Here is a 67833-nt window from a genome sequence, read left to right as displayed (position 1 = left end):
GTTAATTAAGTAAACGTTCAGCATTCTTTCTTCTCCCCACCTGGTTCTCCCTGCCCTTCCTAAAGGAAACTTTCTGAGAATGGGTTCGCACCGAGGCGCGAACGCAACACTGTGTCCATCACGCCAGGGTCACTGCGCACGTTCTGTGGGCGCGCCCGGCTCGACAAAGGTGCTCGGGGTGTCTGGTTCCCGAGGACAGACGAATCACACGCGTGTTAAACAGGAGCTGCCGTGAGCGACCAGATCGTCTTCAACGCCCGGAATTGGGAGGCTGCAGAGCCGAGATGGGGCAGCTGCCTGGGACAGAGGTCTCGACTCAGACGGCGTCGGGTCCCCTCCCGAGACCAAGGCTCCAAAGTCACACTCACGGCTTGTCACCTCCGCGGTGAGCATGTGCTCCTTCTCGGTAAGTCCGGGCTGGAGATGCCATTGAACGCCATCTGTGGCGAGCGCATGGATAGTGTACTTGCCCGCTGAGTCTATCCAAGTCCAGGGTCATTGGTGTGAGATCCAGAAGGGCGTGCCCGCCTTCGCCCACCTAGCGCACGTCCACAGAACGACTCCTGTCCCAGTGGCCCGGGCAGCACTGTTTCCTGCACGTGGTCGGCCTTCCTGAGCGTGAGAGACCCGCCCACATCCTGAAATTCGGCTCTGGGAGCCGGGCGATTTCCGCCCCCTTATTCTGCCTGATCACCCGTGTGCCCTTGTCGCGGCTCTTACGTGCTTTTTTTCGTTTATTTAATTCAGTATGGAAATGGTAAGTCTACTACTCTACTCTCAAAATCGTACACCGTGGTCCTCTTTATAGCTAAATTAACTGAGAAAACTGGCTGTCGAACCCTGGGCCCATCTGTTTTTTCGTGGACAGTAATCACAGACGCTCTGGCGGCGGTAATTAACGAAGACAGGATGAGCAGAGGAGGGCAAAACATATTTCCATCAAAATGGCCCGTTTTTGGAGGCTTCGCCTGCTCTGCAATCACAGAATTTCAGACTGTCTGTGACAAAGTTCTTCACGGCCAACCACCAGCAGTGGAGGATCGCATCACACGTAAAAACTCGTTTCCCACGGCGGGGACTGCCAACGGCTACAATGCACATCCGCGCAGTTTTGGAAACAGGAAATGCTGTGTCGTCAAGTTGCATTTACAATAAACCCGCCCCGCCTCTTCGTGCGGCGGGGTCTACAAAAGAGAACAAGTGTGTACGAAGCGCCGACTGCGTGTCAGGCCCCAGAGTACATGCTGAGGGGACAGCGATCGGTGACACGGGGACGCCGTCCCGGTGGTGACGCTCTGGTGGCGCTCAGGGGAGCGGACCCCACGAGCAGGCGGGAGGCCACAGCCGCACGGATCTCGCAGCCGTAAGCGGCGGGCGGAGAGAGTCCACCCCCACGCCTCCCTCTTCCCCAGACACCGCTCTTTTTCATGCGGCAAACAGCCTGGGAAGTCACCTACGAGAGGGGGCGAAGGGGGTGAAAGCCGTTTCCATCTGGCAATGAGGTGTGGGGGGGATACGGGCCTCCGACCGACGGCCCCCCCCTCCGGCCACACTCGTCCCTCCGCCGGCGCCGTGTGAGCACCCTTGTTTGCGGAGTCAGTGCATGGACAAGCCGTGGCCCTTTCTGCTGTGGGCCGGCTCGTGGCGGGAGATCCGAGAACCAGTTTAGAGCCCCGGTCCCTCCGAAACGGATATGTTCCATCACGAAATTGGAATAATTGCTGGGTTTTCGCAATCTCCAGAAAATACAACTTAATGGATAAAATGGTCTCCGTTTGGAGCCTTTCTCGGCCAGCATCTTCCCGCCTCTCTGCACCTGCGTCTGCCCGTCGGCCGGCGAGCGCGAGCTGATGAGAAACCAAAGGACGACTCGGCCCGCAAGAGTCAGCGCAAACAGCCAATCACTCGCAATTCAGCGGCGCCTGCGTCTGCGGCTGTGTGTTTGGGCTCATCATTTCATACTGTGCCGTGCGGGAGAGCCGTGTCTTCGGCCTGAGATTGTCTCTAAAATTCAGTGTGCCGATATTGCACGGTGCTCTGTGGAGAGTCTAATAGCTTCCAAGTGTTCTGTCATTATGGACTCTTTGTAAAAGATAAGGAAGCACTGTTTTTCTGGGTGGTCCGGCAGATGTGCAAATCACACCCGCTGGCGCACACACCCTGCTACCCCCAAACACAGCCCAGCCAGAGCCGGGAGGGGGCGGGGCACACTGGGGCCCTCGTCCCACCGTTCTGGGTAGATAAACACACGTGTGTGAGAGTGTATGTGTGTGTGTGTGTGTGTGTGTGCGTGTGTGTGTACAGACCTCCGGGCCGTCAGGGAATGTGAAGCCCACCCAAGGGAGAAGAAACTGTTTGTGGGGGGTGTGCATTCAGCCGTATTTTACTAGTGAGCAGGTGTCTTCGTCGCCTCGGGATGCTCTGACGAAGGACCAGAGACCCGGGGCTTGAACCACAGACTTTTACCTCTCACAGTTCTGGAGGCGGTGGGGTCAGGGTCAGGGTCGGGGTCGGGGTCAGGGCCAGCTGTTCGGCTCCTGGTGAGGCCTGCGTCCTGGCCGTGGACAGCTCCCCCTTCTGGCTGTGCCCGCACACGGCACAGAGAGAGAGAGAGAGAAAGCTCTGTACTGCCTCTCAGGAGGACATTAATCCCGTCACAAAACCTGCCCCCCAGGGAACCCAGGCCACCTCCCAAAGACCCCACCCCCACACACCGTCACACTGGGGTTAGGGCTCCCACTTACGAATTCGGGGGGACTCCTGTACCTTGTCAGGAAGGCGCCCACCCCCCACCCCACTCAGCACCTGCGCCCGTAACTCTTGCTTCCGAGGGATGAAGATGAGAAGCCAGGGCCAGGAGCCGGGCCAGACGTTCAGGTTCGCGGCCCAATTCGATCTGACGAAAAAGGCCACCCATCGGAATTCGGTATTTGCCAAGTGACCACTAAGTCCCCACCCTACTCCCCGCTCTGGGGTTCTCCCTCCTTGGGCAGTCTGGGAGAGAAAGGGGTCCCAAGGCTTGACTTCACTCCCCGAATTCCTGACACCAACCACTCGCTCCCTCCCCTGCCAGAGCCTGTGACGTCATTGCGCCCCAGGTCTCGGCCACCAGCCTCAGTCCAGCGCCTTCTGTGCTTCGGCAGAAGTCGCCAGCGAGCTGCCGCTGCTCGGCCCAGTGGGCTCCTCCGTCCTCTAGAGTGTCCCTCGTCACGCAGGGCCGTGGGCCGTTCCCTTCGCCAGCCCCTCTCCTCCTCCCTTCGCCCCACACGGCGTCGCCCCTGGAGCCCTCCCACCCCTGTGACCACGAGCGTTTGTCCACCGGACCCTCCTCCTTCCTGGTCCCTGTCACGCCACTGCCCGTCACCCCTGGACCCTCTCCCGCCTGCTCTCCTGAGACTCTCACATCCGGCCCCCCTCACCCCTTCAGCGCCTGTGTGCTTGCGAGTGGTCCCCAAACCACGCCGGCGGCCCGGGTGTCTCCGCGGAGCTCCAGGCCAATTTTCCCGTTTATCTGCTCTGTGTCCCTAACTGGAGTCCCCAGGTACCCCTGGCGAACATGCCCACGGTGGGATCTTCAGTCGCTTACCTGCCTTCCCCTAGTTTCTCCTCCTCCTGCACTCTCGGAGACGATGGTGATCATGTTCACGATGATGATGGTGGTGATGGTGGTGAGGGTGATGGTGGTGATGGTGGTGATGATGGTGATGGTAGCGGTGATGATGATGATGGTGATGATGATGGTGATGTTGGTGGTGATGAGGGTGATAAGGATGATGGTGATGATGGTGGTAATGATAGCGGTGATGGTGATGACGATATTAAGATGAAGGAGGAGAAGAAAAAGCAAACAATCGTAAGCACCACCTTCCAGCCCAGCGGTAAGTGCTCGGTGGGCCAACCCGCTGCACCCGTCCAGCAGCTCTGTCTCCCTCCACAGGCAGAGAAGTGGAGGCAGAGGGGACGGAGTCACCTGCCCAGCGCCACCTCACCAGCAGCGGCGGGGCCAGGCCCCGACCCAGAGAGGCCGCCTCGCACGCCACTGCCTCCTGCCTCCCAGCAGCACGCCCCAGAAGGAGCCCGCTGCCCCCCGCAGCCCCCCGCAGGCCCCCGCTGCCCCCACGTGCCAGCAGCGGCCGCCAGCCGGGGTTGATCTGTGTGCAGAAGGGGGAGCGCTGCGCAGAGGGCAGAGGGCAGAGGGCAGAGGGCAGAGAAAGGCTGAGGCTCTGCCGCTTGGTGAATGTGCGGACGAGCATCACACAGCACTGGTGACTTAAACACCCCGATGTCCCCGTCCAGGACTGCACGCCCTATTTCTGGGCATTGCGCAGACCTTTATCCCACGACCCGTGGCCGGCAGAGGCCGTGGCGTGCAAGCGGGGCTCCCGGAGTGGGTGGGAGTCAGAGCCCGTGCTCCCAGCCAGGAGCATTTCCCGTGACACGGCACGCAGGTGGAGCGTGGGCCCTTTGGGGTCTTCGAACCCCACACCGGCGGGCTCAGCCCAGTAGGGCTGTAGCACAGAGCGTGGTGATGATGAAACGCTGGCGGAGCGTGGATAACGGGGTCCAGGGGTAGCCCCCCGGAGCTAAGCCTCGCTCTGAAGGAAGAGCACAGGCAGACTGTCCGGCTGACGTGGTAATTTCCAAGGCCGGACACGGAGGGCGTGTTCCGGAGGCCGGTTTTGCTGAGTAAATGTCATAGGCGTGAGGGCGGAAGCGAATCTGTTTGCAGGTTAGTCTTTGCAGGGACGATTTCACACCGCCTGCCCCGACGTTTGAGCAACAGATACAGTTGTTCTCTCTCACAACCTGAGCAGTTTCCTGTCCCTGCCGCAGAGGCCGGGCGGAGGCGCGGCACCAGGTGCCAAGCTGCTGCCGGGAACCCGGTGGTGGCAGGGGACGGAGCCCCCTGGCAGGCAGGGACTCTCCCCTCACTCAGGCCGCCGGGAGACGGAGCTGGGAGGGGGGAGGAAGCAGAAAAGTCAAACAATTACCCGCCGTAGAAGTGTTACGAAGGAAACAAAGAAATGGGCCTAGCGTAAAACGTAATTCACAGGACCTCCATAAGAGCAATCGAGGGAGGCTTCCCGGAGGAGGCGGCATGCACACTGAGCCCTGAAGGTTGAGGAGAGGGGTCAACACTCCCCCCCGCATCCTTCTACCTGCCCACCTGCCCTAGGCTGGGGGGGCGGAACGTTTGTCTTCTCTCTGCTCGATCTCCTTTTACGTTCATCTCCTGGGTCCACTGACCGCGCAGACTGTATGTCTCCGTGATCGGTTAAGTCCTTCCAAGACCCGAGGACGAGTCCACCTGAGCGCCCTCTCCACTGTGGCCCCAGTGGTAGACCCTGTTTAAAAGGCGGACTCAGGACGCGAACAGACGTTTCTCCGAAGAAGACACGCAAGTGGCCGCCAGGCCGGTGGAAGGGCCCAGGTGGGTCTGTGTGTCCTGGCAGAGGGGTCCCCCCAAGGCGAGGCCAGCCTGTCACCGGGAGGGCGATGGGGACACGTGCTGAGCAGGTGGCCCCTGACCACGCAGGGCCACCACGGGGGGTGCCTCGCTGCTGGGGTCTGGGGCAGAGCCAGGCACAGCCGCCCTCGAGAGCCGCCCCAGCACCTAGTGCCCTGCGGCCCCGGGGGCCCCTGGGGCGGCCCCGTGGCTCTCCGATGGCCTCACGACATCACCCCGCCCCCTCCTGGAGTGGTTCCTCACCCCGGGAGCACGGCGACCATCTGATGAGTCCCAAACGCAAAGGGGGAACACCGTTCAGGCCGCCGTCGGAGAACAACCATAGAGACACCGCAACGCCCTCGTCGAGCCTTTGAAACGGTGCAGTCGAGTAAGGGGTTCGCGGCTCCGAAAGCACCCACGAGCCGTCCACACCCGCTGCGAACTGCGGTTCTGTGCAGAGGCTGGTGCCGCCAGCCGGCCTGAACCTGACCGGGGCCCTGCCCTCCGGGTCAAGTGCTAACCCCTCAAGCTCTGGACCTTGCAGGTTCTCCCCCACCCCCGCCCCGAGCCCAGTCCCCACGCGGCCAGCCTGAACCACCCTCTGCCCGTCCCCTCGCGCCACCAGCCAGAGCGCATCATGTGTGTTGTCCCCGCTGTTTTCGATGCCCCCCTTCCGGCACCCGCTTTCTCCCGACCCCGTGACCTTCCATGGACTCCTCACCTCGGTCTTGCTCCCCCACCCCGGAGGGCATCACCCTCCTCGTCCAGGATCCTGTTGCCTTTGGTGCTTTTGTACCGTGTATCACACTCCCCCGAACTTGCCTTTTGTTTTGGGAAAGTAAATCTGTGACGCAGGAGCACGAAGGTGCTCGGGGCCATCCCAGCTCTCGCTCACCTGTGGCTCATGCCGCGGTACGCTGACCCCGGGCAGCGGGGGGCTGCCATCTGCCCCGACAGCTTGAGAGTAGGGGCCATGCCCTGTCTCTGTCTCCTGGTCGGCACTGATGAGACTGAGAAGCCTAGACGAGAGGGAAGCCCCCACAATCCCCTGGAACTGTCTTCTGGAGGGTGGGCTCCTTGCAGTACAGGTTTCCCCCACTAGGTGGGTGTTCTAGGAACCCGTTTGTGTCAGTGACCAGCTGGTGTTGTTGTGAGAGGCTGCGTTCGGCTTCAGTGACCTTTTTTTCTTTTAAGACTCTTTCAACACATTTGCTTGCCCGGGAGGGACTGAACACCCTGACACCCCAGGGTGACTAGGTCCCAGCAGAAGGGGCAGGCGGGCCCCATCCGCCTTCCAGTGGAGTGCTGTGTTCCAGGGCTCGGCGTACATGAACTCCCGCCGTCTGCCAACTCGGGAGGTGACGCTGATTTTTTGTGTTTTTCCTCCTTAAAGAACAAAGCCATTTGTTTATGAGCTAAATCTTCATGACAAATCTTCTGTCTGTATTGTGATTGTAACACCTAATTTCGTAATTAACATGCTAATTGTCAGTTACCTGGCGTTACTGCAAAGCACGGAAGCACCATCGGGAATGAAAAGCTTTTACGAAACTTCAGTAGGAAAGAGGGCTGCTGAGCATGCAGCCGCGGAGGGGAAGATCCGGACTCCTCGGAGCCCCTGCGTCCCAGCCCCCGAGTCCCCGAGTCCCGGTGGGGGGCAGTTTGGGCCACTCCACCTGTGGCTCCCTCAGGGGTTAGGTCTGAGGCAGCCTCTTTCTGCCCCCGAGGGCACAGCGGCCGGGCACCCCCTGGTGGGAAAGGAGGGGCCTCTCCAGGGACAAAGGGCTCTGCCCTTCCAGGGAGTGGGGAGCCCCAACCCTCCACGTGGTGCCTTCCTACCCCGAGGGGGCTGTTCCCAGGGCTCCTCCCCTCCCCCATCACCATCCACCCGCCGGCCCAGCAGAGCCTTCCGTACTCCAGTCCCCTCTTCTCTTCCAAGCAAGCAGCAGACCGCAGGCCAGGGCGGCCGGTGGGCAGCAGGAGAGCGAAGCGACGTGATGGGGGCCAGGCCGGGCAGGAGTGGGCGGTGGAAGAGAGGCCAGGGGCCCATGCGGGAGGGCTTGGCACCTGGGGGTAAGTGGGAGCTGGGGCGTGCAGGAAGGGGCTTGGGGGGCAGCTGAGGGGCGGGAGGGGCCCTGTGAGGTTCTCCAGGGTGCCCACGTGCAGACTGGGATTTGTTACTTTTTCTTCTGAACTTTATTTATTGACTTGAGAGAGAGAAACATCGATTGGTTGTCCCACTTCATGATGCATGCATTGGCTGATTCTCGTATGAGCCCTGACCTGGGATCGAACCCACCACCCTGGTGCATCAGGAGGGCCTTCCAACTGGAAGGCAGATTTGTGCGGATACTGGACCACGTGAGGTTCCCTTTCACACTCAGGCCACGTACGGTCCCCTTGCCCACACTCACTCCCGGGAGGCAAATACATCATCGAGTCTCCCCATTCTCTTCCTCCCCGGAACACAGCCCACTGGCCCGCGGCGTCTGCAGGCGTGCTTCCTCTCTCGGTGCACGCCCAGCTGCGTCTAGCCGCCACGTCTCCATTCTGTGACGGTCTCTTCGTCTTTCCCGTCCTTGACACCTTCACAGGGTGCCGGTCGGTCGGTCGGTGGTTCTGCACAAAGTCCCGTGATCCGCGCCTGTCCGACGTTGTCTCGCTCTGACTCGGGAGCTGTGCGCCGTCGGAACGCAGACCCCAGAGGGGCTGGCCCTCCTCTGCGTCAGGTCAGGGTGCCCGCCCACCCGCGGGTGTCACAGGCGCCGGGACCCTCGCCGCTGGCCCAAGGGGGTCCGCCTGGGTCTCCGTTGCAGTCGCCGTTTCCACTTTGGGATAGCTCAGTACTCGGGGGAGATTCTCTGAAGCCACACGTGCATTCTGTTTCTGCGCGAACTTTCACCGCCCAGCGTAGAGCCCATGAGTGATCTCGTGGGCCTGCGGTTGGCACAGGGAGGCCGCTCCGTCCGTCCGTCCGTCCGCGCAGTTTGTGGATTCCCCGGAATTCTTCCGTGAACAACAGCGGCCTCCCCTCCCTCGCGGCGTGTTGGTTCCCTCATCGGACGGCTCCCAGGCGTGTATTTGGTTCCCTGGGTTGAAACCCAGCACCGTGGTTCATGTCCAGGCTCGAGCCGGCCCGTCTCCAGCCGGCCACACAGCACTCCTGGGGGTCGCTGTGCGCGCCCTGTGCACCCCTCTTCTTGCTCAGCTGTGTCTGGGGTGCTTCCCCACCACCTGGCACCCCGACAGGCTCCCCGCTCACCCGTGTCTTCCCTGCCCCAGCCCTGGAACCAGCTGGTTCGCTGACGAGGCCCTGGTTGCTTTGATTAGTGAGCAGTGTTCAGGACTGTGCTAACGAAGGTCACGAGTCCATGGGGGTTAACTGCATCCCTGCCGGGTCAGTGCCCTGAAAGCCCACATGGGGGGTTGGGGGGATGTTGTGTCTCCCCCAGAGCCGTGCATTGACATCCTAACCCCCAATTGAGGGTGTCCGGGGGGGCCCTTGGGAAGGTGCTGTGGCCCGGACCTCTGTGCCCTGCCCAGACTTCGCTGTGGGAACGCTCACGCCAGCAGGGTGGCCTCCGGCAGTGGGGTCTCCGGCAGGGGCTTAGCTCACAAGGGCGGAGCCTCTCGAAGGTGTCTGCATCCTTGTAAAAACACCCCCTTTTCCTTCCCGCCACGGGAGGACGCCTCGAGGAGGCTGGGAACCAGGAATAGGCTTCTCACCAGACACCTGCCCTGCCTGCGGCCCCCTGACCTTGCACTTCCCAGGACCCTGGAGCTGAGCTCAGGAACTGCCGTGTAAGCCCCGAGTCCCCAGTCCTTTCCCACAGCAGCCCCCCCACCCCGCCGGGGGGACTGAGGCCATCTTCTCTCCCACCCACTCATAAAACCGGACACAGGCACCCTCACCTCCAAGGGCACGGGACGCACCGACAGAGTCCCTTACACTTTAGACTCATGGTCATGTCCGCACGGGCGACCAGTGGCCTGGCTGCCACCAGCCGTCCCCAGGGGCTGCCTGGGCCGCCCCGTGGGACAGGCGCTGACCGCCCCTGGTCATCAGATCTGGAGGAGGGACGGACAAGGTGGAGGAGGAAGGGGGACCCAGTGGGGGAGCCGCCGCAGCGTGGGGACGGGCCAGGCACCCGGGCACGGGGCAGCGACGGTGACGCCCAGCCGGCAGGGGTGCTTCTGTGTTTTCCTGATCGGCACAGCCCTCGCGACACTGTGACTTACAGTGAGAAACGTACGTTTGGTCTTCCTCCCTGTTTCTGCCGCAGGATGCTGAGAACAAGAGTACAAATGTGTTAAGAGAGGAGGCCCACGAAGCCGTCCTTCGTTGCGTTGGTGAGGTGAGTCTCGGAAAAGCCCCAGGCAACCTAAGGAGGGGGCTGGTTTCTGGGGCCCAGCCATGTGGTCCAGAGGGAGCCTCAGTCCCGCCCTCGGACTCGGGGAACAGGGAGAGGACTGGGGGTCGCATCAGTCACCGACGGCCAGTGACGTGACTCATCGTGCCTGTGTGACGAGGCCTCCGGAAAACCCAAAGGTCAGGGGTCAGAGGGCATGGATGCTCCGTGACCCTTCCCAGTCCCGGCCCTGCGCCCCTCTCCCATCTGCCTGTTCCTCCCCTCTCCCATCTGCCTGTTCCTCGGGGACAGCCGTTTATGACGGACGGGGGTCGTCTAGGACGGACCCGTTTCTCCGGGTTCTGTGAGCCCCTCGAGCCGACGGACGGAAGCCGGGGGGGGGGGTCGCAGCCAGTCGGCCAGACGCCCAGCTGACTGCGTGCACCCGCGGTCGGCGCCGGCATGCGGCGGGCGGGGCGCTCCGGTGGGACCCAGCCCTCAGCCTGCGGGTGCCGCCGCCGCCTCCAGGTAGGGGGTGTCCGAACGGAGTTGCCCTCCCTGGAGGACCTCTTGCTGGTTTTGGAGAGTTGATTGGTTGTCTAGGGACGCCCCCCCCCCCATTGGAACTGGATGGCAGAACCGTTAGCCATAAATACACATCACGCCTGAATATCAGCCCCCCATTAACACCGTAAAGGGCCAGCCCTCCACAAACGGGACGCCAGCCCTGGCCCGGGCACTGCCCGTGGGTCACGTCCAGTCGAGAGCCCGGACTCGGGAGTCGGCTTTCGGGCCGCGCCGGAACCCCGTTTCTGGCGCACGCCGGCTGTGCGCTCCCAGTCGGGCCGCTCCACCTCTCTGAGCCCCGATTTCCCCAGAAGAAAGGGGCAGTGAGGGCGCCCACGTCACGCACTGGACGTGTGACGGGGCCCACGGGAAGCTCTCCGCTCAGTGCCCGGCATGCGGCGCACGCTCGGCTGGTGCTCACACCGCGGCGGCGGCAGCGGCGGCTCCGAGTGCCGAGCGCAGGTCGTCGTCCGGAGAGCTCGCGGTGATGGTGTCAGCTGGTGCGCCCTCTGCCAGGGAGAGCGTCTCCTCCTGCCCGTCCGTCATGGAGTCGGCGACGCTCCCAGAACTCTGCCCTGTGTGTGCCCTGGCCTGGGGCGGGGGCGGGGCACGGCTGCTCCGTCACGATGACGCAGCAGAAAGAGAGGCACAGCTCGGCCCAGGTAACAGCGACCCGGCTCCTTCCACGGAGCGGCCCGGCTCGGCGGGAAATGGTGAGACGATGCGGTTCTGCTCTGCTTGTCTTCCTGGCGCTGGAGGCGCGGGTGGCTCGGGGGAAGCTCGGCCACCGTGGCGCGGTTCGGCAGGGTATGAATTAGCTTTAACGCCGTGAACACCTCGGCCACCGGTCTGAGGTTTGCACCACCTGCATTTACACACCCACACACAACACTGGGGGCTAAAGCCGTCTCGATGATAATTGCGTGATAAACTTGTTTTGCACAGAAGACAGCCGAAACCCAGAAAGCTGAGGCGGCTTCCCAAGGCCGCAGGCAGGGCCGGGTGTCCAGCTCAGGGCCCTGTTCCCTCTCGGACACGGGTGCCGCTCTGCCCGAGGTGGGGGCCGCGGCCTGCGGGCTCCCGTCCTTAGCTGACTCGTGTGCTGTGCCGCAAGCCGGCAGCCTCTGACCGGAGGAGCAGAGAGAGACTCGGCACAGGGCAGTTTCCGCAAAGGTGAAGCCATCTTCTTGCCAGCACAGCCGGGATCAGCCACCGTAGGTGAGGAGACGTGAGCCGCTGAGTCTGGGGTCTGGGGTGGAGGACTCCTCTTGGGGCAATCAAGGAAGACTTCATGGAAGAGGGGGTGTTTTAGCTTGGGCTGCCGTTAACAGAATACCCTAGTCTGGTGGTTTACACCACAGCCAATGGTGTCTCACAGTTCTGGGGGCTGGGAGTCCAGGATCGGGGGCCAGCGTGGTGGGGTGCTTGAGGCCAGCCCTCCCCCTGGTTGACAGGTGGCCTCGCCCGACGGAGCAAGAGGAAGCCAGGGCTCTCTTCTCTTTCGTACTGGCACTAACCCCACTCAGGAGGGTCCTCCTCCTGCCGATTACCTCCCGGAGGCCCCCCCACCCCACACGGCCACAGGCAGAGTGAGAACGCTCACTGTCCATCTGGGGGCTGCCCGTCCAGCCTGGAAGAGGCAGCCCTGGAGCTGGGCCCTGAAGGATAAGCAGAATTTTACTTCTTGGACCAGAGCAGAAAGGGGGAGATGCCTCAGGCAGAGGAAACGGGGTGCACCGAAGGCAAGCTGTGTTGGGGTGCTCCATCACACGCCCCCCCCCCATGACCAGCTGAACGTGTTCAATGCTGCACGGCCGCCCGCGGCGAGAACCGTCTCCTCGTTGGCTGCGGGGTTCCGAGGGCTTATCAAACAGCTAACGAGCAGAGATTGTGTCCGGTCTGCGGTTACAACTTTAACTAATAGGCAGAAGGGGAATTTGAATTTTATCTTCCAGCGTCCATGGAACAGCGTCACGGCACTGTAATTATTAACATAATCATTAGAAAACCGTTTAGTCCCATTGAAGGAAACCGAGATGCACGAGGACAGTGTCTTCTTCAAGGCAGCCCGAGCCCGGATAAAGGAACCCTTCCACGTCGACTCGGATGCTTTGAAATAAAGCCCTTGGAGCGCCGATTACCACGGTCTCTGAAAAGCGATTATTGCCGGCCGCCGCCGCCGCTGCTTTCCACCTTGAATTTTAATTTAATTACATCTTCTCTGTGTAAGATGCAGGGCCGTCCCGCAAGGTGCAGCCGCGGAGAAGGGGCCCCGGCCGCGGAACAAAAGCACTTTCTGTGCCGAAGGTAATTAGTCTTGGTCTGCGCTGCCTCCGGGAGGGACTCGGGACGGTGAACTCATTATTTCAAGCGGTCACGGCTGCGCAGGAATGTTCATCTGCGGCCGATCTTGACGGGAAGAGGAGGAGGGGGGTGAGCACCGCCCGCCCCTCGCTCTGCTCGCCGCCCGCCCCGGCCTCTGGCCCCCAGGCCTCCTCCTTCAAGCAACACCAAGTCCACGGGTTTACCGTATCGACCGTGAATATCTAACCGTCGTGCTTGGCCTCTGACCACCGCCGGTGAGGCGGCTGCTTGCACGCTGTGCAGCGTGGCCTCTCGTGGTCCTGGTGCCGGGCTGGAGAGTGGCTGTGGCGGCCCTGGCTGCAGGCCGCGCCATGTGGACCTCCCCCACGAAGGCGTGTCCCGTCATTCTCACGGATCACTGCGTACCCGGCACCACTAAAACCCTCCTGTTTCTAAATTCTCGGCGGCCCTGGGCGGTGGGGGAGAACCACTGCGTTTCCAGGGTGGAAGGTGTCCTCTGGATGACAGGCCCACTGATTTATACAGACGAGGGGACAGAGCAAGGTCACCAAGGGGCTGGGGGAGGGACTCCTTCAGGTCACCCGCCTTTCAGTGCGTGGAGGCGGGAAGGAGTGAGGTGGAGATAAGCTCCGCCCCTCCGCCACTTTTTCTTAACCTTGACGAGTCCCTGCTTCTCGGAGTCTCCAAAACAAGGTTTCAAATCCCCCGTGTAAATGTCCCTTCAGGAAAGGACGGTTACCTGCACACTTCTGGACCTTCCCCGAGATCTAGTGGGTCAGACCGTGATCACACTGAAGTTTCAAAACGCTGCTCTTCCCCACGACCACCCTGTGGGGGGAGGGGCTTGATATGTAAATCGAGGAGCCCCTGTGAACCTCACCCACCGAACAGCCCCCCATCATCACCACCGCGGTCACACACCTGAGTGGACTACAAAAAGCATATTCCCCAGAATGACAGCCAGTGACCTAAAGAGCACCAGGAACAAAAGTATATTGGGTTAAATATTAAAAAAAAAATAGAATAAAAGTACTTGCTTTTAGCTACTGACAGTGAAAGACACAGCTATGCTAGAGTGATTAAAAACGAAGAAGAAAGAGCGAAATCAATGTGATCAAGATGTCTTTGCAGAGGAAAAAACTTTATAAAACCAAGGTCAGTGAAACCCATGAAGACAGCAGACAGCCACTCCTGAGCTTCCCGGCAGCCGGTGCAAAAAGGGAAATGCAATGTACTGCAGTGTTCCCCCAGTCTAACGGCAGCGCAAAGGCGCGTGGGTGTTTTTCCGAGCATGAGCTGCCGCGAGGATTTAATGGGGTGACAGTGAATGTGCAGCGGGGGGGTCCTCACAGACTTTGAGCGACGCAGAACGGTGGTTGGCTCAGCTGTTCCAGCCCCTGTCCACCGCCCAGAGCAGAGCAGGGGGTCTCTGGCCCCTGCATGCCCCTCCATCTCATCTCATCTCGTGCAGAGAAGGACCCCTCGGAGGAGAGGTACCGCAGCCCTGGGCGAGCCTGCATCGTGCGGGGGAAGGTTTCCAGGTGACGCAGGTGCCAGGCACCGTGACCCGGGGCAGCGGCCACCTCGGCCTCCACGGTAACGATGCTGGGAGGGTCCAGTCAGGGCGGCTTCCATCAGACGCTTTGCAGTTCACCGTGCTGCACCCCGTGGAGGGGGCGTCAGGGCCTCGGGTGCCAGCCGGGCCCCCGCATTGGAGCGTCGGGGCTGGAGGTCACTGCCCGCAGAACCCCTCACATCACGCCCTGGAAAATAGGGGTGTCGCTCCCCGGCCACGGGACGCCCACTCGGGACCCCGACTCCTACCACGAACTGCTCGCAGGCCCGATTCTCGGGTCGTGCCTGAGACTGCACCCGTGCCCTAAGGAGCGCCCGAGAGGTTTCCGCGCCGCGGCAGCTCTCACGCTCGGTCCAGGAACAGACGGTGCGTGTCCGGGCCCTCCTCCCCCTGCTGGTGTTTGCGCCGACCTCGGTCGGGGCGGCTCCGTCTCAGCCAGAGAGGACCGTGGTCCCGTGGGGGTTTCAGTGGACCGACGGAAGGTCGCCGCACTGGACGGGCATCGCTGGAAGCTAGCCCCGAAGTTCGTGGCATCACTCAGGGTGGACTGAGGAAAGAGCTACGTGGGTAATACACACAGAAGGCTGAGGAACCCTTGGGGGCCTGGTGAAAGGTGGTGTCCCCTTCCCACCCAAGGGTGGAGCCTGAGACCTGGTCTCCCCGCCCCCCCATCCTGTAGGAGCTCCGCCCACCCGGGCCATTGCCCCCGGTCTGAGTCCCACACAGGACTCACAGTCCCTGCTCCGGAACCCGGGCTTCTCCCAGGGGTGAGAGCATCAGTAGGGGGACTCTGGTGGCTGCTGGAGGCTGTGTCAGTCACCCCCTCACTGTCCTAAAGCAGCCTGAAGTCATGTTGGAGAGCGTCACAGGTCCCCGAACCACACGGGGACGGGCTGGTTCTCAGGAGGCCCGAAGCTCCCCGGATGACACACCCCACACAGCCCCCCTTCAGGGACCCAGTCTGGAGCAAGGAGCTCGGAGCATCGCCTGACACTGGCCCAGGGGACGAGGACGGACGGTGGGCCAGGGCTGCGGGCGTTCTGGTGTGGGAGTGGCTTCTCTCTTCTCCCGACGGACAGTGGGCTCGCGAAGTGGGGACGCAGGTGGGCAGCACAGCAGAAGAGACAGTGGGGACCCGTGGGCGGCGGGGACATCAGGAGGACAGTCCGCCCAGGCGGGAACCTCGCCGTCAGCCTGTGCCCCGGGCCAGACGAGCCCGTCCAACCGAGAGACACACTGTGGCCCCGAGGAGCTGGACACCCTGGTCCTGCGGCCCTTTGACCGAGACGATCCACGTGCAATAAAGTTTCAGCTCGCCTGCGCAACAGTGACACTGGCTGACAGTGTCCTCTTTTTCTGAGAGAGGCCGGGCCCCGTTTGCCCGCATTGCTTTAAGGCACAGGGGGCAGACACAAGGCCCGCGAGCTGAACCCAGCCCTCCACCGTGTTCTATCCGGCCCGGCCCCTTGCTTCTGCCCAGCGGCGGCGCCCAGCTCCTTGCCCCCGGTTAAGGAGCAGTCACACGTACACAGTCCTCAGATCACATTCGGCCCCTGGAAGGCCACCGCGAGGCTGACATGGCCCCCGGTGGAAATGAGTGTGACACCCCTGTGTTAAGAGCACTAAGAAAATGTGCGTCACCCCTCACAAGACCTGACCGCCCTGCATCTGCAGCAGGACGGGGGAAGGGTGACACTCAGTGAGGCCAGGAGAGGGACCAAGCCGACATGCTCAGAAAAGGGGGAACACAGGGCAGAAAAGGGCGGACTCTGAGCTCCCCCCAGCTCTCGGCGTTCCAGGTCGCCGCTGCCCGAAGGGGAGTCTGCCACGCACGGTCCCGAGGGTGCAGGGGTGCGAGGACACCGGTGTCACTGCCTGAACGCTCCAGGGATGCCGACACAAGGAAACCGGAGCCTCCACCACGGGACCCCTTGGGTCATTCCTGCTGGCATGCGATGTCCCGCTGATGGACAATGAACGGGCGGTGCCCTGAGCCTTCGTCCAGGTTTGCAGGCCATGCGTCCTCTTGCTCAACATCCGCTTCCCGACGGTGACACAGTGTCCCCAAGCACTGGCCCTGTGTCCCCGCAGCCTCTCTGCCCTCCGCTCCGAGGGCCTGTGGAGAAGGGACACCTGTGCCCGGAGCAGGACACTGCCCGTCTGCGGAACCACAGCCTCCTTCTGCCTCGGGGCCTCCTGAGCTCGCGTTCGTGACCAGTGACGGCGACGCTGGGGTCGGAGGCCGGCGTCATCGGTCCCTCGAGGAACAAGGCCATTTCCGCACCAGTAGGCGTTGGAAGTCTTCTTTCCACCAGCCACGCTCACGCAGAACAAAAGGCTAAAACCGAGAGGTCGTGAGAAGGTCACGTCGGAAGCTGGTCATGGTCACATGGATGTGATTTCCAGAACAGCTGCTCCGTGGGCTTCCAGCGTGTTCATCCTCGGCTCAGGTAAGTTCCCCAGTGTCACCCAGAGCCCGGTTTCGAGGACAGTCATGCACTCCCTGGCCTCTGTGCAGGGAAGGCCAGGCTGGCACAGAGTGGCCCTCGGCCAGGTGGGAGGGGGCGCTGGAGGACGGGTCGGAAGTCCCAGGTGGGGCCAGTGACGGTTCGCAGCCCCACGTCAAGAGGGAAACCACATCCACCGGGCAGGACAGATCAGCGACCCTTTTGACCAGAAGGAACTGTTTGCCGGTGTGGACATGCACGGCACGGAACTCTGCGCACGGCACGGAACTCTGCTCACGAGTTTCCGTCACCAGCTACATGCTCACTCAAAGTGTTCAGGTCCCACCCATGACAGGGACAGACGCTCGTTCACCAGGAATCCAGGGCTGGGGGTCGCCCGACTTGGTAGGCGTCACACAGGGCCGGGCATGAAGGGATGTTTCCAGGTCACGAGTGCGCTGTCACGAGCACCCAGGTGATGCAGGATCAAAGACAGCTGGAAACTTCTGGAGTGAGATGCTGGCGTGTTTTCCTTCACTTTTTCTTTTTTTTCAAGTAAAAGACATAGAGGAAGGCGAAGGTGAAATTTCTTCAAGCAATGGCGCTGGAGCGATGGGCCGCCGAGTTCAGAATGACACACCTGCACCCACACTCCGTACCTGTCGGAGTTTATCACAGAGCGCATCCCGTCCGAACGCGAAACCGGGACCCCGTGCGGTCAGCTTTCACCTGGTTTGAGGCAGGTGCCTGGGGGTCGCAGGCCAGTCTGGCAGGAGGGGAAAACCACGAAAGACGAAATCCAGACGCCAGTGTGTGTGTGTGTGTGTGTGTGTGTGTGTGTGTGAGAGAGAGAGAGCAGTCCGTCCCCACCGCGAGGACGAGAGAAAGCGAAGGGAAGCAGGAACGCCGCTCGCTCCCTCGCAAACCGAAGAAGAAAAATGGGGCCGCCGAGGGCGAGGACTCGAACCTCACGTGCGATCGGAGGCGCGCACCTCAGCAAGCCAGGTGGCCGCACGCGCCGACCTGTGACCGGCGGGCTCCTTACAGTCCACGGATTCCTCCTCCAGTCGTTGAGTCCGAGGCCGTCATTGCGAACCTCAGACGAGCACGGGTACACGAACCTTCACTTTGCACTTGTCCGTAATAACAACAACGACAACGAAACTAGAACAAGCCCAAGTGGCTGGGGAACCGGATTGTTGACACCACGTGGTGATGGAGCAGAGCGCCACCTACCGGTCCCGAGGGTTATGGCGGCCTCGGACGAGGTGCCGGGAAAGCCTGTAACACCCCGCAGCTGACCTCGGGCCGGGACGCGGCTCCCACGGCGGCCGGGGCTGTCTGGCTGGAACGGCCCGGGCTGCCTTCCAGCGTTTTCCATCCCTTCCTCCTTGGGCTCCCAGGTCTGGGAACGGGCTGTGCTTCCTTTGAAGACAAGTGCGTCTCCACGGGAAGAGCTTTAAGGCGATGCCGACACCGAGTGTGGTGCTGCACGTCAAATAGAACCGAACCAAGAACACGCGACCGGGCAGGAAGGGGGCTCCCGTCGGGAGCCTGAGACAGAGCTGGCCTCGGGGAGCCCGTCTGTGGGGCCCCCTGCCTGTGGACGCGGGGTGCCACCCAGGGGACAGAGGCCACCAGCCAGCTTCCCCTGGAAGCATCTAGAATGCTTCTGGACTTGTGCCTGGAGGAATGTTACTGAGTAAATAGTAGGGGAAACATCAAACTTCTCCCAAGGAGTACGGAGCGGTGAGCAAAAGCAAATGTGGCTCAAGCAGGACCCCAGCTGGAGACGTTCTGCACCCCGGTGCAGCGGGGGACCCCGGTGGAAGACGCCGGGAAAGGGGGGCCCTGTCCGCAAGTAGCAGCCACGGTCCCAGCCCATGTCCATGGGGACCTCTGGCAATGTCTGGACACTTTTCGGTTGTCACAGTCTTGGGGTTGGGGCTGAGGGCTGTTCTAGTGACACTGAGTGGGTGGAGACCAGGGACGCTACCCATCCCCCCACAGCGCCTAGGAGCCCCCCTGCTGAGGGCTCCGCCCACTCTGCACCAGCAGCAGCGGGTGGAGGCGGCCCGCGCACACCTGGCGGCTGTCCAACGGGACTGATTCCTCCTCCTCCACCTCGGCAGCGTGGACGACGCCCACCCACACCGGGGACAGCCACCGGTGTGCTCCGCCCCCCTCCAATGCAAGGCTCCCCTCACCGGGACACACCCTCAGAGACGACCCCTGCTACCTGGGTGTCGAGGGGCAAACACGACTGCCCATTCCGGGGTTCTGGCCATGGGGACGAAGTGTGTGACTCCACACGTGAGTGGCGGCCGAAGAGGCGTGTGGGTGGCTTCACGGACCGAGGCAGCTGCCGGTGGGGACGTCCCGCCGGCGTCTGGGAGCGCACCCCCCGACTCTTAACACCCAGAGCTCCCCCTGCCGGACTGCCAGGGACACGAGTGTCAGGGCGCTCCCTCCCAGGCCCAGGCCCTTCCCGGGGAGGCGTGGGCTCTGCCGGGAACCTGCCTGCATGTGCGGAGAGCACGGGGCAGCCCGAGCGAGCACCACCCTCCTGTTCAGCGCCCAGAGCCCTCCCGGATTTATTGACGCTCTCCCCTCCCACCTCCCTCCTCCCCCCGTGCACGCTCCTCCTAAGGAGGCCTTGCGGGATTGCAAACCGATTTAGCTTAAATGGAAATGCTAGCCTGCTCGTCGTGATAAGAGCAGACTGATGTCTGTGTCCCCTTCCCAAACTGAGAAATCTCGAGACTCGGTGAAACCGTGGATAGCGGCCTCCGGCTCCCAGCAGACGCTCGGGACGTCTGCCCGGCATCCTGCCGTTGGGGGGCGGCAGGGAGGGGCTGCAAGGTCAAGTCCCTAATCAGCGCTGCAGCGGGATGTTTTCAAATCCAGCCAGCAACTTCGGGATGCGGGCCACGGAAGACAGTTAAAAGCTCTCCGGCATGTTTATATCTGACCTTCATCTATTAACCTGCAGGAACGGTAATGAAACTTGCCCTCCAGAGAGACGGTATTATCTACTTCAGGGGAAATCTATATCATGAATAAGGAATAAGCACATTTTTAAGTAACATAAAAGTCCTGGGGGCTCTTTGGGGGGGAACATTAAAACCGCAGTTCGGGAATGCGTTTGCCCCTGTGACTGTGTAAGCGGCAATTAGCGCACCGCCTCGGCGGCAGAGCGCGCCCTCACGACTGAACAGTGCAGCCGGGACGCAGGCACGCCGCCGCCACCGCCGCGGAAACCTGCCGTGGCCGCCACGGACCGGCCACGGGCGTCCGGAATCTTGCTGTAACCAGCTGCAATACAGGGCTCTGGTAACCACATCCAGCCGCTGTGAGGACACTTGGGAAGAGGGCGGAATAGATCGAAGTGAAGCCGCTACAGTCAAAACCTCTGTGTCCTGAGTCGTCCGTGGGTGGGATCCGGGAAGGGATGGGCAGTAATTCACGGCGGAGAGAGAGGGGGGCTGATAAGACAGATGGGGTGAGCCAGCTTGTTAGTGCCTGACTCGGCCCAGTAAGCCCCCCACCCCCACCCCGGCAGGAAATCTGAGACTCCTCCCTGCATTCGAGGCGCCCCCAGGCCAGCAAGCGAGCCACCTGGCTTTTGCTTCTGCGTTTTAAACAGACCCCGCACCGGCCTCCTGAGGAAGGGCTCCAGCCTCGGCGCTGTGGGTCCGGGTTCCTTTCTGAATGTACCGCCCACTAGCCATGGGCTGCGGCTGCTCATTCCTGCTAGCCCCAGAGTCTCTGCTTGTACAAGAGTGGGGTGGGGGGGTGTCATTCATCGTGGGCTCCACGGAGGGCTGAGGGAGACAGCCTGTGTGGTGACATTTCCCGTGACCTCAGGAGGCACACCGGGTATGTGGGCCGCCGGGGAGGTTCATGTCCCGTCCCCTGGTTCCCAGCCAGTGAGCGCCCCGCCCTGGAGCTCGTCTCTGAGTGAGTCCTTCCCCGCCTCTTCAGGTTCCCCTCCACCCTGCAGGTCCCTCTCCATAAGGCTCCGGGCCTCCTGGCCTCCAGCTTCAGCCCTCCTGCCTCTGGAAGAGGCACCCTGGGCCGTGGGCCGCAGCTCCCTGGGACGGAAAGCATGCCCGGTCATCTTTGCTGTGGTCACTGTGCCACCCCGGCGTCCAGAGGTGCTGCCTCGGTGCTGCCTCGGCGCCGGGTGATGAGCCACAGGGAGAAGGAAGGGGAAACGAGGGGCAGGAGTGAGAGCCCGAGGCCGAGGGGCGTCGGGGGTGGGAGCACGCGCAGCCAGAAGGTGCGAGGAGGGAGGGAGGGCTGGTGAGCGCGGGGCTGCGGTGTGGGAGGCTCTGTTGCCCCCTGCTGGCTGCTGCCGGCCCTGCGCAGGGGGCTCTGCGCGGACACGGCCTCTCCGTGCAAACAGCATCCCCGCGTGGTCACGGGGGAACGTGCAGCGCAGACGGGGAGCCAGCCGCCGGAGGAGGCGGGCGCGCGCCCCCTGGCGGTGCGCTGCTCTCGGGAGCCCCCGTTTGCTCGCACGCCGGGCCTCTGGGAGTCTGCTGCGGAGGGATGGTGGGGTCGGGGCACCGTCTCCCAGGCTCCTGGCTTCTCAACGCGAGCCCTCGGCCCCCACCCTGCCTGCAGCCGGCCTCGGTCCACGGCCATCATTGTCACCGTGGTGCTGGTTCCTCCCACCCCCCCGCGCGTGCGCTCGCTCCGGAGCAGTGGCGGCTGCTACTTCCTCTAAAAGGTGGATTTGGGGGAGTTTATCTGTTTGGAGCCATTCTGTTCAAGTTCGGGGATGCTCTTGCAGGGGTGGCTCTGCCGGAGCTGTTTACCGCTGGCTGTCCCCACCAGCCCTGGAGGGGTCCTGAGGACGGAGGGGGAGGCTGGGCGTGGCCGGGCGTGGCTGGGGCGGAGCGCAGGCAGCCCTCCCGCGGGTGATGGGGCGGCCGCGACCCCCCACGGCTGCTGCTCAGGAGCCAGGACCCTCGGGCTCTGCTCCCGCGTCTGCCGCGTACTGAGAAGTCTGCCAGGTACTGAGAACAAAACCAACAGGCCCCGCCCACCGCCGGGTTACGTCACTCACGCGTAAGAGGTCAAAGCAAATTTAAAAACTGTTGCTTGGGGAGGGGCGTGAGCCTCTCTCAGCGTCTTACAGAGGGTGCAGACCAGACACATGAATGCACACGGGGAAGATGCTGGGGTTCAGCTGTTTCAGGCCACAGTTCCAGAAGCGGATGGAAAAATTAGGCCGCTTCCGACCAGGGCACTGGAGGACTCCACTGGACCACGCTCCACTGTGCTGTCCTCTCCGTGGCGACACCCCCGGGACCCACGGAGACTTCAGTAGGGTGGAAGACGGTTCAGAAGGCTCTTGAGGGGCGTGATTAGCGCCGAACATTCTCACACCGTAGAAATCATGCTGAGTTCAAAGCCAGGCCCAGCTGGGGAGGAAAAAGCTTTCACAGATATGTTTAAGCGGAAACCTTCTGTCACTTGCCATGGCTTCTCCTGGCCACCCTAGCGCCAATTCCCACGGCAAAGGCACCAGAGTGAGAGTCTGATCAGGGCCCTCTCCGCCTCCGCCTGGCTCTGCCTACCGGCTTAACTCAGCGCGCTGTGATTGGACCACCCAAACTTGCCTGTGCAGCGGAGTTGCTGGGGCCAGGAGGAGAGCGTTTGCGGGAAACAACAGAAAATAAAGCATTTCGCTCAAGGGACAGGAAGTAGGGGTGGGGGGACGGGTGGCGGGGAATCCCAAGAGCTGTTACGTACATCTGCGTGAATTCAGGAAAATCCATTCGAGGTCCTTCGCCCGGAGAAATGTCACAGGCCTCGGGGCAGGCAAGAGGGTGAAGGGGAAGGAACAGAAAACTCCAAGCTGGAGTGCCGTCACCTTTAACTTCGGACGTCCTGGTGAAGAGCGTGATGACCTACAGCATCGCCTCCAGATCATCGTCTGCAGCCGCCAGCCCTGTTGCCCCCTCGGGGAGAGCCAGCTGCTCCCCCAGCACGGCGGCCAGCTGCTGGCGCTGCTCTCCACGCCTTTCTCCCTAGGTGCGTGGTGACTCAGTTCTTCCGAGCGACCAGCTGCCTGGGGCTCTGAAGACGCTCAAGACCCAGCCTGTACCCGCGACAGCTCCCAGTCTGCAGACTGCTGGGTCCCAGACACCTGTCCCCACACTCCTCCCGGTGACCTAGTCTGCATCCTCTCTCATTTGCTACTACTCTTGTGAAACAAGGCGGCGTCTGGGACGGGAGCCATTCATGTGGGCCACCCGGTGCGAGGTGGGGGGGCGGGTTAGGGTTAGGGTTAGGGGTAGGGGTAGGGTTACGTCCAGCTGTGCGGGGAAAGCAGAGAGGGAGATCCCGGGGTTGGGTACAGCGTGAAGGGGAGAGACATGCGCTCCCTGCGCGTTGGCAGGCACGGGTCGGCTAACGGCGAACGGTTACGGCAGGTGGAGATGGTGCGGGCACAGGGCGACAATGAGGGGCTCTGTGGCCCGTGTTCTGGTCCACAGCTGTCCCGCAGGGGCCTGGGCACGGGGTCACTCTGGCGTCCCGGAGATGTGTCATCGCAGGTGCACAGAGACAGTGGACAGGCTCCGTCAGGGCGAAGGCCGACCCTGGGCAAGAATGACACCTGCAGGCCTAGGTCTTGACCCCCGCCCTGGCCCGCTCAGAGTGAGAAAGTGTTCATTTCAGACCATCCCCTGTGGTCACTCAGTCTCTGCGTCTGGGGGGCCTCCCCTTTTCGTCCACAGTCTGGACTCCTGCTTTGGGGTGTGTTAGTAACAAAATTAATTTCAGGTGCTGGACCCAAGTCCCTTTCTACTTGGAGAGCACCCCCCTGGCCAGCCAAAGGAGCATCCATGCCCAGTGACCAAGAAGTCTCAGACCCCTCCCCACCTTCAGAAAAGGTGATGGCCGAGTCGGGGTTCAACAGAGGAAGGAGGGGGCGCTGCAGTCGCTGCCTCGGAGGGAAAAGGGGGGGCTGCTCTCTGTGAAGAATGTGCGTGTTCACACGTTTCACCGACGGAATCTAAACTCCCCCAACGGGGGGCCCAGCGTCCAGCACGAGGGCCCCTGGCTGACTCCCCAGCCACGCCCGCAGGAGCCCCGCCGGCTGGAAGGCAGTGGCACAGATTTCGGGGCTCCCCCCGGAGCCATATTTCTCAGGGCTCCCAAGCGCCCCCGGAGGTACCGTAAAAAATGAAGCGTGCCTCGCTAGCTCCTGGGAAGTGGAATTTTTAAAAGCCTGATTTACTTCCGATCGGTATAATAAAGCATTCTGATCGGCCCCATGTGGCTCAGAGGAACAACAAGGCTGGAAATCACGGCACAGAAATGATTTCCCGAAAATTGTTTCCTGCCCCCACCAGGACGCGGTTCAATAATGTGCACGTGGGGAGGCGCCAGCGCGCGGCAGCGGTGTTTGCTGGTGTCCCCACCGCGGCCCGCCGTGCCAGGCCTTGGGGCTGCCGCGGCGCGGCGGTCACCGTGGAGGGCTGAGCGCCCACTAGACCTCCAGCCGCAGCCCTTGGAAAAGCCGGTTAAGATCACGCAAAGCATCTACTTTCCATTGCTAACTGGTTTTATAGTTATTTTTGCAAGGGAGAAAAACAGTGTTCTCTCCGGGACAAAAAAAATTGGATCAAATGCAAATGAGTTCATTAGAGACGTCGTCATGAAGTGCAGGTTCCCCCAGATTCCAACCCCGCCCTCGCCGCCCTTCCCGGGCCCGCCGGGCACAGGGGGCGGGTGGACCTGGGTGTGGCCGCAGGCCGGCAAAGGCTCGAGCCCCGGGTGAGGCTCATAAACTCTGTCATGTGTCAGCAAGTTTGCCAAATGCACCGGATTCGACGAAGGCGGCAAGTCCCGTCCCTGGAGGAACGCTCTTGAACCTGACGTCCGACTCCAGGGCTGTCTCCCAACGGCGGGTGACACCTGCAGCACCCCCACACCACCTGGAAGCGGAACCCCGTTTTCACGGACGGTCAGGAGATCGGCGTGCGGGGAAATGCTCTTTGGGGCTCATCGGCTGCACCGAGTCCTCATGTTGCACAGACACACCCGAAGGGACTCTTCTGAGGTTCCCTGGAAGGGGCTGGGGGTAGAACCGGGAATAAAACGTCAGGGCCGCTGACCCCTTGCGACAGCCCTCTGGCCCTCTGACCCCTGCCTGCTCACTGCCCGGCGAGGTGGCAGATGCCCCCGGATACCAACCAGCGCCTTGGTAAATGTCCACTTTTAGAAGATCTGATCACGTCCTAGTGTGTGCTTTTCATATCCTAAAGGAATTTCACAGTTTGGAAAAAAGAAGCATTTTTACTCCTAGGTAATCATTTCAATAGCTGCACCCCTTTATAACAAGGAGCCAGAGGCCCCTGTCCCAGGGCCTGGGGGGTTCTGCCCCGGGGACCCGTGGGGCTGTGGTCAACTACGGCTTCATGGGAATGTGGGCCCTGGGGAACCAGGTCTGCTGTTTGTTTGGGGAAAGCCGAGAGTAAAAGTTTTATAGGACACTTATCGACTTTAAATGTTAGCAAGTAGTTCCAGTTAGAACTAGAACAGATGGCTGGCCAAGAAACTGGGCGGCAGGCAGAATTCCCCCGCAGGAGGCCAGTCCCACACTCTGCTTTCCGGGTGGGAGTGAGTTCGGCTCCCTCCCTGGGCCCCGAGTGGGGGCACGCAGGGTGGGGAGAGGAAGTCCGTGCCTGGGCTCACTCCGCAGGCCGGGCTTTCGCCGGCGTTCATTCTCCATGGCAACCGAGGGGCGCCCCGGAAGGGAGGGAGCCAGAGTCAGAAAGTTGGAGATAAAGGGGGGGCGGGGCAGCTAAGATCCCAGTCCACGGTTACCCTGTTTTTAAAATTTTTAAATATATTTTAATAGGCTTTATTTTTTTAGAGCAGTTTTAGGTTCACAGCAAAATTGCGTGGACAGTGAGAGAGTCCCCACGTCCCCGAGGCCCCGACACAGCCTCCCCCAAGGTCAAGGTCCAGACGGCGGAACATGCCACGGCCCTGCGTGGCCGCACCGTGGAGCCGCAGCTTCCAGTCGGGCTCACTCCCGTGTGGTGCGTTCTCCGACTTTCAGCAGTTTGCGTGTAAGGTTCCGCTGTGTCCGGGCTCCCGCTCCTTCGGCCCAGAGGATGGAGAGGACGGTGACTGGGCCGAGACAGCCAGGCACACAGGTTCTCGGGTGGGGGCAGGGCGAGGAGGGGGCGGGGCCCAGCGGGGAGGGTGCAGAGGAACGTGGACTTCCCTCGCCGTCCGGCGTCCGACCCGTAAAAAGGTGCGCGCCCCGAGCCACGGGGCTCTGGACACAGCCGCGAGGGCACACGCCCTGTCCGAAGGTTTGCTTGCTCCTCCGGCTCTTTTTGTCTCCCCGGGAGGGAAGGCGGTGACCCCGGTGGCACATGGGTGTGAGGGGGTGTGTGCGTTCACAGCCTCGGGGTCAGTATGTGGGGTCCGCCCAGCCCAAGGCCGCTTTCGCAGGTGAGGTCGGGGGGCACCTTCCTCTCTTTGAGAACTCCGCGGCGGAGCATTTCTTGGTGATGCCTTTCCCTGCTCACCTGCTTTCCTTTCCTTATGCCGGACGTGGAGAGGAGTGTGCGTGCATCTGTGTGTGTGTGTGTGTGTGTGTGTGAGAGAGAGAGAGAGAGAGAGAACCACCCACAGGCTCTGCAAACGCCAGCCCTGCCCTCTGGTGGACAGCGGGTGTCCGTGCACCTGGCTGGCGTCTCACTGACAACTGGACCTCCACCTGGGAAAACACCTGCACTGGGACCCCTCGTTACTGTCCACCGTTACAGAGCTCGGGGACGCCGGCGCCACACATACTCACCGGAGACACAGTGTAAAGGAACGAGATGCCGGCTGCAAGTTGTTTGTCACGGGATGAAGGGCAACGGAGACGACGGTGGTGCCAACCCTTTCCCGGCCTCTGCCCCAGGCCCCCGGACGCTGCGGGTTTCCCCTCCCCACCCCAAAGCCGGTGCCCCACCCTCCTCTCCTTCAGCCCCGAACCATTTCGCTGGGTTTCTGTTTTAGAAACTCCTATTTGATTTGCCTGCTCCTTCCGGAACGCAGCCCATTTCACCAGCTTAGCGACTGGGGCGTTCACCCCACGCGCACCCCGGGCTCCAGTCGTCCCTGGCGTGGAGTCCATCAACACTCCGTGACAGCTCCTCAGGGGCACTGGACCGAAGGAAAAGCACTTAAGCGACCTCCTAAGTTTAAGGCAGCAGTTCTGTGAAAGCAGCACAAAATCATGCTCGATGCAAGCCTGTCGCTGAAAGGACACTTGAAACCCTCGGTAGGCAGTCCTGGGAGCACAGGTGGCGAGGGAACTCGCGTTCCCCCGGAATTCCGGGCGGCCGGTCTCGGCGCGCGTCGCCCGCTCGGGGTCCCGCTGGGCACAGGGCGCGGCCAGAACGTGTCCGCGTTCAGCGAGACGTCGTCAGTGCCGGGAGGCCCTCCTGTCCGGCCCGGGGTCTTGCCTTTCAGAGCCCACCGCCAACGGCAAGGCCCGCCGGGCCCTCGCGTTCCGTGTTTGCCAGCCCCCCCGCGTCCGTCAGAGACGTTTGAATGCGCGGTTTCAGCCCCCGCACTGCGGGCTGCGGGACGTGCGCGCTCGGGTGTCAGGGCCCTGGAAGCCCAGCGCTGGGCTGTGGCTGCCTGGCCGCGCTCTGAGCCACGTCCCACAAACGCCCTTGAGCTCATAGCCCCACGCCCGCAGCTCCCGACGCGCTCTCCAGTCCTGGGCAGGGTCGCCGGGCCACCCGGGGGCGTGGCGGACGGGTAGCAAGGGAACGGCGCGTGGATCTGAACCCACACTCTCAACTCCGGGTGTAGGTGGCTCCGTTCAACTCCCAGGGCAAGCGTGCGGGCTCCCGAGGCCTCCTCCAGGGGGTGCCTCGGCAGGGAGAGGGGGGCGCGGAGGAATCGGCGCTGGTGGTGAAGCTCTGGGCCTGTGCAGGGAAGCGGCCCTGCGCTGCGCGGCTCTTCCTTCTTCCCCGCCCCCCGCCCGTGCTGGAGCCCCGGAGGGCCGTGGCGAGGGCGCCGGAGGGGGGCCGCACCGGCCGAACGGGGCTCCTTACCGACCGCGGTTGGATCCGAACTGTAATGTGCATCCTGAGCACATTAAACTGAGGAGCCCCAGGCCGGCCCCTCCGCCTCCTGGGGGTGAGGGAGCCAGACTCTGGTCACCAGGTGCCACCCAGGACGCATCTGGGGAAGCCCTCGGTTGAGAGCTTGCTGCCCTGCGAGTGGGGGACTGCGACCTTCCCCGCGGTACCCGAGGGGCCCCGACGCTGGGACGGGGTGCGCTGGGGACCTGTAGGGTGGGGACAAGGGAAGGTGGGCGGTGGAGTGAGTGACCCGGGGCCCGGAAGGAGGGTGAGCAGGAGTGGAGAGGAGAACGGTCAAGTTCCCAAGGCCCCCAAATCCTCTGAACTCACGCCCGAGTTTCCGACGCTCCGTGTATCACGGTCACTCCCCGGTCTGGCGCGACCTTTATTGAAATACCATCTGCCTCTGACAAGAGTGATTTTGACACTCGGGATTAAAAACGGTATTTTTATAAAATGGCAAACTGTCTTGACATTTCCTTACAAGCCTTTGACAAATCTCCGTTCTCCCCCAGAGCTCTTTGTCCAGGTAGAACAGGGGCTCCCCTCAGAGGTTTTATAAAAACAAAGTGCTTCTTTTGTGTGGAGGGGGACAGCTGGCTCAGAGGGGTGCAGGGACCGGTGGGGGGAGGGAGGCCCTGAGCCGGGGGCCTGGACCGTGCGACCTCGAGCAGGTCACGTGTCCGTCTGGGCCGGGTCTCCTCGTCCGGAAGGGTTTCTTCTATCCAGCTGGTGCCCCTGGCTCTCTGGGCTCTGCAGGGCACAGCACTTAGTATCCTTCCGAGGCTCGTGTGTCCGCACGCGCATCATGCTTGTGTGCGGGAACACACACGACTTCCCGGAGGTCTCCGCCGGCCATGCTGCGGGGGGCAGAATAGTGCCCCCGCCCAGGGCGGCCGAGGGTCAGCCCCCAGAGCCTGTGACCATGCGAGCCTCCGCAGCAGAGGGGCTCCGGGGGTGTGACTAAGGTTAAGGGCCTTGGCGGGGGGCGGGGGGTGAGCCCGGGTCGTCCAGGTGGGCCCGTGCCATCATCGCACGTCCTTGAAACTGGATGGAGAGCCTGTCCTGGCTGTGACCAGAGAGAGAGGTGGTGTCGGGAGAGAAGGGTCCAAGGAGACATCGGTGGCTGTGAGGGTGGCAGGAGGGCCCTGAGCCAGGGGAGCTGTGCAGCCTCGGGAGCTGGAAAAGGCTGGAAGATTCTCCGGTGGAACCCCCCGGAAAGGAGCGTAGCGCTGCGGACCCCTGGACTTCAGCCGGTCAGCCGGTCAGCCGGGTGGGCCTCTGGCTGGCGGAACTGCGGGTGCTGGGTTTGTCCTGTGCGACCTGCCAGATCGGTGCTCAGGCACAACGGCGGCTGCAGAACATAACAAGCACGCCGTTGGAACGGGAGAGACACACGGCTGGCGCTTGGCGCCCTCACCAGTGGTGGGCTTGCCTCTCAGCTCGAGCGGTGTTCAGTGAGAGCCCTCCTCCGAGGGGGGGCTTGTTCTAAGGCCCCCCCCAGCCCCTGTCACACAGCCAACCCACAGCGCCCTTCAAGGGCAGCAGCTTCCCGATTCCCCCTGAAGGGAGGGGAGATAAAGCAACCCGCCCGAGGTCGCACGGCCGGGCAGAGCAGGGAGCGATCAGAGCGACCCGGTCCGTTTCCGTCCTTGCACTCACGTTCAGAGGCGCAGAGGCTCACGCGGGAAAGCCCCACGGGGTCGTGGTGAGTGAGACGCGGGCATCGGGGGCGGGTCCTCGGACTTCAGGGGGCCGTTTCGGGGACCCACGTTTCCTGGTCCCTGTAGCTCATAAGCACGCCGCAGGTGGTACCAGAAACACCCTCCGGGACCTGCCAGGCAGCCTCTATCTTTATTTAGCTGGTGTTTCGGGAATCCGTGGTGCGGTGGTAAAAAAAGTAAAAACCAACAAACCCCACAGATTCCATCGATCCATTGGTGCTGGGGCTGGAATTCCAGCTCCTGGCTGGGTGAGACGCGTCCTCTGCCGCCTCTGGAATCGGAACTGGGCCCGAGCTGCTCGCGAGGCCGGACCCGAAGGAAAGCCCCGTCTAGCCCACTGGTGAGGGTGGTTTGGGTGAGGTGGGACCGCCTCCTCGAGGCAGAGTCACCCCACTTTCCTGCCTGCCCCCCCCCCCCCCGCAGATGCCGCCTGGACACGCCCGTCTGCCTGCGGTTCTCGGAAACTTTGAGAACGCGCGTGCCCGTTCATCTCGGGCTGAAGTGCAGGGGGAGCTGAAAGGCTGACTTCCCGTAAAGGCCCAGCCAGTGCGGCTGGCTTGCGGAGTGGGAGGTGGGGGCCGGGATTCAGTGGGCCCCCCGGGGGCCTCGGGCACCTCCTCGGCCATTGCCACTGCCCCCTGACGGGTGTGTCATCTCCCGTCCACCCCTCGGCTCCAAAGGCTCGTTTCGACGTGCAAACCCAACCCACCCATGTGACTCGTTGCTCTGGGAAAGGCTGAGTCCCTAGCAAGTTCACTGGCCTGCTTTCCTGTGGCCTCCCCTCAGCAGTTCTGACCTCCACCCCTGACCTCCACCCCTGACCTCCACCCCTGACCTCCAGCCTGCCTCGGGGCTCTCTCACACTCCGTTCCTGCTGCACGCGCCCCTCCCCCCACTCACCCCCTCCGCAGAGGTGACTCTTTCTGAGGCTTCTTCCCACGCCAGCTCCTGGGGGCGGTCAGGCCCCCCGGCAGAGCTCCGAGACCCCCGGACGCCGGGCGCTGGAGTGCTTGCTCGCCCCCGTCCACTCTGGACTCTGTAGGTTCTGGGGAGGACGAGCCTGTCCTGTTCACCCGCTGATGCCGCCCTGGAATGCGGTCACCCTTCCAGAAAGGTGTCCCAAGGGTGACTGACCCCCATGATCACAGCTGGGCCTGGCCTGACCGTCCCCCCACAAAGGCCCAGTGTTGTCACGCAGGTCACTGTCACGTATCTGCCTGCAGAGGCTGTAACTGACGGTCACCCTCTGGCCACAGCAGCCCACGGGAGGTCGTGGGGTCACTGGGTGAGCAGTCAGACTGGGAAGGTACAAGCGGGGCCCAGGGGTCTGCACTTGAACATGCCCCCCAGGCCCAAACCAGCCGACCCCGGAGTCTCCTCTCCAGTTCAAGACCTCTGGCTGTGCCCGCCCCGAATTCACTTCCTGTCGCTACTGTGACAGGAGACATTGGTGACAGCTCGCCTCCCTGGCCCTCTGTCACGGGCACGTCTGCTCTGACGCTGACCCCCACCGCCTCCCCGTACGGCCCCTAGTGGCAGCGTTCGGCTCCCCGCTGCTCCAGCCCGTTCCCGTCTCAAGATTCCCCGCTGAACACACCCGCCGAGTCCCCTTGCCACGCCGGATGCATAGTCACAGGTCCCAGGGTGAGCATGAGGACATTCTGGGGGGGTTTTATTCCACCCAGCCCCCGCCCCAGCCCCCACCCCAGCCCCCGCCCCACCGTGCCCTTCCCCTTTCCCCTCCCGCCCCTCCCACACCGCCTGCACCACCTGGGTCTAAAAGCCCCCTCATTTTCAGCCGTGGCGATCAAGTTGCAGACGAACTGGGTTTGAACCCTGGCCCTGCTGCTCCCAGGCCCTGCGGCCTCAGGCCTGGAACTTCAGCTCCGGTTCCCCCCGCCCCCCGCCCATCCCGCTGAGCTTTCTGATGCTGACCTTGGGGCTCTGGGAGGGTTAACTGAAGCCCGGGGTGCGAGGCCCCCCTCCCAGGGCCCGTGGGTGGACAGCACACGGCCGAGGGGGGCTACGCAGTCTTTATGTGCCGGGCCCCCCCGGCCCACTCTCTGCCCTGCTCTGGGGTCTGGAGGCCTGTCCTGCTTTTCAGCACAGCCGGGTCCCTCTGCAAGCGGTGGCTCCGGGAGCACACGCCAGGGCCCGGGACGCGGCAGACAGAGGCTGGGTTTCTCCGTCACGTGCTCTTCTGAGTTGAAGTCGGTCCAAGGATTGTTTATCCACACCCCCGAGCACACAGAGCTGAGTGTGGCAGGGTCCCTGTCCTCAGCGGACACCCCACAGTGCTGAGTAACAGCACCCAGGAAAACAGCACTTCAGACCGAAGTGGCAAGTGCCACGGCCCCTCAGAGAGATGAGTAAGGAGTTCTGGCTGAAGGGATGCACGCTGAGGAAGGAGGCAGGGCGTACTTTCTGCAGGGAGCTCTTTATATCCATCGATTGTATCCCTGTCCCAGGCACTGGGCCAGACTCCACCATCAGCAAGATCGCTGCTTGAACGGTTCAGAACAGCAAGGGCTTGGCCCCCTGTTCTTTCAGGCCGGAGCCTGGCACAGAGGGGGCTGGCAGCGGGGACTGGCGGATCCCAGGACGCCCGCTGTTCCCGGGTCGGGCCTGGTGGGAATTTAAACCCGCACCGCCAGTGGGCCTGACTGGGGCAGGGTGGCGGCTGCCCCAGCGCCCTCAGCAGGCACGAGCCCCCCGCCCACAGGAAAGTGGCTGTGACAAAGCACGGAGGCCATCCGCTGGGCTGCGCGGTGGTGGCGCTGTCACTTTTGAGATCTTCACTCGTCACAGCCAAGCCGAGCTCGGTGCCCCTCTGCACACCAGGCTTTCTGGAGCCGCAGAGAGGCGGGGGGTGGTCAGGAGAGAGGAACCTCCGGAGGCGCCCGAGGACTGAGACAAAGGACATGGACACGGCACAGAGACCCTGTTCTAGGACCAGTTGCCCCTGCTTTCTGGAAAAGCGCTGAGTCATGGTGACTCATGAATGCACTTGGGCAGAGGACCCAACGTGACCCCTGCTCCATTACAGCAGCATTATAATAAGTTAACATTGTGCCACCCCCTCCCCTGGTGGCCAATCAAGGAAAACCATGGGAGACCACATGCTCAGTAGCTTTAAAGTAATACAGCTACTTCTACATGCGCAATAAAAGCCCGCCAAAACCAGCCAGGGAGTACCCGCCCCGTAAGAACAGACTCCCTCCAGCCTCGGAGGTCTCTCTCCGCCCGGAGCTGGCCCGCTCTCCTGTTCTGCGGGGTGGTCTATGGCTTAATAAATCTGCGCGCTCTCTCTCTTTCTGCCGTAAGCTCTCTGTGTGTTCGGTTCAATTCATTGCCCGTGCTCACCCAGCACCTGGTTGCCTGCGCCCACCTGAGACAATAGGAGCCCCAGACAGCCAAGCACCGGTGTGAGCTCAGAGACAATAAAATCTCCGAAAATGCGCCCGCCACCCAGCGTCCTGAGCAACAAAAGCAAATGCAAAGGAAAGAAACAATGTCCCCACGGTACTAACTCATGCCACAGTAAGAGCAACGACCCCAGACGGAGGCGGACTAAACCTTGCCCAGATGCTGTAAGGAAATACAGCACCTCCCAGACAGTCAGGGGGCGTGGCTCCCCGAGTGCGCATGCTCAGTGGCAGCCTTGCAGTACTGCCCAAGTCCCGCGCAGAGTGTAACCTTCCAGCCTTCTGCACTCAGGTATTAAGTGTAGTTCATGAAAACCGAGTTTGAGTCGTATTTTTAAATTTATGAACACATCGTTCTTAGTCGTGCATGAGAATGAAAATCCGTGGCTTTGTGTTTGCTGTTTCCAAAGGAAGACTCGGTGTTGGGATCCGTTCACCTTCCACCCGGGAAGGACGAGCAAGGCTCCGAGCGAAGCCCACCTCGCTTCCGCGTCTGCAGCCCACAGGCCCGGTCCCCTTTGTCGTGAGCGTCAGGGAGGCCGAGGAGTGTCACTCAGAGACGGGAGCGACAAGTCCGTGTGTGTGTGTTGGGGGTGGGGAGTACTCTGGAGCGCGGGTGGCCTGACCGAGGCCACGGGCGATGCCGGGTCACAGCCCCACTGCTACTAGGACCCAACTGCGTCCAGTGTCGCCGCGTTCGGGCCGCTCGTGCTCCCTGGATCTCATTTCCACGAGGCTGTTTTAACTCTGGCGACGGGTGTCTGATCTGTGGAGCCAGCATCTCGGCTGTGTTTCTGATTCCCGCGTGTTAACTGTGGACTGTGCACGGACGCTGCCGAAGATGGTTGGAAGGAAAGACCGTGACAGTCCTGCCTCCCGGGAATAACGGCCCGCCCTTCCAGTCTTCTTGGCGGGCGTCTTAGAGGCTGGAGCTCCGGCTTCAGAAGCGGGCTTTGCCGGCTCCCGGCCGCCTGCGGCAGGAGCGAGGTGGAGGCAAAGCTCTGAACCTCGGTTTCCCAAGGCGAGGGCTCTGAGCGCCCAGCGGGCAGGAAGTCAGGGTGGCCGGACAGTCCTGGGTGCCCGCAGCGACACCTCCTGCGGGCGGCCCGACCCGGGGGGGCCGCCAGGGGGCGCTGTGGTGCACGGCCGCGCCCCGCCCGCGAGGGCCGCCGGGGAGCGCAGCGGCGCGTGCGCGGCGGCGAGGAGGGCGGCACCGCCCCGTCCCAGCATGCTGTGCGGGTAAACAGACATGGCGGGCGAGGGCGACCCGCAGGACGCTGCGCACGACATGGGCAACCACCTGCCGCTGCTACCTGGTAACGGCCGGGGCGGGGCGGGGCGGCGGGCGCGTGTCCGAAGGCCGCGGGGCTGCGCGCGGGGTCGGGCGGGGGCCCGAGACGTGGCTCTGGGGATGCGTGGTCGGGCCGCGGCCCGCGCGGCGGCCGGAACCTCTGGGACGCGGCCCCTGGGGGGTGACAGCCCGCGCGCCCCGAGCGCGCACGTCCCGCCTAGCGCCCGGCATTGCTGCCGCTCTGTCCCCGCGACCTGGCGGCTTATTCCGTCCGAGTCGGCCCGGGCGCGCAGGGCGCGCAGCCAGGGCCCCGTCCCGTGTCTGTCTGTCCGAGCCTGTCCGCTGTCTCTGGACCGCCTCGCGGTCGAGATACCGAGTATTGCTGTGCACAACCTGCCCTGCAGGCGGCCCCGCGCCTCGGAGACGTTAGCTCAGCCTCGCGCCCGGAGCGGGTCTCTGTGGGTGCGGCCCCCAGGGGTGCGGCTGTGACCTGGGACAGGTCGGCGCGCTGTGCGGTCCTCAGAGGAGCGGGAGGGGCGGGGTGCGTGCGTCTGGAGGCCGCTGCAAGCCAGACGCAGCGGTGTTTGGGCAGCCTGCTTTTCACGCCGCTGACTTGGGGGTTTTCTGTCCGAGACACAACTGTGGGTGCAGGCAGTGTCCTGAGGAAAGCTGTGCTTGGCGGGTCACGGGTGCCCCGCGACCTGCGTGGGTTGGAGGAGCGGGAGGCAGCGTGCATGCACCCCATGCACGAGTGGCCGCCTTTGCACAAGGGAACCCGGGTCGGAGGCTGTTCGGAGGCCGGCAGCGGAGCCGACACAAAGCTGAGTGTGTCAGCCCTGCCGTAGGCCCCGCGCACCCGCCTCCTTCGCAGTTCCCAGGCGGAGTGTTCACATGGGGCTCCCGCGGGACCCCGGCGCTCAGACTTCACTGTGGTGGCTCCCAGCAGTCGGTGGGGTTGTCCCCAAAGTCCGGAGGGCGACAGGCGGTAGATGCGATAGCATTGCGTTTCTGAGTCCCCGGGGAGTTACTCGTGAACATGCCCCGGGCTGCCGTTCCATCAGTCTTTGCGGTGCGCGCTGTTTCCGAGAGCGCCCCTCTTTCGGTGTGGGGGAGCCAGCTCCAGCTCCGATGCAGAGCGTGGTCTCAGCCAGGGGAACGCGGATGAGCAGCCGAGTGGGGAAGAAAGGCTGCCGCGCATAAGGCGCCCGTCTAGAGGCCAGCAGTCGGGACAGTTAAAGCCTGTCTTTCAGTGAAGGGTTCCAGCCCGCGATGAGCTCGCAGCCCACCTGTTCGGCTTTCTCCGGGGCAGCCCTCGGGGCTGCCCGCTGGTGGGCAGGGCACTGCGCGTGATCAGGGTTGTAAGTACAAGGAGCTGACTCAGAGTGCTTGTGCGACAGTCTGTATTTTTCCAGGACAGCTTGTGGAGCATCTGTGTTCTTAGGACAGACTCCTGCCCGCTGGCAGGGCCAGACCAGGGCCGCTGGAACGTGAGATGGAGTGGCCGGGTTCGCTTTGACAAAGCCTTGTGTCCAGGCGTCCATGAGAGCTAGCAGAAAGCCCAGAGCAGTTACTGTGTTGAAAGACGTTTGCGTTTTCTTGGGAGGGACCTGGCCGGAGGGAGTTCGGTTGAAACAGTGGCATACACGAAAGGAAATGACGCTTCTGTAGTGGCACTTTATTTACTTTGAAGATTGTTTGGGGCACTTTGATGGCTGTCATGTGTTTCTGAAACACACGAAAGAAATACGGGGTGAAAATGAGGCCCCCATGTCTCTGTGGCTCTTCTGGCCCGGGGTCTCTCGGTCACGGCACCTCCGCCGTTGGGGTGGGGAGCTCTCTGCCGCCGGGCCTGACTGTGGCCCGTGAGCAGCATCCCCAGCCACGCCCTCTCTGACCACCGACACCCGGTCCTGGCAGCCACGGACATTTCCAGACACCCCCCACAGCCCCCCGGTTGAGCACCCCCGGTGTAGGGTAGGGTCCCCGCAGCTGGCGTGGACAGGACAGGCCCCAGCGGACAGGGCAGCATCGGGTGAGGGCAGCTCCCCTAGCTTCCAACCCACGGTCGGCGAGGCAGGTTTTAGAGTGGGTCAGCCTGGTTTGCAGAATTTAAACTCTGTGGAGACAGCTTTCTAAGACACTTCTTTTAAAATGTCTTATGTTGCGTGGAAGCTATTTGTTGATTTTTTTTTTTTTACATCAGGAGAGGGAAGGAGGAGTGGGGGGGAGAGAAACATTGATTTGTTGTTCCTGTTATTTGTGCGTTCATGGGCTGCTTCTTGATTGTGCCCTGACCGGGGATGGAACCCACGTCCTTGGCGTATGGGGATGATGCCCCAGCCCACGGAGGGACCCGGCAGGGCCTCACGGGAGCTTTATGACATCCCGAAGCAAACTGGTGAAGGTGATGGCAGACGTTCCGTTCTCAGACGGCAGTGACAGCTGGGGGTGACATCACTGCCGCGGGCTCAGCCTGCCAGGCAGTGCCTCCTTCAGGTCCCCTCCTCCCTGCCCTCCGGAGGGACTTTTCACGGGGAGGTCGGAAAGGCCCTAGAGATGGTCCCGTTCGAGCCTGCCCCTGTCCAGAGGAGGACGCTCGGGTGCAGCCAGGGGTCAGAGCTTGGGACGGGGAGCGGAGACGATGGCTCACACAGGGGAACGTCAGCTGGGCCCCCGAGTTCCGTCCGCAGGGGAGCCCCTCAGGCCCATCCTCCCTGCCCTCAGCCGGGTGGTCGGGGTGGCCGGGGTCCGCAGGGAGGAGCGGCGCCGGTGGCAGCCTTGCACCTCTGGGGTCCTCGCCCCGGAGCCAGAGGCCCAGCCCGACCGAGAGAACACACAGGACGGGGCGCCCGCCCGGGGCCCTCACAGCCGGACAGTGCGAGCCAGCAGCCCAGACGAGGCAGGGGAGGCGGGAAGTGGAGTGGGGTCTCCGGGGTGGTGGGGTCCTGGGACAGCGGGGGCGTTGGGCACAGGCTGAGGCGACCCAGACATGAGGTGGAGAGGAGCCGATGCCCCAGTACGGCAGACGGAGCTGCCGGGGGACCCGGTGAGCGGCACAGGACGCAGCGCTCCTGTGTGTGACCCCGAGCCAGCCGACCCCAGACACCGGCGCAGACCCCCGCCCCCAGGGCCTCGGCGCCCCACGTTCCAGGGCTGCGGGCCTGCAGGAGGGGCTGCGCCTTCGACTGGGAGCTTGGCTCTGACGGTCATGCACCTGGTTTGCCCTCACCCGTCCGTTCACAGCGGAGAGCGAGGAGGAGGATGGGGTGGAGATGGAGGTGGAAGACCAGGACGGCAGAGAGGCCAAGAAGCCCAACGTCATAAACTTTGACACCAGTCTGCCGACGTCACACACGGTATGTCTTTAGCGACAGCTCTGACTGACACATGTCGCGTCGGCCACAGAGCTCTGGGTTCTCCGTGCGGCGGCTCGGGCCGCCCTGAGTCGTCCTCGGCCTCGTTCGAAAGAGCTCTGCGAGGTTGTGTCGCGGGGGCCGTCACACCAGGGCGCTTTAAAAGAAAAAATCAAAGTTGGTGAGTTTTTGTGTAGCCCTTTTGACACTGAAGATGGAAGAAAATACACGACATGTCCAGTGTATCGTAGTTTGCTACTCAAGAAAGGTGAGAACGCAGCTGGCGCTGAGAGGTGCGCGCAGTGAGCGGAGCTGGCGCTGGGGGCCGGGGTGGGGGGGGCGTGGGGGAGGGGCTCGCGCCGCTGCGCGTGGGAGGAGTCTCCCCGCGGCACTCCGGGTCGGGTCGGGCAGGTGAGCTGGAGTGGGCGGCGAGCGAACCGAGCCCGTGGTTGAGAACAGTCCCCGTTACACTGGGCGGGAGGTGGTGGGCGTGTTCAAAATGTCCAGCTCCAGAACGTTATTGGTGAAAACGAACAATGTACGATTCATTTTACGGAAAAAACTACAGACTTTTTGGCCGACCCAACATTTCCAACTAAAAACTGGTCTGGAGTTTGTACGTGCGAGAGCCGTACGAAGCGCCAGGAGTCCTTCCGAGAGTCCCAGCGAGCCCTTCCGGCCTGGGGGAAGGCGTGCGCTCCGTGTGCCCCCCTCCCCCAGGAGCTTCGCTGCTCGGGGCCCTGGGCCTTCGCCCCGCCCCCTGCGCCCCCTGCCCCGCCCCCGCGCCCCTCGCCCCGCCCCTGCACCCTGTGTCCCGCCCCCTGTGCCCCCCCGCCCCGCCCGTGGTGACGGCGCCCCTGTCCGCCCGCCCGCAGTACCTGGGCGCCGACATGGAGGAGTTCCACGGCCGCACGCTGCACGACGACGACAGCTGCCAGGTGATGCCGGTGCTGCCGCAGGTGGCGCTGGTGCTGATCCCGGGCCAGACCCTGCCGCTGCAGCTCTTCCGCCCGCAGGAGGTCAGCATGGTGCGCACGCTCATCCAGAAGGACCGGACCTTCGCGGTCCTCGCCTACAGGTGCGTGCGCGTCCCCGCGGGGCGGGCCCTCTCCGCGGTCGCGCGCCTGCTGTCACGCACCTGCCGCACGGCGAGGCCCGCGTCGGCCGAAGCTGACGGTCACTGCGCCTGCCGGGAGTCGGGCTGGGCGGGGCGCAGGGCGCGGTTCCGGGGAGAGGCCGGGAAGCCCGAGTGTTGGCGTGCTCGCCCCGCCTCGCACAGACGCTGCCTCTGCGCGCGTGCAGGCGGGCTTCCGGGCGCGCGCGGCCTGTCTGTGTTTAGAGAGGAACAGGGCCTTTGCGTTGGGACGTCCAGGACGACTGTCACAGGAGAGTGGCTGTCGTCTCTCAGAAGCCGTACGCTGTCCGTGACAGACCGGCGCAAACCGCGGCCGAGTCTCACGTGCCCGTGGCAGCTGCGGGGAGTGGGCGGCGGCGGCGGACAGGCAGTCCCCGCCCCGGTGCAGCGGGCCGCCTCTCTCGCAGCAGGAGCGGGGGGCTGCCGCGCGCGAGTGTTGGCTCGGGGCGGGGAGGGCTGCCCGTGGGCCCGGGGCGTGTCGGTGACTGGGGGTCGTGCTCCCAGAAGCCGCTCCCTGTTCTTCGGAGGCCTCCTTCTGGGCCCGCACCCTACCCCGCCCCCCGTGTGACAGTAGGAGGGCGACAGCTTCGTGGTGGGGGGCCGTCCCGCTGCCGCGTGTCCCCGCGTGTCGCTGTCACCAGCCTGGCACATGTGGACAGCAGATGCTCAGAAGGGTCCCCTTTCCGGAATCGCCCCGCAGCGACGCGCAGGAGCGGGAGGCGCGGTTCGGGACCACGGCGGAGATCTACGCCTACCGGGAGGAGCAGGACTTCGGCATCGAGGTGGTGAAGGTGAAGGCGGTCGGGCGGCAGCGCTTCCGCGTGCTGGAGCTGCGGACGCAGTCGGACGGGTGAGGCCGGCGCGGGCGCCCTCGAGGGACCCGGGTTCCTGTGGCGCGGGCTGGCCTGCCACTCTCTGTGACTTCCACCGGCCCTTCTCCTTCCTTGGGGGGTTAGCCTCGTGGCTTCCAGCCTCTGTGCGTCCCCGTCACTGGGATGTTTCTAGAACTACGGAGGCTGAATCCCAGCCCCGCCCCCACCACACCCCTAGCGAGTGCCGGGAGGGGGAGGGGCTGCAGCCCCGCCCGGGATTTCCTGGTGGTCCCCAGGTCCCCGCGGGTCTGAGGGCGGTCGGGCACGCCCAGAGGGCAGCGTCCTTTGCCGGGCAGCTGCAGGGACGGAGGGCTGCTCCTCAGCGTGAGCCCGGGTGGGAGGCGCCCGGGCGTCCCTGGGGTGTGTGGGGGCCAAGTGGGGGCCACGGGCCCTTAGTGCCTGTCGCCAGTGCAGACCCGACCTCGCCGGTGAATGTGTCACGCACGGCGTGTGGTTGGTACCGCCTGCCGGCTCTGCACCCCGTCAGGGTCAGAACTGGCGGGTGTTGGTTTCAGTGGGTGTTTGGGCATGGCTCGCGGGGTCAGAGTTTTCCCGCAAGTGTAAGGAACACCAAACCCATTGTTAAAGACCCAGCTCACCTTTCGTCACCCTCTATTTAAAAGGAAGGCACTCGCCCTGGTCACTGGGTGCCGTCTTGTGGGCGCGGCCCTCCGCTCCAGCGGGAGGCCCCGGGGACGCAGGGCGCAGAGCCACAGACGTACGGAAGTCCCACTCGTGGCTCTGCTGCTCAAGGCAGCGGCGGGTAGGAGCGAGCGCTCCAGCGTCCTGCAGGCAGCTCACGGAGCCCGGTGTTCCGTGCGCCGCCCGTCACGGTCTGGCCGACAGGGCTGCGCCCCGGAGTGTGAACGCCCTGGTCCCTTCCCCGGGCGGAGGCCGCGCTGCCCGGGAAGCTGCCCTCGGAGCGGCCTCGCTGACGGCTGTGCTCCCGACCGGGTATCGCAGCTGCGGCGGTCTCGGGGCGGTCTGGGAATTCATTTTTGGATCTGAAGACGTGCAGCAGTGCTTGGTTACGTGCTGATTTTTAAAACTTTGTGTCACTTACGGACTATACACTCATTCATCTGAGATGTGAAAGTTCTACCTTTGGTGTGGTTTGTGAAACACGGTGGTTTTGCAAGTTTTGCTGTTGACAGTGAGCCCGTGCTAGAGGCTCAGGAGGTCGGGGGGCCTCTCTGAGCGCCCGCCCGCCCCGTCTCAGCATCCAGCAGGCGAAGGTGCGGATCCTGCCCGAGTGCGTGCTGCCCTCCACCATGTCCGCCGTCCAGCTCGAGTCCCTGCGCAGGCGCCAGCTCTTCCCCGCCCCGTCCGGCTCCTGGGAGGACCGCCGTTCCTACAAGTGGTGGCAGAAGTACCAGAAGGTGAGAGCCGACTTCCCGGGCGTCTTCCAGGGACGGAGAGCACGTGCTGTTCCGCTTTTAAGGGAGAAACACTGAGAGCTGTCAGGACGCAGGCCCCTGGCACCTGCACGGTCCTCTCGACCGTGCCGGGGGCGCCTGACCACGCGGTGTTCCCGTCAGCCGTAAGCCACAGGGCGCGGTGAGGTCTTCTCACTGCTGTGTGTTAACAGCTTGCAGTTTCTCTTTTTTAAAAATAGATTTATTTATTTTACTGTTGGAGACAAGGGAAGGGAGAGAGAGAAACGTGTGGTTGCCTCTCATGCACCCCTAACTGGGGACCCGGCCCGCAGCCCAGGCCTGTGCCCTGACTGGGAATTGAACCGGCGACCCTGTGGTTCCTGGACCAGCGCTCAGTCCGCTGAGCCATACTAGCCGGGGCCGCAGCTTGTCGTTTCGATTCCGCGGGGTCCTCTCCCCAGACTGGACTCGGGTCAGATGTTTGGCTCGCGCCGTAAGCCCGTGGCCGGAGAGACGGGGGAGTGGGTTTGGCTGCCTCCGGGCTCCCGAGAGCAAAGCCGTCCGGCTCTCTCCGCACGGCTCCGCTGGCCTCACAGGGCTGGCCGGTGAGTGAGCATGTGCTCTGTGAGACGTGCCTGGCGTTAGCTCTTTTGGCGAAATCGTTCTTTCTCTCGGGGAAAAGCTCGTGAGGCCTGTTCCTCCGCAGTGGAGAGAGGGGTCGGCTTTGAGCACGAAACAGTAGCCTTGGTGGTCGCTGCCCGAAGGGAGGGGTTGCTCGGCCCTAAACCCAGCATGCGCTGGCTTTGCGGGGTTCGCCTTCTGCAAACGGACAGACAGCTGCCTGCGACCTGACAGGCCCCTCCCCGCGCTGACCTCCCTTCCTGGTCTGGCAGGGCAGCGAGGTCGGACTGGGCGTGGACGGTGTGGGCCACCGTGAGGGTCTCCCCCACCGCTGCCTGCGCCCCGTCTCCATCTGCTCCCCAGACGGGACCTCGTGCCGGCGGCCTCGCGGGGCGGTGGGCTCGGGCCGGCTGCTGCGGACCGGGGTCTCGCAGGCCCGTGTCGCAGCCCCGGCGTGCCCGAGAGGAGTCTCAAGAGGAGGCTGCCGTTGGCTGCCTCGCCATCCGTGCCCGCCGTGTTCCGGGGCAGGGCCCGCAGCAGCAGGGGCAGTGACGCCGGGCGCCGAGTTTTTTCCTGGAGAAGGAGGAGAGTCTCGACCTCCGCTCTGCGGTCAGGCGCGTCCCCCGGCTCCCGCCCGGCCTGCGGCTGTGTGTCCGCGGCGTTTGTCCCTCCCTGCGTGCGCTCCGGTTCCTGGGAGCCGGGAGCTGTCTGGGGGACGGAGGGGCAGAGCCAGCAGCTGCGGGGTCACCCGCAGAGCTGCTCCTGCTGTGTGCCCTGCCGGCTGGGGTGGGGCTCGGGGCGGTGAGTGACCCCCCGCCGCCCCCCATGGCTGCGCAGCCCTGGAGCAGCGGCTCGCTCGGGGTGCTGCTAGACCGTGGCACCGTCCCAGGGAAGCTCGCTGCCCCCTGAAGGGCCACGTGTGTGCGCTTCACATGTTTCGAACGCCCTCCGTGGTTGGGAGGCAAAGCGGAGGCTGTGGTTCTTCTGAGGCTTAAAGCAGAAGGATGTGACAGCTGACCTTGGGCCGCAGACAGGTTCCTCCGGGGGCCGGCCTGCCTGCCGCGTCCCGTGGCCAGTGCCATCCGGGGGCCGCGCCCTCGCTGCGGAGTCCGCCCGGTCATGCCGGCGCCCGGTGTCCGAGCGGCGTCGGCGCCGACGGCTCTGGGGAACGCCGTGAGCTGCGGGGCCTCGTCAGCTGGGAGACGGGAGCCCTCCGTGGCGCCGGGTCACGGCGGGACGCCGAGGGCCTGTGCGGTGGTCCTGTGTTGCCGGTCTCCCCTGGCGCACATCCCTGGCGTGGGGGCGGTCCCCACGCAGAGCACGTCCCCAGCAGGAAGGTGCATGGGCACACATGACCGGCGGGCCCACAGAGCTTCAGGGCCCGTCCGGGCAGCCCCACGGAAAGGAACTTCACAGGCTGCCTCATGCTGACCGGTGGGGGCCGGGACCCCGAGACCCAGCCTGTTCGGGCCGCAGCGCCTGGGCGTGGCGGTGAGCAGGGGACGCTGGCCCTGGTGTGCTCCTGTGGCCGCCCCCCCCCCACCCCGGTTCCTGCCCCCATGTCGTCGCGGGCAGTGATGCCTGTGCAGGGAGGCAGGCTCCTGTGTGACGAGGGGGCTCCCTCGGGCGTGGCGGGTGGTGCCAGGCGGCTCTGGACCAGCCCTCTGCACCTCCTGCCCGGCTGTCCTGGGCGCCACGGTGGGCACTCAGGTGTTCTCAAGAGAGTCAAGGTTCTAGTTGCAGTGTGTACTTGAAGGCTATACAAACGTGATCATTAAACTTAATAAATGTCCATTATGAAATAAGTCAGCTACAAAATTTTCCTTTTTGAAATTAGAAGTTTTTCCTGAGCCGAAGGAACTTTCGAAAGCAGCTCTGTGTTAAGAATCTGTGTTATGTGAGGTCACTTTACTGAGTGACTTTTTTTTCCTGTTTCAGAGGAAGTTTCATTGTGCAAATTTGACTTCGTGGCCTCGCTGGCTGTATTCCTTATACGACGCTGTGAGTACCTCCCTCCACCCTCCGTGTCTGGGGCGGCGGGGGGGCCGTGACTAGGGGCCGCTGGAGCAGAGCGCAGGCTGTCGCACTGGGGCGGCTCACGTTCAAACCCAGGGCCGCCTGTGACGCTTGCGGAGAGCAGCCGGGGTCAGAGACCCCCGGGCAGACTCTGCCTTTGACGTGCAGAGTGTTTGGTTTTCCCGGTTTTTCGTGCCTTGGAACTCCAGGACGAGATGCGGACGTGTGTTAGGGTCTGTCAAGCACTTGAAACTCTTGTGGGTCAAGTGGTGGTCGTGCTTAGAAAATTAAAGAACCCTTCCACGGTGCTTTGTGCTTTTCCAACCAAGTGCAACGACTGTGTCTCCTGCTCGCTGGCCAGGGCACGAGTGGGCGCCCCCCAGCGGTTGTGCCGAGCCCCTCATTCCAGCGGCATCACCCCCCGTGCAGACCCCAGACCGGCAGGCTGCCGGAGCCGTTCTGAGGTCTGCGTTTTTGGACAAAGGCCGTCCACAGCCTGATTCCCATCCCTCGCTGTGGTTTGGGGCGAATGACTTGAGCATCTGTAAAGTGGGGGGGCTGGTGGCTGTGGCCCTGGGCCTGGAGCACACGGCACCCGTCACTCGCGCCCCGTCGGGTCGGGCCGCCCTGGGCCTCGGGTCCTGGGAAGGCGGCCCCGGGGGCTCTGCGCATGCCCCAGGGCGAAGCACTGCGGGGAGCCACAGCTCGCTGCTGCCTGCCGCCCGGCAGGCGGGGGCATGTTTGCGCACACGTGCTGAAGGAGGACGCTCCCTGGGGCGGTGAACGGGACGCGCCTGGGCAGTCGGCAGGGGCCGCAGCCCCGCCCATGGGGGGGGTGGTGCCAGGCAGCCCAGAGCGGGGCACCCGCGGGGCTCGCTGGGCCTGGGCCTGGGCCGCGTCCCCGTGAGAGCGCAGGCGTGTGAGCGGGGCTCCGAGTCCCCAGGGGCGGCTGCCCCCACTGCTGCGCGCTGGTTTCACCCGAGCGAGCCGGGGGAGCGACGTTGAGCCGGGAGGGCCCGCGCCCCCGGTCACGGCCACCCTCCCCGACCCAGGAGACGCTGATGGACAGGATCAAGCAGCAGCTGCGGGAGTGGGACGAGAACCTGAAGGACGACGCTCTGCCCGCCAACCCCATAGGTACGGCCCGCGGCCCCCTCCCGCGGCTGGAGAGAGACGTCTCACCGCCGGAGACCGGTTTGTGTGTCCTGGCGAAGCCCCAGGTGTTCGTCTTGTTGACGAGTGTTCTCACTAGTCTCGAAAAGCTCGCACTTTTTTTTTTTGCTTGGAGCATTTTTAAAAGCAAAACTGCTTTTTATGTAGTTAAGCGTGTCCAAGTTCTGGGATTCTGCAAACACCCCGATTTTCAGCGAGCTTTCCCCAGCGGGCTCAGTGGGGACCCCTGGCTCGCGTTCGGAACGACCGCCCCCCCATCCCCCTCACCAGGGCAGCTCCCCCCCGCCCCCGCACCCAGAGGGGCTCCGACGCGACCCCGCTCTAGGACACGCCACGCGCCCCCTCCGGGTCTGTCTGGGGGGGGCCGCCCGGCAGACGAGGGCCTCGGGACCCGTGCTAGCTGGTGTGTTGGACTGGAGGGAGGCACTTCGGGAACAAGTACGGGGGGGAGTTGCGCTCCAGGGCGTCCCGGGGGCACCCGCTGGCCCTTTCCGCGGCGCCGCGGTCGCGCTCTCCGTGAGCCCTTGCTGCGCACACTCAAACCTGACACTCCCCCGCCCCCCGCCGTGTCCTCAGACTTCTCCTACAGAGTAGCAGCCTGCCTCCCCATCGACGACGTGCTGAGGGTGCAGCTCCTCCGGATCGGCAGCGCCGTCCAGCGCCTGCGCTGCGAGCTCGACATCATGAACAAGGTGAGCGGTGGGGGCGTGTGGCAGCGGCATGTGACAGCGGGGTCTGGGGTGTCTGGGGTGTCTGGGGTGGCGGGGCGCTCTGTGGGGACCCGCAGCCCCTCCAGGGCCGGTCCGTCCCGCCGGCAGGGGACCAGAAAAGGGGACGGACAGTGGAAGCGCGTCACCGGGGACCGAGCACGGCAGCTGGAGTGGTTACGTGTTGACCAGCTCCGGGTCCCTCTGTGTAGTCGGCTGCACCGGGACGTGGGCACCGCCCTGGCCGTGTGTGTCGGCCGCGAGGCCTCTGGCCGGGGTGTCAGTTCTGTGGGCGGGCGGGGGGTGCGCCCCAGAGCGGCTCTCCCCACCGACCTCCTCTCACCCGTTTCAGTGCACGTCCCTCTGCTGCAAGCAGTGTCAGGAGACAGAAATCACCACCAAAAACGAGATCTTCAGGTGAGAGGCTCCGTGTTTGTGAACTTGAGCGCCCTCTCCCAGCCGCGCTCCCAGCACTTCCTCCCCGGTCAGGGACACGCAGCGAGTGCACGGTGAGGGGCAGGTGGTCCCCCAGGGCAGGTCCCCGGGGCCGGGTGGGGGTGTGCGGTGCCCCGCCCCCCAGTCCCCATGGGAGGCCGCGCTGCAGACCGCGTGCAGGGCCTTCCCGGGGGCCCCAGGCGTTGCCTGCAGTTCAGCGTCGGGTCTGCCGTGCCGACTGGAGGGGGGCGGGGCACGCCTGTGCGCGCCCGGGGCTGGGGCAGGACGGCGTGCGCACGGGCTGTGTGGCGGCCTCGCAGCTCCGAGCCGGGACGGGTGCATGCCCTTCGGACCCAGACCCCGCTGAGTGGGAGCTCCACGTCACACGTGTGCGGGGGCTGGGGACAGGTGTCCTGTTGCGTCCCATCACCTCTGGTCACCGGGGGACACTCAGACCGAGCAGAACCGCGGACTGCCCGCCTCCTGCTCGCGGGCTGAGGCCCTGCTGTTACGTCAAAGTGACCGAGGGGTCAGAGACGATCGCTCCCGTGACCCCAGTCCTCGGTCCGCTTGTAAAGACTCAGCCCCCGCGCCTGACGCCGTGCCCCTCTGTCGCAGCCTGTCCCTGTGCGGGCCGATGGCGGCCTACGTGAACCCGCACGGCTACGTGCACGAGACGCTCACCGTGTACAAGGCCTCCAACCTGAGCCTCGTCGGCCGGCCGTCCACGGAGCACAGCTGGTTTCCCGGGTAACGGCCTGCGGGCGGCTTTTCTTTCGGGTGGTTTTGCCTTGATCGGGAAGAAGAGCAGACTCCTGGGCCACGGGGCCGGCGTGGGGGCGTGAAGTGGGCCGTGCGGGCAGTCGTGCCGTCTGCGTGCTGTTCGCGTCCCCCGTCGGTGGCTGGGACGGGCGTGTGCACGCTCGCGTGGGTGTGACCCTGGGGCCTCGGGGCTCACTGCGCAGCACGGGGCTGAGCGGCCGCACCTTGAGTGTGAGCCTGGGGCCGAGGCTCCCACCCCTGCCCGCGAGTCCCTCCACCCCACCAGCTTCAAGGCCCTGTTGTGTGTCTTTCCGTCTGAATGCTGGGCCCGTTTTCAAGAGACAAAAGCAGCTGAGCAGGAATTAGCGCTTTACTCCGTTCCAGACCTAGAACCGTGTCCTTTGGCTTGTCCAGTCCTGACACCCTCTTCGGTCCAAGAGCCGAGACTAGTTCACTCACGGCTGTAAATGCTAAACGTGGGAAGCACGGAGGGGGAAAGAAGGATGGTTGCGATTCCCCGGTTCGGTGTATTGTCCTGGGAACCGGGAATGCCGTGGGCTGTACTTCCGACAGAACCTCCCTCTTCTGGAAGAGGGGTCTTGGGCCGTTTCCCGTCTCACGTGAACGAGACACGTTCCCCTCCCTGCACCCCCAGCGCGCCCCTCTCCCCGGGGCTGCCTCGGCGGGCGGTCCTCCCGGCGGGGTCCTCCCCCCACCCCCGCAGGGCTGTCTCTCCCCCGGAGCCCTGCGGCCCGCACCCTGAGCCCGGGCCAGGGCAGCTGGAAGGGCACAGACAGACCCCGTTCTGCGGCTGCGGCTCCGGAAACCGGGCCCGTCCGAGGCGGGGCGTCCGTTCCTCGGGGCGCTTGGAGCCGTCCCCCGAGCCGTCCTCCGGGCGGGTCTCCAGCGGGAGCCTGGGGCGCAGACGCGGGTCCTAGCGGCCTCTGTCTCTGACCTCGCAGGTTTGCCTGGACGGTGGCCCAGTGCAAGGTCTGTGCCAGCCACATCGGGTGGAAATTCACAGCCACCAAAAAGGACGTGTCGCCTCAGAAGTTCTGGGGGCTGACGCGATCGGCTCTGCTGCCCACGATCCCCGACACCGAGGACGACGTGGGCCCCGACAAAGTCGTGCTGTGCTTGTGAGCAGGCGTGGCGGCCGGCGCTCTGACGGCGTCCGCCCTGGATCCTGCTCCTGCTCCTGCTGCTGCTGCTGCTGCTGCTGCGGACCCGGGTCGGGGGTGTGGCGGGAGGGGCAGATGCTTCGCCCCACGGTTTGAGGACTCGAGACTGACACGCGCCGTGGGAGAGGACGCAGCGCAGTCTGGGCCGCGCGGTGCTCTGGCTCCCCGGCTCCTGGAGCTTGGCGCCTGGCCCCGCGGGCCGTGACGTCGGGCGACACGTGACCGGAGGACGCTGCTTCCTGTAGGAGCGCAGAACGTGCTGAGAGGCGGCGTGTGGGTGGGGGGCGCGTCCACCCCCTGCCCCGGGCGCGGGGCCCACGGCCGGTGCCCACGCGAGCGCCTGCCCCTTCCCGAGGGGGGCCGGGCGGTTAAAGCCGGGAGAGTCTTGTTCTTTCAACTGTTAGTCTGTGAGATACTGACTTGTAAACTTCGAAAATATTAGAGTTAAAACATGCAGTTTGAGCCCAAAAATACGGTTCTCGTTTTCTTCAGTGCCCGCCGGTAAGAGACCCCACGGTGTGCGTTCGCTGGGCAAGTGCCCGTCGGAGCCCACGGCGCCCCCTCGTGGAGGCGGCCGGCGGCTGCGGTCTCCGGCTGTCCGTTCGGGTCGGTTTGGGAGAGAAGCGAACCTCAAGGACTGCACTACGTTAGCCGTGTCCCCGCGGAAGCAGCGCACCCCACCTGCTCCCGCAGCCGGCCCGGGTGTGGTCGGGTCCTCCCAACAGGGACAGGCAGAGGAGCTGCCCAGCTCTGCCTCCCCGATTCCGTGCCCCCCCCCCCAGGGGTGGTGGGCCGCCTCCCCGCCCCTCCCTCACTGTGGGTTTGCGCTTCCCCCCACGGCCCACGGCAGCTGACCCGGCGTCCTGGAGGGCTCGGCCCAGCAGCAGCTGCTCCCCCGTGCGCACTCCCGATCCGGCAGCCCGGCCCGCGGACCCCTGGGGGGAGGGCGGGAGCAGCCCCGGACGCCACAGCCGCCCCGTCCCCGAGCCAAGCTGGGCTGCTACCGTGGGTGACAGCCGGGAGGTCTACGAGAGGACGGGCCGTGTGCCCACCACTCCGCACCAACTGCTGCTCGGGGACCCGGGGTCCCCTGGGGGCAGGGCACAGCTGCACCCCGAGGCGGCGCCAGCCAGGGAGGGCGGGACACCCCCCCGGCGTCCACAGCGCGTACCGACCGCAGACAGAACTCTGGCCGCAGGAGCGTGCACGCGACACTGTCCCAAGCGACATTGTCCCAAGCGTTGCACACACGGCGCCCAGACCTCTGAGCAGCCCCCCGCAGCACCCCCTGCCGGGAGAGCGGCATCGGGGCGGGGCGGGGCGGGGTCTGTCTCCGTGGCCCTGCAGGACACGGCTCCCTGACGCCCGGCACTGCTGACCCGTGCGAGCGACCTCGAGACGCCCCCTCTCAAGGAGCCTGGGCGACCCTGAAGGCGTCCACCGCCCTCAGCCAGGCTCTGACGGAGACACTGCCGTCTGTCCGGGCGGAGCCTGCGGCCTGGACGGGAGACGCAGCTGTAGGACCGAGGAGCCCAGCGGCAGAAACGACGCGCGCTTTCCCACGGGGTGGGGGGGTGGGGGGGCGCAGACCCTCGGGGAGCACAGGTGCCGGCCTGGCCACGGAGACCGTAACGAAGGCCACGTCCTCCTCCCCGGGCGCTCAACCTCACCCTGACCCGCACGTCCCGGCGCCTGGGGCCCAGCGGGCACCGCGTTTCAGAGGGCGTTTCAGGCACATCTGTCAGCTACGCTCAAGTACGACTTTATTCTGCACTTCAGATGAGCACCGACACCCACCGCAGACGGTCGGGTAACACAGCCCCGTTATCCCGGTTCCAAACACCGAGCAGCTTTCCCTCCACACACCGACCTCAGCACAGCCCTGCGCGCGGGGAACTGAGTCAGGACGGGCCGAGCCCGGCCAACCAGCCCACCTCCTGGTGGGAACCTCCGTCCGCGGGACAGAGAGGGCTGGGTGCCGGGAGACGGGGCGGGAGGCGGCGGGCTGCAGTGCCGACCCGGGGTGCGGGTGGGCATGGCCACGCGCCTGCGGTCCTGCACTCCCCGCCAGGAGCCCTCTCGGCCGCGGTCCCTCCTGCTCGCGCCTCTGGGATCTCACCGAGGGGCCAGAGAGAGCCTCACCCGGCAGCCTGCTGGTGGCGCCCGCGGGCTCAGGTCTTCCGGACGAAGCTCAGCAGCTCCTCCTTCTCCATCCGGTAGCCGCTCCGCTTCCACTGGTCTCGCAGCTGCTGCAGCAGCGCCCCGATCTCCTTCCCGGAGGAGACGCCCGCCCTGCGGAGGTCGTGGCCGCTCACGGGGAAGGGCGGCACCGACCAGTGCTGCAGCTCCCGCAGGAGGGCGGGCCGGCCCTGGTACTTCAGCAGCTCGGCCACGCGGGCGGCGGCGTCCGGCTCCCTGCACTGAGGTCACAGGGACAGCGTCAGCGCTCCCGCGAGAGCCCGCCGCGGCCCGCCCCGCCCCACGGGGACCTGAGTGCGTGAGGGGACACCCCCCCACTCAGAGTGAGCGACACCCACAGAACACGGGGGTCCCGGCGCCAGGACACCGGCCGCACCGCACGCACCGTCGGTGGGGGGGACCGAGCCCGGCCCGCGCCCGGCGCGTACTCACGTCTATGAGGAAGTCCTGGTAGGGCTTCAGCGGCTCCGCGCCGTCCGGCGCTTCAACCAGGTCTCGCCTGTACTTGACGATGAACAGGCCGAGGTTCTTCTCTTCTTTCGAGATCTTCAGCCTCAGATCCAGCTTTGCGACGTCGTCCTGGGCTCTGAACAACGAGGCCAGGAGCGTCATCGGCTTCGGTGACAAACCCTCGACGTGTTGACTGACGCGGTCAAACTCTTCCAAGCTGGCGCTGGCAGGTAAGCCTGGAGTGGGGACGAAGGCTGTTTCACCCGTCTCCACGGGACGGGTTTAACAGGCAACCCCCAGATGCTAAGCCACCCACGAGGCTGCTCTGCAGGGACGCCCCTCGTGAGGGCTCCGTGTCCCCCCGACCCGGCGCTCCCCCGTCCCACAGGGACCCCCGCCCCTCACCCTGCAAACCGAGGGGTGTCCATGAGCCAGCGGCGGCAGCAGCAGGGCAGGCGGGGGTGGTCACACCCGGGGACACAGTCCAGCTGCCGGCTCCTGCCCTTGCTCAGCCACCGGACGCCCACCCCTCCAGTGAGCCCCCGTCTGAAACGCACCGAGGTTCCCAGCACACTCGCTGTGCCCTGCACATGCGCTGGGACAGCCCCCGGACGGCGCCCGTGCCTGTCACTCCTCCCCGACTCCGCACCACTCACCCCCTGCCGCTCGCAGCCCCCCCCACCATGGGGACGCTGCCACTCCCGCTCCGCTCTCAGGTTCGGGCGCCCACCCACGTTCCCGAGCCGCCCAGACGCCACTCAGGCCCTGCGCTGTCCGCACCCGTGACAAAACGGCTCTACCCGTCCTCAAAGTTCATTCTAAGATGTTTCATTTCTCCTCCGAGAAACCTTGAACCGAACTACACACATTTCCCTCGTAAAACCTTAACCGGACGTGTCTGCCTCCCCGAGACGCGGACTCGCCGCCCCCGGCCTCACCGACGTAAGGAGCCACGTCGAGGTCGTAGATGAGGTGGATCAAGTGGTTCACGTGGTTGCCGACGAGAATCTTCTTCAGCTCCACCCAGATCCGCTCCCCCGACACCCCCGCCAGGCCTCTGGCGTTTTCTGCGATCGCTTCCAGAGTCTCGGGGTCGTGGTCACCAACCGTGTCCACGATCCTCCCGTAAAACCTGCAGAACAAAGCCCTCGCAGTGCGGTCACCCCTGCTGGCACGCCCCCCAGCGGAGTCGCGTTTTCAAGCTGACGGCCCCGCGCACACCTGCTGAACCCAGACGACCCTCAGCCAGGGCCGGGAGGGACCCTGCAAAGCATGTGGTCGGTTCCCCACCGTCCCCCTTTCCCTGATGAGGGCGCCCGCTGGCCGGGAACACACAAGCACCTCCTCCCCAAGGCTGGCAGGAACGGGGCCCCCCGTTCGCTGCCGCTTCCCGGCGCAGGCCCGAGTCGGTGCCGCGGGGACCGACCACGGGGAGCACTCTGCCAGGCGCCCCACCGGGGCCTAACGCCGGCCGGACATGCTCGCCCTGGACACGGGCCCCGCCGCCTGCCTGGCCGCTGACCCCGCACTGCCCTCCGTGGGGCCTCAGGGTCAGGGCCCTCAAGCGCAGAGGGCCGATTCACTGGCATCAGAATTGAAGGGCCAGCTGGCGGTCTGTGTTCCGCCGTCTCTGAACAGGGACGTGGCAGATACTCAGGTCTGGAGGAGCGCCACTGACAAAGGATAAGGGGCTGGGGGGCATTTCGAGTCGCCCAAGACTATCACTGCCAGACGCGAGGCAGCCAGGCAGCGGAGTTCACGCAAAGGCCGCTGCGGGTGGAGCTCGAGGGAGTGGCGCCCACACCGCCCCCCGGACACACTCCCCTCCCCAGGCTCTGGCAGGAGGGCTCCCACGAACCCACACGCAGCCACACGCGGCCACGGCCCCCACCCCCGCCTCGGTGTGGGGGCGCCCGGCACAGGGCGGGCCTGCGGGCACCCCCGCAGCCGCGTCAAGAAGCGTCGGCGCAAGGAGTGCTCGACCGAAAAACCGGACGTTAAAAACGGCTTAAAGCCGAACGCTGTGGAAGACCACACGGTGGGGCGGATGCGGTGTGTCCTGGGAGTGGGAGGAGGAAGTTACTGCAGGACCCCTCCCAGGGCGCCCCCCTCGTCTTCGGGGCCCCGCCTACTCCCCAGCAGGTTCCACTGGGGAACAGGTGCCGCTGACGCTCCACGCTCCTCCCCACCCGTGCGCCCAGGCACGGCGGCAGTTCCGGTCCCTCTCGGGTGACGGAGACGCTGTGGAGCGACCAGGGGGCGGGGCGGCCTGCAGCGCGGAGACGCTGGGTGAGGGGACGGCGAGTCACGTCTCACCGGGGACCTCGGCTCCTGGGGTCATCATGACACGCAGAGCAGGCACGCAGTTTAAAGCCCATGGATTGTTTATTTCTGGGATGTTCCAGGTAACACTTCCTGGCGTGGCTGCACGCAGAAAACGGGCTGGGGAAGGCGAGGCCGTGGGTGGGGGTGACCCCGCAGCTCAGGGCCCACTGCGGACAGGCGCTCACGCGGGAGGCCGCCGTCCCGCGCACTGGCCGGCTGGGCACTGCACCCCTCAGAGCTGCAGTGTGGTAGTCACTGCGAAAACGGCGTCAGTGATTTTCAAAAACTCTTACCTAAAGTATCTTAAAATCCTAAGGTAATCTTCCTGTATCCTCTTTTTAGCATGCCCAACAAATCTCACTTTCTTGTTTTTCAAATCTTCGTAACCGTTGAAGTAGTCGTACAAAGTGCCGTCGAAGCCTGTTTGTCGGGAAGGAGGGGAGAGAAACGACCGTCAGCAAACGAGAACTGGGAAGGGACGCGGCGCGTGTCTGCAGCGGAGTGTGACCCAGCTGGGAGAAAGGGCGGACTCCCGCCATTTGTGGGCGGTGGGGGGTGCCGAGGGCATCGGCTACTCGAAGTCCGTCGGACGGAGAAAGATGAGCACCGTGTGACCTCCCTCACGGCAACACAGAACCCAGCTCACAGCTCACAGCACAGACCCGACCAGACCAGACGGGTGGTCGCCAGAGACGGTGGGCTGGACGAACTAGGAGAGGGGTCACTAGCACACCCCCCTGGCTGTTTCGGTCCATACGGCATTTTGGTGTGCACGGAAAATTTAAAAGGCTCCAGAATGAAAAGGAAATAAAAAACGGAAAGAAAACAATGCAGATAAATAAAAACAAGAATCTGATTACAAAGTAATAGATGTGGCGCATCTGTCTCAATGTTATTTGTTCTTCACGAAGGGACTCTCAACTGTGTCTGGTGAGTGTGGGGATGTTAAGTCTTTTTCAAAAAAGAACAAAATTTGGAGGAAAAAACACAGGATATCTGGCAAATGTAAGAGAAGTGCAGCAACCAGAAATGCCAGGACCAGGGAAGCTCCGTCCAGTGGGGGGAGAACAGCCCGGACAAAAAGCGGCCGAGAGGCCAGGGAGGACCACCCTGGGGGGCGCCTGCTCGGCGCTGACCACCCTTCGTTCACAAACACGGGGAGTGCGAGCACACCGGGGCGGCGCCGGGGGCCCAGAGTGGGCCAGAGCGTCCCTGGGCCGGGCGCCCTGGGGGCCCATAGCCCAGAGGCTGTACGGACTGCGAGCTGACCTCCGCGCGGATGGCAGGGGACAAACAGGTCCCTGGAGTCTGGCACTTCAGGGAGAGGGACAGGGACCGGTGATGACTCCCCGGGGGCCCAGGACCCCGGGCGCAGGTCCTGGCTCTCCGCGGCGTGAGCCACAGCACTCAGCGGCTCCACCCACCGCAGGGCTCCGCCGAGAGCCCAGGGACACCGCAGGCGGACAGCAGCGGGCGCTTCAGGCCCTGCCTGTCCCTGTCCTCCTGGCCAGCGGTCCCCACCTGTCACCCCCCCTCCCCTGTGCCCGTCGTCACAGTGCGGGCTGCGACACTGGACGCTCCACCTCTCCCTCTTCTAGTCCGACGTCTGAACCGGGAAGGGCTTCCCTGAAGCGTCAACTACAGAAAGCGACGCTTGGGGCGGGGACCAAACACGAGCCTAAGCTCACCTGCTCCCGGGGGGCTGCCCCACGTCCGTGGACAGGAGGGAGCGGACACGAACACCAGGCGTCCCGCCCGCCAGCCTCGCCGGCGGAGGACGCCCACCTATGCCCGCCCCGCAGATGCGGCGTGGGGCCAGCAGCAGACCACACTCGCAGGGGAGCCTCGGCCAGTGTGGCCGGGCCCGGGAGGGAGCCGGCGGACACGCACGGTGAGTCGTGTGGGGGTGTGAGGGGTGTGTGACCGAGTGTGTGACCAAGTGTGTGGGGGTGTCAGTGTGCACACTCAACTCATGGACACGTCCAGGCGCCACGACTAAGTCAGCTGCCCAAGCGCCCGCACTGCTCTAAGGACTGAACTCATGACCGTGGGACCCTCACGACGACCCCCACAGGGGGCCCGAGGGCCAGGCGGTTGTGACGGCTCCGCCCCACAGCCTGCTGGGAGCCACCGGGCAGCCACCCCTGCTGTCCCCCCGCAGGCAGCTCTCCGGAAGGACGGCGCTCACGCGGACGGACGGACGGACAGACACGTGGCCGGCGCCCTCACCCAGAAACATGGAGTTGATGGTGAGGTCCCGGCGCTCGGCGTCCTTCTGCCAGTCGGTGGTGAACTCCACCTCGGCATGCCTGCCGTCGGTGACGACGTCGATCCGCAGCGTGGTGATCTCAAAGTTCTCGTTGTGCAGCTGCAATTGGACACGTTCTCGAACGTTAGTGTTGGGTGTCCCTGGATGGACAGGTTTTTTAAAACCATACACCCTTCCTAGCTAGAGGGGACGCGTCTGACCTACAAAGCGGCCCTCGGACGCGGGAGGGGGGCAGGGAGGAGCCCTTCGACGGCGCCCTCGGACCCTTCCCTTCCGACCAGGCTCCTCCCACAGCCGCTCCGCAGACCCGGCGTCCATGCCTGAGGCCTGAGCCCTGAGCCCTGGTGTACGGAGCGGGGACCACGGTGCTGAGCCATGACCTGGAGGGCCGTGCACACAGGCGCACACGTGAGCACGAGCCGTGGAGAGAGGGGGACGCGTGGGAGGGACCGTACGCCCACATGCGGTGAGCACTGACTGGCACGAGGGCCCAGCGGGAGTCGGAGCCCCTGCGGGGGGCCCGAACGCCACGCACCAGCCTGGAAGCCTGTTCCGGAACTCCTGTCTGCCAGGTCTCGGGGAGCAGAGCCTGGCTGAGCTGAGCCGGGACAGCCCTCACAGGTCCCGGGGAGGGGGTCCCCGCCCTGCCTCCACGGCTGACACAGCCAGCGCTCGGGCCCGAGTGAGGGGAGGACACCATGTCCCACGTGCGGCTGCCTGAGGCTTGGGCCCGTCAGATCAAGGGCGGCACCCGGCAGCAGGCTGTTGGGGGGGGGGCAGAGGCGGCGGCCCGGGAGCCGTGCGGGGGGCCCCCGGTGGCGGTGGCGGGTGGCAGACGGGGACCGCCCAGGTGCGGGCCTGCACCGAGGACTGGAACGTGGCCGCTGGGCTCACCGACTGTGACCGTGGGATGGCCCCGGAGGAGCTGGGGACACTCACGCCGAAAGCGCGTCACAAAAAGCGCCATCCACTGCGAGGAGCCCCAGAAGCGTGGTTACAACATGCCCCCTGGGGTGGACCCCCCAACGCTGATTTAACCCAACACCAGGGGACCCCCGAGACGCCGCTGCAGTGGGTGTGGGGGAGGCCGCACCCCCTCCCTCCCCGGCCGAAGGTCAGGCCACAGAGGCGCCCGGCAGCTGCCCGCTCACCCGGGCGGTGATGGTGCCGTGCTTCTCCCCCTTGTTGTTGACCATGCGCACGCCGGCCGCCTGCAGCAGCCCCTTCATCTGCTCGGGCGTGGCGGGCGTGGCGAAGTCCACGTCCTGCGGCTTCACCCCGTTCAGCAGGTCCCGCACGGCGCCGCCGGCGATGCGCAGCTCGTGGTTCTCCTTCTCGAACAGCTCTGGCGAGAGAGACACCTCCGTTTCCGCGTGTCTCTGGGGAGCGGGGCGGCGGTCCCCATGGGGAGTGTTCCCCGTGGTGCTCGGGCCGGCCCGCACCACAGGGGGGACGCGAGGGCCTCCGTGGAGGTCACCTGCGCCATACGGGGGAGCCCCCGGCCGGCGGGGGTTTCAGGGTCTCACTCTACGCCGCAGAACCGGCCTGTCTTTCCTTGTCCCAACCCACACCCGAACCACCTGTCCCCCCCTTCTCAGGGGGACCTGCCCGCAAGCCTGGCTCACGCCAGAGCTGAACCGCGGTATCCCAGCTTAATAAAAAGGGGGCTTTACTGGAAAGAATTTTTTTAAAGATTTCCTTTCTTGGAGACAGGCATGCAGCAGAACAACGGCTAGTGATGACAGCTTGACAGCTACAGAGTGTGTGGGAAGACAGGGCACTTGGGAACTGTGAGAGTGGCACGATTTTACCCTGACCTAAAAAGTCACCCGATTCATGAACAGGAGAGCTGCTCTAGGGACAGGCTAACCCAGCAGAGTCATCTGAAAGCAGCAGCTCCTCCACCTTCTGTGCATTGGGAGTAACGGAGCAGAGCTCCCTTCAAACCCTCTAGCTGCCCCTCCTCCCCAGAGACTCCCGTTCAGGAGGTCAGGTGAGACCCGGCCCCGGATGCTTCCCAAGCTCCCCCGGTGGGCCCGGTGGAAGCCAGGGTTGCACTGCGCAGCGCAGGTCCTGCCTCCACATACGAACACCCAACACGCTGCTGGAGGTGCTGCCCACACGCCACTGCCCTCGACAGGCAGCGGGGTGGCTGCTCCAGAGAGAGCAGCAGCGACCCTGAGGACAACGCAAGGGGCTCAGGCTGGGGAGGAGGTGAGGCTGCCTCCTGACGCCTTCGTGGTAAGGTCTGCACGCACCCTGGGCAGGGGACACTGGTCTCTCCTGGCCTTCAAGTTCTGGAAGGCACCTGATCCCAGGGAAGGGACAGGCGGAGCCCAGCTGCGCAGGTGTTCCCGTGTGAACGCTGGTGGTGCCTTCCACACCCTCATCCTCCAGCCCGGGAAACCTCCCACCTGCTCCCTAAGGTAGTAGCCCGATACGGGATGGCAGCACTTAGCACGCAGAGAACAGCACGCTTTTTACCGGTCACTTCTTGCCTCGTCTGGTAACTTGGCTGTAGCTCTGGACTGCCCATGGCCGCGCAGGCCTCTTTCAGTAACAGCCCGCCCCCACGTGGTTGAAACGCGAAACACGTCCCCTGCCGCAGGTCCCCCAGGCTTCGCAAGCAGAAGACAGCGGAGTCTCACCGGTGAGGCTCTTGAGCCCTTCCGTGAACAGGGACTGGAACTCCGGGGACTGCAGCTTCATGGTGAACAGGTGTCGTCGCTCCAGCAGGCGCAGTCCAGCCCAGCCACCGCTCGGCCGCCAGCGGCGCAGGCACCTCAGCATCTGCGGCACAGACGTGCGCGCACAGGGACGGGATTTAAAAGTGGCGGGAAAGAAAGGGGCGCCCCGCGATTTTCTGTGTTGCCCAGGAGACGTTTCTCTCTTGTTCGGAGGGAAAAGAGTAGGGGCCGGTTGGGGGGCTACGTTCCGGGGCGGGGGGCTCCCGGGGCAGGGCCGGGGCTCCCAGAGGTCCGCTCACCGTCGCCAGACCCTCCGAAGGCGGCCGCCCGCTCAGTGACTCGCCCTCCCAGGGGTGAGCCAGGGCAGGTCAGCCTCGCTCCCCACCCCACCCGTTATCTCTGGCCCAGGGGCTTCCCAGGGCTTGGGAGCCAGGTGAGTGTGCGGGCCGTGCAGCTCCCCGTCCCCGCCCCGCCCGCGGCTCGCCGCAACGCAGCGTTTCCCTCGCCAGGTGGCCTCGGCGGCTGCTGCAGCGGGAACGGCCGGAGGACCACTACTGTCGGTGGAAAGCGCGTGTCGGGGGCGGCGCTGCCCGTCCGGCACCAGGGACCGTCCCAGCCCGCCGCAGGACAACGCTTGGCCTCCTCCGCCTCCCCTTCGGACAATCCGCGGGGACCGTCCCCGAGGCGGCGGCACCCACACCAGGTGGCGAACGGAGAGGCTCAGCGAGACCTCGGGGACCCGGCGGCGCGCGGGGCAGAAGGTGTCTGGGGACGCCCGGCACGCTCCGTCGGGTTCTGGTGCCCAGGGCGGACGAGTCCGTCGCTACCCTCGGCTGTCTGTCCCGAGGGCTGGCCCCGCGTACGGACGGCCGGCAGTTCCCGGGCCCGCTCCCACCGCCCCCTCCCGGATCCCCCTCCCGCTCACCCGCCCTGCCGCCGACGTTGCCCGGGACGCACTTCCGGGCGGCGGCCTTCGTGACGTCACTCACGCGCGCCTGCTGACGGCCAATGGGAAGCGCCAGAAAGTCGTGGGCGGGGCCTGGAGGGCTCCCTGACTCGGAGGCCCGCGTCCGCGCACGCGCACCGGGGAGGGGGGCTCTGTTTTGGTTATTGGTCTCCGCGCCTCTCGCCCCACAGGTAGTGGGCGCTCGGCTGCGTGGCGCTCCCGCGTTACTCTGTGGTCCGCTGTGAGACGCGACTCTCCACACCTCCCAGCGTTTACCACGGCTCCGTAAATGCTGGCTTGCGTCTGCGCGCTCCCGGAGTCGCACGGGACTCTGCATTGGAGGAACGCAGTCTTTTTTTTTTTGTAATTTTTAAAAAATATTTTGCCATTTTTATTTTTTTAGATCTTGTTTTCTTTTTATTACTTTTAGAGAGGGAAGGGGGGAGAGAGAGAGAAAGAAACATCAATGTACGGTTGCTGGGGGCTGTGGCCTGCAACCCAGGCATGTGCCCGGGCTGGGAATGGAACCTGCGACACTTTGGTTCGCAGCCCGCGCTCCATCCACTGAGCTACGCCAGCCAGGGCAAGAACGCAGTCTTGAAAGTGATCCCAACCGAAGACACAGCTTGAAGCCGGAAGCGAGGCGTTCCAGGCGTCCTTGCTCTCACTGGAGCCCTCCAATCCCTCGACATTGCTGGGCCTCTTTCACGTCCCCACCTGGTTTGGGAAACCATTCCCTTTCCTGGTCTGCGGGCTTTTGCAGATGTAGAGTGCAGAACGTGCCTTTGGCTCGGCTCTCACTTTCTTCCGAAGCAGGGCACGGTGACAAAAGTGGCACAGGGCTGGGAGGACAGCCCTAGATCCTCCAAGTGGGACGCTTCCGGGTCACTCCACCTCTTATCGAAGGAAATAAACGAGCTCAGCATCGTATACATCTTATACATTACACACATACTGTGTTTTAATGTTTTTAAAGCCGTCTCAATACAACTTGACCTAATTCCTCTAAAATGTTCCTAAAAAAATCTGCGTGCCATGGTATTTCTGTGGCTTCCAATGAGCAACCCCTTGTCTTCAGATGTGTTAAGTGTCCCGTTCTGAGAAGCCATACAGAGACACAGCATGGATTCCAGGAAAGAGGACGTACATCCTGCACTGTCCCAACCAGACTGACCAAGGGAAAACACAGAAGATTCATTGTAAAGGAGTCTATCAGCACAGATATGAACAGAATAAAGGCAGGTAGTATGGACCATTTTACACTAACCAGTTTGACATTGTAGGTGAAAGGCACAAATTCTTAGAAAAAATGCAACTGTTCAGAACTGAAACAAGCTGAAATTTTAAAATCTGAATAGCTCTTTACTATTAAAGAAATTGAATTTTGTTCCACAAGTTTCCCACAGAGATAATTCCAGGCCCAGATGGTTTCAGTGGTCAAATTTATCAACCACTTAAGGAAGAAATAACACCGATCTTGCACAATTTTTGTTCAGAGAATAGAAGAGGGAACACGTTTCGTCTCATTTGAGGTCGGTGTGAGACTGATAAGGACACTGAAATGAGTGTTATCAAACATGTACAGAGCAACATAAAAACGAGTATCTTTAGTAAGTAAAATATTAGCAAACTGAATCCAGCAAGTCAGGTTAATCAAGTTGAGCTCATTTTAAGAACGCAAGATGGATTTAACATTTGAAAACCAATCAGCATTATTCACCGTATTAGTAGACCAAAGAGGGAAAACTCTGTGATCATCCCAATAGATGCAGAAGAGAAGCACTTAAAATTCAACACCTATTCACAATAAAAACTCCCAGGAAATTAAAATGAGAGGAATCCCTCAATTTGGTAAAGAGCATCTGTAGAAATGCATGGCTAATACACTCGATGGTAAAGTGTGGGCTTTTCCCCTGACGTCAGCAGTGAGACATGGATGCCCAGCCTCAGCGCTTCCTGTGCAGAGTTCGTAACTGTTAACAATAGGCAAGAAAACGAATAGGTGTAACAATCTGGAAGGAAGCCACAGCATCTTGGTGTTACATGACAATAGTCTGGGCAGAAATCCCAGGAATCAAACAAGCGTTCGAACTAAGAAGTGAATTTTGCAAGGTCATAGGATTCGAGGTGAATATATAAAAATCAATTGCATGTTTATATAGTGGCAGCAAATAGTTATAAATTCTAGTAACTAAACATATAGAGATATGTAGATATACAATATAGGAATGAATGTAACAAAAGCAGTTATATGGTTGGTAATCAAGCATATGTAAAAATATTCAACATCATCAGTCATTAGGGATATGCAATTACTTACTTATTAGTGTGTTTAAATAAAAAAAAACCTGGTGGGGGCGAGGATGTGGAGCGAAGGGAGCCCTGTGCCCCGTAGGTGGGTTGTGGCCACCGTGGAAAACTAGTATGGACAATCCTCCAAAAATTAAAAATGGAGCTTTCAGCCCTGGCTGGAGTGGCTCAGTGGGCTGAGTGCCGGCCTGCAAACCAAAGAGTCGCCGGTCCCATTCCCAGTCAGGGCACAGGCCTGGGTTGCGGCCCAGGTCCCCCATGGAGGGCGCAGTGAAAGGCAACCACACATTGATGTTTCTCTCCCTGTCTTTCCCTCTCCCTTCTCCTCCCTCTAAAAAATAAATAAATAAAATCTTTTTTAAAAAATAGAGCTTTCACACAATTCAGCAATTCCACTTCTGGGTACTTATCCAAAGACAACAAACTATTGGGTTGGCCAAAAAGTTCCTTTCCTTGTTTTTCTGTAAGATGGTTCTAGTAGCACTGAATTGTGTTTAACTTCACTCAGAGAAACTTTGTTAGACTGTGTTGTGACAGCTGTCATATCAGCGTGCATTTTTTAAAAACATCAAAATTGTTGAATTTCTGTGTAGCAATTTTAATATTGAAGATGGAAGAAAATTAGCAACAGTTTCAGCATATTATGCTTTGTTATTTCAGGAAAAGTAAAAAAAATTCCAATTTTTTTTTAAAGATTTTATTTATTTATTTTTAGAGAGGGAAGGGAGGGAGAGAGAGAGAGAAACATCAATGTGCGGTTGCTGGGGGTTATGGCCTGCAACCCAGGCATGTACCCTGGCTGGGAATCGAACCTGGGACACTTTGGTTCCCAGCCCGCGCTCCATCCACTGAGCTACGCCAGCCAGGGCTAAAAATGCAATTTAAATACACAAAAAAAGCCCTGTGCAGTGTGCGGAGGAGGTGCTGTGACTGATGGAACGTGTCAAAGTGGTTTGGGAAGTTCCGTGCTGGAGATTCCTCGCTGGACGGTGCTCCGGGGTCGGGCCGACCAGGTGAGGTGGTCAGCGATGCAGTCAAGACGTTAATTGAGAACAATCAATGTTCTACCACAGGGGAGACAGACACACTCAAAACATCCAAATCTATAAAACTATTGGTGAAGATGAAAAATGTGTCTTTTATTTTACAGGCAAAATGAAACTTTTGGGCCAACCCCATATTTACCTGAGAGAGACAAAATTATGTTCACATGAAAAAAAATGTATGTGGACGGTTGTAATAGCCTCATTGATAACCATCCAAACCTGGACATAAATAAACCAACGTCCCCCAGCGGGCGAGTGGACGGGCAAGCGGCGGTGCATTCAGACGGTGGAGCGCCGCTCAGCGACGGGAAGGACTCAGCCACGGGCCGCACAGCCACGGGCCGCACAGCCACGGGTCTGCCCCCGGGTGCAGGGAGCCGCACCCCGGGGCTGCACACAGAACGCCTGTACTCGCACGACCTCCGGGAAGGGCGGAACGGAGGAGGCAGAAGCGGCCAGTTGTTGGTTGGCAGCGACTGGAGGCGGCCGAGGGGTGTCCCCACAGAGGCGTGGGGGAACCGGGGGCATGTGTGGAATCTTCTAGACCTTGTTAGGGTGCTCAGGACATGGGCGTGTAAGTTCGTCAAACACACAGAACAGTGCCCCAAAAAGCGTAAAGTTTCCTGCATGCAAATCAAACCTCAGCAAACCTGACTAAAATATTTTCTCTATACATTACCGAAAAACAACTAGAACATGAAAAAGTTTTTTCAATACGTATTTCCCCCCTGGCTGGGCAGCTCCGCTGGTTAGAGTGTCACCCCAGTACGCCAAGGGTGTGGGTTTGACCCCCAGCCAGGACACAGATGACGGCAAACTGGCCAGTTTTGATAAGGTTTATTTTTTTTTAATGCACGCTGGTAGGACAGCTGTCACAACACAACCGAACACAATTGTTTCGAATGAAGTTAAAGGCAACCAAGCACTGCTAGAGCTGATGCATGGGAAAAAAAAACCCAACCGAACTTTTTGGCAGGCCCGGTATTTTCCGTGCAGACCACATGCCCAGAGGTAAGCAGTACCGTGAATAGACAGGCCACGAGGGCCGGCGGGTGTCTGCCGTGCCGTGGACACCCCACAGCCCCGGGTGCCCTTCTGAGGCTAGAAGGCCACATACTACGAAAAAGGACAGTCGAGAAAATGGGATAAATCCGGGTAGGAAACATGCGTGGACATGCACCGTGTGCGCCTGCTGCAGGCTGGACCGGTTCCTGCTTCTCTCTGGAAACCTCTCTCTGCGGACCGGGCCCGCCCTTGGGCTAGCTGAGGGTTCCCCCGGGAGCGGACAGCTCTCATCCTTCTTCACAGCGAGTACGCCCTTTGGCTCCGATACTTATATGCATCTTGTGGCCAAAATGTGGCTCCCGAAAATGTTCAGTCGTCTCTCCGTTCATCGGAGTGTTGGTGGTGCTCCTTTGAAGCCCATTCGCGTCTGCAAACCAGACAGAGACGTGCAGGCCGGGGCCCACAGTGGTGGCCGTAGCACCGCTCCGCCTGGTGTCTGCTGCGCGCCCCTGGCACGTGGGAACTCCCGGCACGGGGCCGGCTCCCACCGAGCCCCCCGTGCGCCCGGAGTAGTGCCAGGCATCGCAGGAGCTCCTCGGTCCCCGCAGACACGGCAAAGCATTGTGCCAGCGGGGAAACTGAGGCACCGGGAGGCCCGTGTGTCTAAGGTCCCGCAGGCAGGCAGCGCAGCAGCAGCACCGCCGCCCCAGCGTTCTGACTCCCACCCCGCTGGAGAGGGGCAGGGGGCGTCCTGCAGGGCCCGCACGCCACGCGACGGCACTCGGGTTTCATTTTCACGGGACTGCAGAGACACGGAGGGCGTCTCCGCGGGGGTTTCACGAGTCCCTTCGAGTCTCCTGCCGTTCGCAAGGCGGCAGTGTGGGCGGAGCCAGCAGGACGGCCATGGCGCGCGGGGCGTGGCTTCCCATCCCGCAGGTCACCGTGCGGGAGGTCAAAAGTCTCTCGTGGGTCCGCAGGGCTGCGAACGTCTGCGGGCGCGTGGGGGAGAGTCTGTTCCTTCGTCTTTTCCAGTTTCTAGAACGTCCCCCCTCCACCCTCAAAGCCCTCCCCGTGCCCCCCTCTCCTCCCCGAGAACCCTGCTCATCCTCCCACCCAGGGGTCCTCTGCTCCATCACAGCCCCAGAGACACGTTCACGGGCTCTGGGAACTTGGGGGCCACGATCCAGCTGCTGCCACCCCCGAGCGAGGCTGCACCGTAAGGATGGGGGGGGCTGGGGGAGGGGGCGGCACAGGGACACCAAGGACCATGGTTTACAGACCCACCGATCGGCCACGTGGGCCACCGTCCGCCGCGCCCACCCCAGTGAGTGGTACTTCCTGCACGTTGGTTCGCGGCTGGGGTTTCGGCGGACGGCTCGGTGGCAGGTGAAAACAGCGCCCCCTTCAGACCCCAGGTGCCCAGACCCCTGCCGGGGCCTCACTCCGGGAGCCCCCGGGGTCAACGACCCTGACACACGGCTGCTCCCGCCAGCCTTTGCACACAGGACAGAGCGGGGGGTAGAATGACCTACGGACGGAGACGAACTTAGGGCGACAGCGCCAGGCCTCTTGGGGAAGGCCGTCGAGGCAGCGTTCAGACGAGTGAGACAGAAACGCCCGTGGGACCTAATTTTAGTGTCTGCACGTGTGGAGGGCGGGGGCCCGTCCTCGGACCCCGCACCCCGCCCTGTTTTTGTTTTCTGCGAGACTGACTCATTTGTTTAAAAGAACGCGTCCTGTTTCCAGAATGTGTTCTTTGTTTGAAACAACAAAAAGTACCTGTTTGAGGAAACAGCCATGCACGCGCTTCGCTCTCGTAGGAGTTTCATGGGGGCCAGCTGCAGCCGGGGGTCCCCGAGAGGGCACGCACGCAGCTAGGAGCCTCTCCGCACGGGAGGGCAGGGCGCTCCTGGGTGCCCGGGGACACACACGCCGATGCAGCGTTGTCTTACCTTTCAGAGAGGGGAGCGCGGACACGCATCAGTTCTTCTCGGTGTTCCGAAATTTCATACTGGGTCATTGATTTTAAGAGATGGGACTTCGATACTAGTGACAAGAACAGCGGCCCCAGGGTAGAGACAGAATAAATAATCACCTTCGTAACTGTGGCTTGTCGCCGGCCTCGGGTCAGGACCACGAGGGGGCAAATCGGACCCCCCTCCGGCGGGTGGTCTCCCCCGCTGGGGTCTCCGTCAGATCCGGGTGAGCGTGGACTTCCCCGTCAGCACCACGCAAGGCCTCCTCCGTCTTCCAACTGTGTCCACCTGAGGGTTTGACAAAGCCAAGCTGAGCAAAACGAACACCCGCCCTCACATCTAGTGGTGGACACAGAGATAGACGTAATGTTCGGCGCGGTATGAAAATAAAACACAGACAAGTGCGTGCTGCAGTGCAGTGAGGGGGGCGGTGGGGGCGCGGGTGGAGAGAGAGATCTTCCCACAGAAGATGATGTTCAGGCTCGATCTGAAACAATTTTAAGTTTCTCAAGAGGAAGCCCACCCCCACCCACCAGATAACTTGTTTAGTCCCTGTTCAGTACTTGTTAAGATTGTTTCTTTTAAAACGTTGTAACAGTTACAGAACCCATGTGTCCCAGACGCTAGGCAGTAGCGAAGATCACAGAGCAGCCGAGCTGAGCTCCCGGAGCCAGGGGATTCCTGAGAAGGGTTATGGGTCATGTGCCGCTGGAGCCCCTGGTGCCAAACGAACGACAGATGCTTGGAACGAACTTGAACCCGGCCTGCAACCTGGAGCCCGGCCAAGTGCCACCGGAGCCCCGGTCAACACTCAGACACTTGAGCAAAGAACAAATGCTTATCACCGCTCACCACGCCGGGGTCTGTGGCTGGTGGTTCTGTGGCAACAGCGGACTAATACACCTACCACGCAGAGATAGCCAGGCTGATCAGTTTGGCCATTTGACAGAAAAAAAAATGAGATTATGAAAAAATTATACACAGAGACTCCTGTTTTTACTTAACATTTCCCCATAATACCCAGTGTTTCAAAATGAGTGATAAACACTTATTATCCACACATTTAAACCTTTAAATTACACATTCTTCTGAACCATGTTTATGTTACTTTTACTATTACAGGAAAAAACACAATGAACTCACGCCCTCTGCCTCCTCACATGAACTTCGGTCTCCATTTCATGCTGTTTCCGCGGAGTGGGTTTCCAGAAGCAGAGACCGTTAGGAGCTCTGACCCGGAGGTCCAGGCGGACCCACCGAGCCCCGATCCGCACACATGACCCCCCTCACATCCCCATCTCTGCGGTCCAGCCAGACCCAGGCTGCCTCACTTCCCAGGAGACACCATCCCATCGGATTTCCCTTCACAGGAAACCATCTTTCTGTTTGTGAATTCTTGCAGCCTGTTCCGAAACCATCTCTGGACACCCACAGTTTATTCTGAAGAAGTGAAGAGCCGCCACAAAAGAAAAAAATACCCGACACGAAGCCACAGCTCTTGTTTTCCTCGTGCTCCTACGGAAACAGGGTGCTGGGGGTCAGAGTGTGCGCGCTCCTCCTGGCACCGGTGCTGGTGGCAGAGCGTCACCCACCCGTCTGCACGGGGGAGCAAAGTCAGGTCCCTCCTTGCATCCGGGACAGACTGGGCCCAGGGCTGGGTGCGCTCGGCAGACACCTGCCTGCCCAGTCGGGAATGTCGGAGAGCTCCAGCCGGCTTCACCGCCCTCACTACAATCAAACACCATTTTTAAAAAAGATTTTACTTATTTATTTTCAGAGAGGCAAGGGAGAGAGAAAGAGAGAGAGAGAAACATCCATGTGCGGTTGCTGGGGGCCGTGGCCTGCAACCTAGGCATGTGCCCTGACTGGGAATCGAACCTGTGACACTTTGGTTCGCAGCCCGAGCTCCATCCACTGAGCTATGCCAGCCAGGGCTCAAACACCATTTTGAAGGCTTCCACAGGGACCAATATGTGACACCTGAAATTAGGTGTGTGGGAATTTGAAGAGGAGGCCGGGTGGCTGACGCCGTACCTAAACTTTTCCGGGTGCTTGGTAGCCAACGGTGGCTCTGTCTCTGCTCCTCCTCCCACGTCCCCTTCCCCTAAGGACCCTCACCTCCTTAGGGCATGGGGGCGCACTGGTTTGGGCTGCATTTTGGCAACCGTGAGGCTGTCACCTTGGGGAACCCAGAACACCCGCGGGACGTCCGCTCAGCCTTCTGGGAGCCCCGTCCAGGGTGCCCACGGTTTGCCGTCTTGCAGACAGGAGCCGGATCCCACCTGGCGACACGCCCCCCGCGTCTGCTCTCAGGGCCCCTGGGTCCCCCGCTCCCACGTCTCAGCGCCGGCCGAGGGGCGCCGTCGCTCGACCCCGGGCCGAGGCTGGGGAGCCCTTTCCACACGCAGCGGCCACCCCTGCCTCCGCAGCTTCATCCGCCAAGAGCGTCCGCGTCCGCCTGTGCCAGGCCCCGGCGTTCGACCGGTCAGCCTTGCTAGTCCAGCCCCCAGAGACCCCCCAGACAGAAACGGGGCGCAGGACAGGCAAAGCCGGCCAGGTTTACTTACATTGAAACATACCGAGGGCCGCGCGGAGGGGTCTGTCTGGAACAGGAGGGAAGGTCCTGGGGGTGGGGGGTCCGAAGCCCCCCGTGGCCACTGTCGTCGCTGTGTGTCTGGGGCACGTCCAGGCTGCAGAGGCCGCCCCTCATCCCGCC

The 67833-nt window shown here is 63.0% G+C and overlaps 2 protein-coding genes across 5 annotated transcripts; one reads left to right on the top strand and one right to left on the bottom strand.

The window, feature by feature from the left end:
* Window positions 1-34188: 34188 nt before the first annotated feature.
* CRBN (cereblon) lies at window positions 34189-48375 on the top strand. Its single transcript, XM_045857229.1, has 11 exons — window positions 34189-34298; window positions 37517-37629; window positions 38502-38704; window positions 39462-39611; window positions 40853-41012; window positions 43569-43631; window positions 44699-44783; window positions 45396-45511; window positions 45879-45943; window positions 46580-46711; window positions 47686-48375. The coding sequence occupies exons 1-11, from the start codon at window positions 34232-34234 to the stop codon at window positions 47864-47866; spliced, it is 1335 nt and encodes a 444-aa protein (XP_045713185.1). The 5' UTR covers window positions 34189-34231; the 3' UTR covers window positions 47867-48375.
* A 1268-nt stretch (window positions 48376-49643) lies between these two features.
* Window positions 49644-58806, bottom strand: TRNT1 (tRNA nucleotidyl transferase 1). Of its 4 annotated transcripts, none has more exons than XM_045857417.1 (8): window positions 58760-58806; window positions 57796-57937; window positions 56299-56492; window positions 55108-55246; window positions 53172-53298; window positions 51492-51685; window positions 50536-50789; window positions 49644-50324 (listed from the first exon to the last, which is right to left on the bottom strand). In XM_045857417.1, exons 2-8 carry the CDS (start codon window positions 57935-57937, stop codon window positions 50076-50078), a joined length of 1299 nt encoding a protein of 432 aa, XP_045713373.1. In that variant the 5' UTR covers window positions 58760-58806; the 3' UTR covers window positions 49644-50075. The 4 variants fall into 4 exon arrangements, with proteins under 4 accessions (XP_045713373.1, XP_045713369.1, XP_045713370.1 ...); XM_045857413.1 differs by lacking the exon at window positions 58760-58806 and adding an exon at window positions 58134-58743; XM_045857414.1 differs by lacking the exon at window positions 58760-58806 and adding an exon at window positions 58533-58743.
* Between the last annotated feature and the right edge of the window lie 9027 nt (window positions 58807-67833).

The sequence above is a fragment of the Phyllostomus hastatus genome, unplaced genomic scaffold (assembly GCF_019186645.2).
Source record: "Phyllostomus hastatus isolate PE091 unplaced genomic scaffold, TTU_PhHast_1.1 phas_scaffold_129, whole genome shotgun sequence".
NCBI lineage: Eukaryota > Metazoa > Chordata > Mammalia > Chiroptera > Phyllostomidae > Phyllostomus > Phyllostomus hastatus.
This window is presented reverse-complemented; position numbering and strand designations above follow the sequence as displayed.

Excerpts from the sequence above, each read along its gene's own strand:
- CRBN (XM_045857229.1), top strand. The coding sequence starts at position 34,232 with ATGGCGGGCGAGGGCGACCCGCAGGACGCTGCGCACGACATGGGCAAC. Across the intron at positions 43,632-44,698 it reads TGTATTCCTTATACGACGCT|GAGACGCTGATGGACAGGAT; the intron begins GTGAGTACCTCC and ends TCCCCGACCCAG. Across the intron at positions 45,512-45,878 it reads AGCTCGACATCATGAACAAG|TGCACGTCCCTCTGCTGCAA; the intron begins GTGAGCGGTGGG and ends CACCCGTTTCAG.
- TRNT1 (XM_045857417.1), bottom strand. The coding sequence starts at position 57,937 with ATGCTGAGGTGCCTGCGCCGCTGGCGGCCGAGCGGTGGCTGGGCTGGA. Across the intron at positions 53,299-55,107 it reads CATCAACTCCATGTTTCTGG|GCTTCGACGGCACTTTGTAC; the intron begins GTGAGGGCGCCG and ends CCCGACAAACAG. Across the intron at positions 50,325-50,535 it reads ACCAGGACTTCCTCATAGAC|TGCAGGGAGCCGGACGCCGC; the intron begins GTGAGTACGCGC and ends CTGTGACCTCAG.